This window comes from Columba livia, chromosome 10 (genome assembly GCF_036013475.1).
Source record: "Columba livia isolate bColLiv1 breed racing homer chromosome 10, bColLiv1.pat.W.v2, whole genome shotgun sequence".
Taxonomy (NCBI): Eukaryota; Metazoa; Chordata; class Aves; order Columbiformes; family Columbidae; genus Columba; species Columba livia.
The window spans coordinates 1531912-1602341 of NC_088611.1; the positions used below are offsets into that span (position 1 = coordinate 1531912).

The 70430-nt window shown below is 42.6% G+C and overlaps 4 protein-coding genes across 9 annotated transcripts in view; 3 read left to right on the plus strand and 1 right to left on the minus strand.

Moving 5' to 3' along the window:
• Nucleotides 1-6619, plus strand: part of CNBP (CCHC-type zinc finger nucleic acid binding protein) — a 9675-nt gene extending 3056 nt beyond the window's left edge. For 2 of the 6 annotated variants that reach the window (XM_065074460.1, XM_065074459.1), the window contains exons 2-5: nt 3793-3908; nt 4185-4279; nt 4451-4653; nt 5552-6619. In XM_065074460.1, the coding sequence (XP_064930532.1) occupies nt 3806-3908; nt 4185-4279; nt 4451-4653; nt 5552-5669 (519 nt within the window). In that variant the 5' untranslated portion in view covers nt 3793-3805 and the 3' untranslated portion in view covers nt 5670-6619. Of the gene's footprint in view, nt 1-3792; nt 3909-4184; nt 4281-4450; nt 4654-5551 lie in introns of all 6 variants that reach the window. The other 4 variants (XM_065074463.1, XM_065074461.1, XM_065074464.1 and 1 more) reach the window with 3 other exon arrangements.
• A 1221-nt stretch (nt 6620-7840) lies between these two features.
• On the plus strand, nt 7841-18110 carry ISY1 (ISY1 splicing factor homolog). The gene is made up of 11 exons (XM_065074455.1): nt 7841-7960; nt 8089-8111; nt 9805-9856; nt 11508-11573; nt 12272-12314; nt 12521-12633; nt 12906-13023; nt 13871-13993; nt 14554-14663; nt 15775-15861; nt 17310-18110. Exons 1-11 carry the CDS (start codon nt 7958-7960, stop codon nt 17415-17417), a joined length of 846 nt encoding a protein of 281 aa, XP_064930527.1. The 5' UTR covers nt 7841-7957; the 3' UTR covers nt 17418-18110.
• Nucleotides 18111-21175: 3065 nt separating this feature from the next.
• LOC102095443 (haloacid dehalogenase-like hydrolase domain-containing 5) lies at nt 21176-33582 on the plus strand. Its single transcript, XM_065074454.1, has 8 exons — nt 21176-21426; nt 23459-23668; nt 24331-24443; nt 25708-25801; nt 26941-26974; nt 27834-28008; nt 30157-30345; nt 31353-33582. Exons 1-8 carry the CDS (start codon nt 21289-21291, stop codon nt 31747-31749), a joined length of 1350 nt encoding a protein of 449 aa, XP_064930526.1. The 5' UTR covers nt 21176-21288; the 3' UTR covers nt 31750-33582.
• A 3096-nt stretch (nt 33583-36678) lies between these two features.
• On the minus strand, nt 36679-56308 carry RAB43 (RAB43, member RAS oncogene family). The gene is made up of 3 exons (XM_065074457.1): nt 55993-56308; nt 45678-45861; nt 36679-44788 (listed from the first exon to the last, which is right to left on the minus strand). The coding sequence occupies exons 1-3, from the start codon at nt 56212-56214 to the stop codon at nt 44535-44537; spliced, it is 660 nt and encodes a 219-aa protein (XP_064930529.1). The 5' UTR covers nt 56215-56308; the 3' UTR covers nt 36679-44534.
• Nucleotides 56309-70430: the final 14122 nt, after the last annotated feature.

Below are 70430 nucleotides of genomic sequence, written 5' to 3' on the forward strand. Positions count from 1 at the left end.
ATCAAACTTCTTCAGGGGACATTGAGACTGAAAGTCATAAAAAAGAGCATTGTGTTGTGGCTTAGTAGTAGTTCTTTCCATCATTTGGTCTAGGTGGGCTACTAAACCAGACTTGGATATTGCTGAACCTTGCATTAAGTTTAAAAATACTGGAGTTGAATAGCACCTCTCCTGTTTTGAAAGTTTTGAATGTGTATTAACCATAAAGCCACACAGAGACATGATTGTCCACTTTAAAGTTGATACTAGGAAGTATCTAGTTGCTAGTATCACTGGAAGAATCATAAATAAACTTTGTCACTTCACTAAAGTTGTGCTCGAAAGCTTCAAATCTGACCTAGGGAATGACTAAGGTGGCACCTCTCCCTTGGATCTTTGAGCTGCTCTTGGCCTGTGATCAGTAGGGCAATCACACAGAACAAAGGCTGAAACTACTGCTCAGAATGTTTTGCTGAGTAGCTTGCAAGGTGATTTATTTCTGCTTCAAGCTACAGTTACAGAGCTCTGTAGAAGGAGTTCAGGTAAATGGCTGCCCTCTCTTTCATAGAACAGTAAGGTTTGGGGCAACTAGACTTGAATTTCGTGATGAGTTTTGGAATCTGGTCTGAGGCAGTGGCTTAGTATATCTTGCAGAATTTCACCTGGCTCAAAAAAATGTGAATGAGGCTATAGTTCTAATTGGTTTTCCATTATTACTTATTTCTTGTCCTGGTGAGGTAAAATCTAGTTCTGGGGAGGGGGCAACCTGTTTTGTCTAACACACTTGAGCTGCAGAAAACACTGATAGATGTAACCAAGTGAAAACTTTCCAAGAAGGCTTAAACTAGTAGCCTTGTTGCAGAAGACTTACTTAAGGTGGACCTGGTAGGTAAAAGGAGCTGCTGGAAACTTGCCTTGATGACGAAATGGAGGAGTATTGACTAATAGAGGAGAATTTGAACTTGGGTTTTTTTTGCTGTACTCTTTTTCTCTTGAAAGTAGCTGAAAAATGTCACGGTGTCCAGAGTGCTTGGAGGCTGTCCATGTAAGGACTGGTCTTCTGAACTAGCCTTTTCTGGATGTTGCTCCTTAAAGGTGGCTGTTGGCTTTATCTGAAAACTAAATCCTTATATTGGTTTTTTAAATGGTTTACACTGAGACAAGAAAGTCTGTGTAAGGCTGCTTAGAATGTGGGGCAAGTAAAAGTAGTGGCAGCTGCATCTGCCTCTAGTTGGTGGACTTGTATTCAGTTTCAGATCCTTTACAGGAAGAATGCAGAAGTTAAACATTAAAATACTGCTGAAGAGAAATTCCAGGCGGACTGTTTAGTACTTTTCATGTACTTAATATATCTGAAGATGGAGCAGCGTGCTTTGTTATCATACTTGTACAGCAGCTGTAACCTTCAAATACCTCTGAGTTCAGGGGAAAAGGGGCCACTGAAAATAAAGGTTTTTAAATGAATGTCTCCAATAGTGCAGACACTGTTTAGATTTCTTACTCATTTTGCTTAATCTTGCTTTGCCAATTTGCTGTATGCCAGAGGAAAAAAAACTTAGGTTTTCCTGTTGAAGGAGTAGTTAAGAATGAAGCAACTTTAAATCAGATGTAAAACTTTTCAGATTCCTTTGGGGCAATGAGTAGTGAGCTTTCCTCCATTGTGGGGATCCTGACCCCGACTGGCAGAATGACAGCCTAGATAATAATCTTGGATACACAGAGAAAAAGTTTCTGTACTAAAGTAGGTCTAGCTCACTTATTAAGTACTTGTCTTTTGCCATATGCTAACGTAGCTGTTTACATTTGGTTCTTCCTATGGATAACTGCTGGCAATATTAGTTCAATCCTGTCACTTTCTGCTGTATTCAGTTCATGGTTTGAATGAGAGTGGTGGCTGTTAATATCTGTGAAGATGTTTTTAAGAGTTGCAAGTTAAGAATGTATCAGCATGTATAATTCAGAGACCACATCTTGTTGCTCTTGAAATTAAAAGTGGCATCAACTGTTGTGCCTGAGCCCAGCTCAGTGAGCTCTGTGGTGTTCTGGTTCTGCAGGGTCAACATGGTTGCTATGGAAATGGGCATAAACAACAGCACCGTGAGCGCCACCAGCACAGACAGCTCCTCACCCTTGGGTGTTCTGATAAGATAGTTTGAGACCTTGAACACTGGGATGAAGCAGAGAAGACTGGCTTGTGTGTAAAATCCAAGTGTATCTCTGAAGTGCTCAGCTAACCAATTGTTTTGTTAGTGTTAATATCTAAGATCTTGCCTCCTTGCATTGCAGAACTTCATTTTAAGAGCAAACACCATCATCTGGTCCAGCTGGAAGATGGATATGGGGTTACAGCAGTAGCATACTGGAGTTTCTGTCTCCTGTACTTTGAATTCTCAGGCTTCTACTGTGTCTGGAAGGATGGATGCTTGCTTCTGTGCTGAACATGATTGGAGGGGGGAAACTTTTTGGAGGGAGGAGTGGCTAAAATGCCATGTTAAATTTCTTCAGTGTTGGAGTACATTAAAAATAACTAAATAAAAAATTGGTGTTTAGATATACACTCTCCATTTAAGCTCTAAATGTCAGGATGCTAATTCTGGTTCCCTCTTGAGGTCATGTGTTGTTATTACTGCTTCTGTAGTGGCTTTTTTCAAGACACAGCTCAGGAAGGTTCCTGGTAATCTGGGATGCTCGGAGGTCTGAGGGGGAGGAGCGTTCTGTAACAAGTAGTAGGGATAACAGGAGGATTATCTTCATGGGGGATCAGGTGAACTGACCAAACCAACCAGATAATGCTTCTGTTTCTGTTGGTTTAAGAATAAGGAATTGGGAGAAAGCATGTGAAGTATTTAAACTTGAGGAGACTTCATCAAAACAAAGCTTGACAGGTATATTTTTAAACTAGTGTACTTTAAACTTGTCTTGAGCACACTTTAAAAAGAATATTTCAATTTAAATGCTTAACTTCCTTGTTCCTTCTGGCTCTGGAAGTCTTGTGGAGCTGTTGTACAGCTGTGGGGGTTATGGTGCTGTGACTGTGGTCCAGATGGACTTCTGCTCAGTGGAACCTCCGTTCCCCAGTATGGGCAAAAGAAGCGGGTTAATCTTGTCCGGCAGGCCTGGCTGGTGGCTCCCTGGCGTTCTAAGGATGTTTTCCCAATTAGCCTTCTAGAGATCTGCCAAGTGTCTGGTGTCTTTTAGGGAAACCAAGTGTCTTAAACACTTTCTTTCATGTAAACCTGGGGGTGAAGTGTATGCCTCCTGAGCTGTGGGTTAATATGTTGAGGTTGTAATTCTTGTTTTGCAGTTTAACTGCTATTTAGGTCATAAAAGAAGTCTTCAAATGTTAAGCTAATGTCTTCTTTTAGGCTTTAGGTGCAATACCACCTATTCTTACAATTAGCATCTAGAATGAAGCTTGATCGGTTAATGTATTAGCTACCAGTTTAAGAGGAAGTGCTAACAGCTACCAGGAAAGCTTTGTAGAGATAAGTAGTTGGCTTTTGGGTTTAACTCTGGGGAATAAGTTTTTGAAGAGAAGACTGGATACAGAAATGGGAGGGCAAATTCTGTAGTACACTGTGGCTCTGGCTCTTCACAGCTGCCTGACTCCTAGCAAAGCAGAGACAAACTTTTATGCCCTACAGTGGTTTTTAATAGTCAGGATCAGATATTGTACAAGGAAGTACTGAGTTAGCCAGAAGTCCTGCTTGGTTTTCGTTGCCTCTGCTGGGAGAGTGGGAGATCTCTGTCTCGTACTTAAATGTAGCCCTTGGCTGGGGAAGAAGGTGTTCTGAAAATGTCTCTTTTCCTCAGGTGATCTGCAGCCATGAGCAGCAACGAATGCTTCAAGTGTGGACGCACTGGCCACTGGGCTCGGGAGTGCCCGACTGGAATTGGCCGTGGTCGTGGGATGAGAAGCCGCGGCAGAGGTGATTGATGGCTGTGGCTCTGTTTGTTTGTGCAGTAAGATCTCTAGCTGACTGCTTGAATAGTGTGTAAAACTGGCTTTGTTAGTCTGAGGCAAACAAAGTTAGGACACAAATCGGTGAGTTTTGTTGGTTCTTACCTCTGCGTAAGAACTTTGCCAGGGGCCTCTGAGCATGAAGCAAAGTTTGCGGTTCAACTGGCAGTGTCCTTGATTAACTCTTAAGAATATTCTTAACATAATCCTTAAGCCTTTTTTTTCTCCTGTTACCCGTTTCAAGCAGGCTTCCAGTTCATGTCTTCATCTCTCCCGGATATCTGTTACCGCTGTGGTGAGTCTGGCCATCTTGCCAAGGACTGTGACCTTCAGGAGGATGGTAAGTATCACTAAATATTCTACCTCTTCAGTCCCATGGGCAGAGATCTGTGGTTGAAGAGGAGTACATAATTCACTGGAAACAAGCTGTGTGTGTCCCTCATTAGAAGCATGCTACATCTCCCGCTACCAAGGTTTTATAGTCTTGTTTGGTATGTTTTTCTTATTGTGGAAGCCTGCTATAACTGCGGTAGAGGTGGCCACATTGCGAAGGACTGCAAGGAGCCCAAGAGGGAGAGGGAGCAGTGCTGCTACAACTGCGGCAAACCCGGCCACCTGGCTCGGGACTGCGACCACGCAGACGAGCAGAAGTGCTATTCTTGTGGAGAGTTTGGACACATTCAAAAAGACTGCACCAAAGTGAAATGCTATAGGTAAGAACTCACAAGAGAGCTGCAAAATGTAAAGTGATAAATGTGTTCTAATTTTGGTTAGGAAATGAAGCTTAAGGTTTGACTGGGTGCCTTGTTTCTTTAAACAGTTACCTATTCTTGTTCAAAACTATGACTTAAACACCTGTTAGCAAGTCAGGCAGATTCAGTGGCACACCTCTCTAGATGGCCAGAACAGCGCAGATGTTAAATCACTTAAGCTGCATGGGAGAAAGGTCTGCATCTTTTTGCAGAAGGTAACACAAAGTACTTGCCTGTAGCGCAAGCTTAAGTTGGGTACCTTGTGTCTTCAGCTGGAACTAATAAATACTAGCTGTCCAAGTCAACTGAGTGGCACAGCCAGCACCAGCAGGAACACACACTGGAGATGTCTTGGTTGTAGGAACTGGTCATACAGGTGGGTGTCAGATGAGTTTGAAACAGCAGCTTCAAAATGCTGTCTGGTTTTTGAACGCAGGCCTGTGCTAGAAACTGTGTTCCTGAGCGCAGGATTCTGCGAGGGTCCCTCCTCCGTGAGGAAGATGAGGGAACATTGTGCGTCTGAGTTCAAACTAATTACTCTCAAGGTTAAACTGCAGTCAGAAGTATCAGAGCAGGCAAAACCTGACACACAGTTGTTTGTTGGTTGTAAAAACACCCTTCTGTACAGTGATTTTTGGCATATATGGTGATGAATGTGAGTTGATCAGTCGGGGAGCAGGTTCTGGCTCTGACATAGGGCAAGTTTGTCTTCAAAGAATTCTGGAACACTGAAGCAGAAGTCTTGAATACAGAACTAGTGTTGCATGAAATGTAAGTAGAGAATGTACCTGACAGAACAGGATTGCTTTTCTGTGGGACTGTTGTGGCTAGTTTTAATAAAATCCTTTACTTTTTGCAGGTGTGGTGAAACTGGCCATGTAGCCATCAACTGCAGCAAGACCAGTGAAGTCAACTGCTACCGCTGCGGCGAGTCAGGGCACCTTGCACGGGAATGCACAATTGAAGCTACAGCCTAATTATTTTCCTTTGTCGCCCCTCCTTTTTCGATTGATGGTTGTATTATTTTTCTCTGAATCCTCTTCACTGGCCAAAGGTTGGCAGATAGAGGCTACTCCCAGGCCAGTGAGCTTTACTTGCCGTGTAAAAGGAGGAAAGGGGTGGAAAAATCAACTTTCTGCATTTAACTACAAAAAATGTTTATGTTTAGTTTGGTAGAGGTGTTATGTATAATGCTTTGTTAAAGAACCCCCTTTCCGTGCCACTGGTGAATAGGGATTGAGTGGGAAGAGTTGAGTCAGACCAGCAAAAACCCTCTCTGGGTTACAGGGAAGTGATCCTATGCAGGAGGAAAGAAATTCTGGAAGTGTCGAAACTTCCTCATAACTTTAATTTTATCACAATGGCCTTGGATTGTCTGACCTCAGTAGCTGTTAACACCAAGTAATATCTGTATCAGGCCCTAGCTAGAGCATATAGCTGAGTGGGAGTAAACAAACACGATGCACATGCCTGTTAATGGCCATGAGAGAGAGAGAGAAATCGGGAATAACCTTAAAAGTAACAGTAATTCAGTCAACGAATGTTCACGTTGGAGATACAGAACGCAATGGGAAGCTTTTGAATAAATATTTCAAAGTAAATCTGAAACCCAGACATCAGTGCTCATAGCGTATACAATTTGGAGCTATTCAGGAGTTGCAAATAAATGCATTTTCACAGAAATCAAGATGTTATTTTTGTATACTATATCACTTAGACAACTGAGTTTCATTTGCTTGTAATCAGTTTTTAAAGTAAGATGGTAAAAGCAATTGAAGTCCTAGAACATAGAAAATGTAATTTTAAACTATCAATAAAGCTGGAGGAGGAAGGGGAGTCTGGCTAAAGTTCCTTTTGTTTAGTTTTGGTTCTCATGTACACAGTGCAAAGTAACACATTAAAAAGGGGTATGTGGAGGTGTAAAAAAGTTCAGTTTGGACGTTTCTTTTGTACTGTTGTGTGTTTCCACGGGGCAGCATCAAAATGCGAATCACTGGAGCAGCCAGCCCTGCCCGAGTGGCGTGTCTCTGCGTGGTTTGGGAGCTGAGGAAGCATTTCGGTACAGATGGCTGGAGGTGGCACAGAAGCAGTTGAAAAACTGGCCTGTGGTGTTGGTTGTGTGTGAATTCACAGAGAAAAACAGGCTGAGTGGCAGCTGGGGGAGAGAATCTAAACTGGGGCCGTTGTCTTCTGGGTCTGGGTTGCAGTTAAGCAGTTACATTTTGATCTGTGTTAGAAGCGAAGCTGCTCAATGAGATGAGATGTCCCTTGAGGTCGTGAGCTCCCAGGAACAACATGAAGTCTGTGGCTTTCAGCAGCACAGGGGGGAGGCTTCACGGGATGTCAGGGATCAGAGCGGACCTCGAAAACACATCCAGTGCAATCCCCCCATGGAGCAGGAACACCCAGATGAGGTTACACAGGAAGGTGTCCAGGCGGGTTGGAATGTCTGCACAGAAGGAGACTCCACAACCCCCCTGGGCAAGGCTCTGCCACCCTCACCACGAACAAGTTTCTTCTCATCTTTCAGTGGAACCTCCTGTGTTCCAGTTTGCACCCATTGCCCCTTGTCCTGTCACTGGTTGTCACCAGAAGAGCCTGGCTCCATCCTCCTGACACTCCCCCTTTCCATACTGATCCCCAGGAATGAGTCCCCCCTCAGTCTCCTCTTGTCCAGCTCCAGAGCCCCAGCTCCCTCAGCCTTTCCTCACACGGGAGATGCTCCACTCCCTTCAGCATCTTGGTGGCTGCGCTGGACTCTCTCCAGCAGTTCCCTGTCCTGCTGGAACTGAAGTGCCACAACTGGACACAATATTCCAGCTTCCAGACAGGCAGCAGCCGTTCCACAGTTGGGGGAGGGGGAGGGATTGAACTCTAAAAGCAGCTGTACGGCCTGGTCATTTCTGGGTCACTTCGTGCTCCTGCAGCACGGGTTGTTACCGCGCGACCCGCACGTTCCGTTTGCCGCGTTCCCGCCGCGCAGAACAGCGGGTTTTCCCGCCCCGGCAGCACCGCAGCCGCTGGGCTGAGAAACACGATAAACAAACCGCGGCGGCGGCTGCACACACCGAATACCGGCGGCTCCCCGCGCCTCCCGCCCGCCGCGGCTCCCGCGCATGCGCAGTTGGGCGGACGCACGCGTGCCTCGCATTGCGCACGCCCAGCAGGGAGAGGCGGGAACCGGCCCGTGGGTGCGCGCGTGCGCAGTGCGGGCGGGCGCCATTTCTGGGACGGGTTTGGAGGGGCTGCGGAGCGCGGTGTCGCAATGGTGAGTGTGGGGCCTCCGCCGCTCTCTGCCCCGCCGTGGGCGCGGGGGCGGGGGCTGGTGAGGGTGAGGAGCGGGCCGGGGCCGGGGCCGGGCGCCCGCAGTGACAGCCTGTCTGTGTTCTCTTGCAGGCTCGGAACGCGGAGAAGGCCATGTGAGTGCGGCACGGCGGGGCTGCGGGGGGCCCGGGACCCTCCCAGGGACCGCCGGCTCTGGGTGGGGGACCCTGTGGTGTCCGTGTTGCTGCTCAGGCAGCGTGACCGAGCTCCCGTGTCCCCTGCCCTGCAGACCGGGGCTCTGGCTGTATGTGGTGTCACCTGCACCGTGGCACACACCCGGGGGGTCACACTTGCCCACGGGGATTCACTGTTCAGCTGTTTTTAGAGCCCTAGGTTAGGGTTGCAGGACCTCTGTAGATCCCCAGCCCAACCCCTGCTCACGCAGGGTCACCGAGCAGATCACACAGGTGGGTCCAGGCGGTTTGAATGTCTCAGAGCAGGAGACTCCACACCCGCTCTGGGCAGCCTGGGCCAGGCTCTGGCACCTCCCAGCAAACAAGTTTCTGCTCATGTTCAGATGGAGCCTCCTGTGTTTCAGTCTGTGCCCATTGCCCCTCACCCTGGCGTTGGGCACCACTGAACAGAGTCTGGTCCATCCTCTGACACCCACCCTGAGCTATTGATCCATTGATCAGATCCCTCTCAGCTTCTCTTCTCCAGCTCAGCAGCCCCGGCTCTCTCAGTGTCTCCTCATGGCAAAGATGCTCCAGACCCCTCAGCATCTTCGTAGCCCTGAGACCAGTTTTGCTGGTCTAGAGGCGATGAGAGCAGGGGCACAAGCAGCCTCCGTAACTGGGTATTGGTGTTGCAGAGCGTGCAGGTGCTGCTGCAGCTGCTGCAGGGGAGAGATGTGGTGAAATAGGTTCCAATGGCCTGCTAGGTGTTAGGTGGTTCCTGGTTTTGGAGCAGGTGCCAGGCTAGAGAGGAATCTGTCAGCATTGTTTCAACGATAATTCTTGTTTGGGCTAAGTCAGTGTTTTTCCACATATTTATTTTTGTATTTGCCTTGAGTATTTTTCAAAAAGATTTGCAGACCACGTGTTGGGAACTGCTAGATTAGAGGCTCTTCAACATGTTTGTCTCCTGTTTGTTCTTTTTCCCTGAAAGACTTTGCAAGCTTGTAGCAGTGACTCAGAGCTGTGTGGTGCCTGGTGGGGTGCTCTTGGGGGATCCCATCAGTGCATTTGGGTGGGTTTTGTTCTGGAAATGCCTCTTCACAGCAGCTGGAGCCTGGAGGAGCAGCGTAGATGCCGGGGACAAGCGTGCTGCTGAAGGCATTAAACGTGCTCGGTGGTTTTGTGCTTTTTAACGTAGCCACTAAAGGTCTAGCAAATACAAGTGTATTAAAAACGGTAGTGTGTGTAGCCTGCTCACTTGCGAGAGACTCAGAATATTTTGGTGATGTTAATAAGCTTGTTTACTAACTGCTGCTTTCCTTACTGAAGCTTTTTTTCCTCTCGAGTCTTTTGTTTGCTAAGATGTGTGAACTTTATGCCTGTGCTTATAACTCGTTGATGTTGGTTTGCTGCTATTATCTAACATGCTGGCATATGCTAGACAGAAAAATGAATTAGGTGCTTACCAGGATTTATATTTATCTCAGAAATTAACCACTGAGGTTTTCTAGTCTTGAAGAAATCACTAGCAGGAAGAGCCAGTCAATGAATACGTTTAAGCCTTTGTTTTCTACAGACTGTAATTAAGTCTGTAATAAACATCCAGATGAAAACCTGTACCTGCTGGAACGCAGACTTGTAAAATTCACTGTGCTTCCTTTCTTTTCTCTAGGACGGCCTTAGCAAGATTTCGGCAAGCTCAGCTCGAGGAAGGAAAAGTTAAGGTAAGATTAAGAAGCCCTGGAGCTTTGTTAGGTCTGGTGAAGAGCGGGACACAAGCCCTGTGCAGCGCTCAGTACGCGTCTCCTGTCGGAGCACGGCTTTATTTGTCTGGAATGCAGCTGCGGCAGGGACTGTATCTCACAGTGACACAAAGCAGAAGTGCTAAATAGAATTTCCTTAACAACCCATTTAAAAATTTATGTGTGTCTCAGATGTGTGAAGAAAGTGAAAATTGAGCATCTCTTATTTTTTTTATGTGATGTAGGTAGCATAGGTAGTAGCTTAAAAAAAACACCTGCAGTAATGCTGTAAGTAGAGGTGGCATGATGGGTAGAAGGTGTAAATTACTTTTGAGACGGAAGTTACCTCCTTCTGCAGTGACTTAGGCAAATCAATGCACGTGCACTTGTTTTTTATTGACAGTAATCACAAGGTTGGTTTGGATTTCTTCCCAGAAGAGGCAGAGTAATCCTTCTCCTAATCTCGTTGGTTGGTGTGTTGTGACCAAGCCGTCACCACTGAGCAGCGGCCTTTGGGATTGTTGTGAGACGTGGCGCTGCCTGTTATTGACCTAACGCATCGGGGCTGTGCCTCTCTTCGGAATTGCCTTCACTGGCACGCAGATTTCTGTTCAGATTGCTGCAAGATTGACAAAGAAATGGCCTAGGCGACTTCAACATTTAAAAATCCCACCACTAGAATGAAAGAAATAGCACCCCTAAGTCCCCGCGAAACTTCGAGACTGATTCTCAACTTTCTGGATATTCCACTGTATTTTTCCACTCAAATTGCTGGAATATTTACGTGGGGATCAGAGTGTTCTCAATAACTTATTTTGGACAGGTTAATAATTTCTAATTTTGAGTAACTGTTGAAGGGATTCTGGAAACTAACTGAGGTGTCCTGTGTTTGCACCCTAAGAAATGCTGGTTTACACCGGAGTGCGAGCAATGTGGAACATTAAAGTGGAAAATAAGTTTGGAGAAACTGTAGTGGAAAAAAACTCCGTAAACAACAGCCAGAGAATACAATGGAATAGAGTTTCTGGTATATTATGCAAAGGAGGGCTTTTTAATATATAAAAGGCAGAGCTGTAGAAATACTGTAGAGAAAGGGACAAAAGAACCGCACAGGGAGTCCTAGAGGTAAGACGATGCTTTAGTTTGTTGTAAGTGAGTCAGCGAAATGTGAAGAAGGTTGGGAAAAGGGTGTTTTGGATAAACTGGAGTTGGGAGAGCACAGAACAAAATTATCCGGGGAAAACTACAGTATTTGGGTAGTAGCAATTGAGAGAGAAAGGACCAAAATTAACAGCTACTTGGAAGCCAGTGGATTTGATTCGATGGCAGTATATTGAAAATGATGCTGTCTTGAAATGGAACGTTATTTATGTTGGAGAGGATTGTGGGGCGATTAGAAAAAGAAGTGACAGATTTTGTTTTTAATAAAGTGGATTAAATTAAGTTGTTATATTCTTTGATAGTTTAATTTGGCAGGGCTGTAAATCGCCGTTTCCCAAGTCAGTGGGAGCGGAAGGCACTGGAGCTGGGTAGCATAGTTTGGGGTTAATCAAGCCATGAAGTTCGCAGGAAATGCTGTGAATATATTGATGCTGGGTTAAATTTCCCTGGTGTGTGGCTTTGCGTCAAACAGGAGCGAAGACCTTTCCTTGCCTCGGAGTGCAACGAGTTGCCTAAAGCTGAGAAATGGAGGCGGCAGGTAATGTCAAGCTAGAGATTCTTCTCGTTCTACAGCAGGTAGAACTTTAGCTCTTCGTCTTTAGGCAGCTGCTTACACATGGTTTTCAGACTTCTGCAGTGTGCTGACAGTTAAATCACAGAATGATTGCAATTGGAAGATGACGTAGTTCATCACGGTGTTCGAATATCAAGTTGCTCAGGGCTGTGTCCCACTGAGTTTTTATTAAATTCAGGGATTTGGATTCCACAACCTTTGGGGCTGCTGTTCCAGTGCTTGATTACCTCCATAATGAATTTTTTCCCCTTGAGTTTAATCAGAATTTCCCCCGTTCCAACTTGTGTGTGTTGCTACTTGTCCCATTGCCGTGCAGCTCTCAGGCTGGTCTGTCTTCACCCCCCAAGCTGAAGGTGACAGCGGGTTATTCCCTTTTCATCTGCTCTTAAAGCGAGTCCAGCCCGGTTCTGCCCATCTTGCCCTGCACTTCGTGTGCTCCTGCCCTCGTCACATGGACAGCTGTACAAATGCTTCCTTGTTTTTAAGCTGCCGAGGTACTATATTCGTGTCTGAATAAAATCTGTGTTGATATTTGGAGTTCATAGCCTCGGCTCCATTCTCTAGATCAAAAATCCAACTTAGAGGCTTGATCTTTCTAGGGGATTTTTTTAGACCTTTTTTTATTTCCTGAGAAATTAACTTCTGTGTTCTTATTTAACTAGATCATCGGGGAGATTTCCAAAAAAGTGGCACAGATTCAAAATGGTAAGAGATTTTCTGAGTGTGTTTGGTTGGTTGTTGTTGGTTTTTGTTTTGTTTCTTTTTTTGATCTCCAGTCCTAAGCAGTTACAGTAAAAATCACATTTCATGTGAACTATACTGTTTCCTTTGCATAAATTCTGCAATGACTCTGGTGCTTCTAGTGAGCTGCCCAATTTATTGTTTGCTTGTTTGTTTTTCCCCTCTAACAGCTGGATTGGGTGAATTCAGAATTCGGGACCTGAACGATGAAATAAACAAACTTCTGAGGGAGAAAGGACACTGGGAATTCAGAATAAAGGAGCTGGGGGGTCCGGATTATGCTGTAAGTGTGGATTATTTTGTACAACGGGGTTGCAAGTCAATTGAGTAATTGGAAAAGCCTGTGCAACATTTAGTTGACCACCAGTGTTTATTAGAGAGGAACTTTATTCAGCCCCAAAAAATGCTGGGTTGTGTTAGAAGAAATGTTTGTTTTCATGATGACCAAATCAGTCTTTTCATTTGGAACCCCAGTTCAAGGGGTTTTACCTTCCTCTTAAGAGTTTGCATCAGTGGTCTGGTTATTTTAAATAGTGAACTCTGTTTATTTTCCAGCGGATTGGACCGAAAATGTTAGACCATGAAGGGAAAGAAGTTCCAGGAAACAGGGGGTACAAGTATTTTGGAGCTGCAAAGGATTTACCAGGAGTTAGAGAACTTTTTGAAAAGGAACGTAAGTAAATAGTGACTCTTCCCAGACACGAATCTGCACAGTGGTGTATCGCGAGTAAAACGTCTGCTGTAGTGCGTGGGGAATGCGAGTAACAGCACGTCCTGGCCCGTGTCTTAGATCAGCTAAATGAAATGCTGAACACAAGTCATTAATTGAATACTGTTTCTTTGGGCAAAGAAAACCTTGGGTTATTTCCAATTAAAGTAATAGAGAAAAGAGTAGACTCTGTTTTGTACTGGGAGTTCAAACTAGTGGGGTCTGGTGTTCTGTAGAAATCTTCCATCGTAACAGGTTAAATTTATTTCAAAGTTCTATATTGTACTCTGTGTTCAGAATTTAAAAAGGAAAAGGTAGTTGGCTTGAGCATAATTTTAGAAGCAGAAATCAGCTTTCATAATAGGAAAAACTAGGTGTAAGTGGAGAAAACTTCATATATTGACTTGACATAGAATGAGCGGGAATTAGGTGGACCTGCAAGCGAGGCAGGCCTGCGGAATCAGCTCTTATGTGCCATCTGCAGAGAGAAACTGGGCGGGACTACGTGACCTGAGAGAGCTTGGGACAGGTGTTTAGTTCCTTTAACTTCCGATGTTGCTCAACACTGGGACTCTGGTCCCGGAGGGAGAACAGGTGTGTGTGTGCCAGAGCGGAAAATTATTTTTGGGAGGGAACGCTGCTACGGGATGCATTGGGTGACGTATTCAGACAGTTTGTGTGGCACACAGAGACATTCCAGTGCTGACAGCGGCTCAGGTCGTTGGCAGCTGCAGCTGCCGTGAGGCCGACGGGACCTGGGGAAGGACAGGGGAGATGGACCCGGGTGAGTGACAGTCCTGTGTTCTTGCAGCCCTCCCACCGCCTCGGAAAACGCGAGCTGAGCTTATGAAAGACATCGATGCGGAATATTATGGCTACAGGGATGAAGAAGATGGGATTCTGGAGCCGCTGGAACAAGAATATGAAAAGAAACGTATGTGAGATTCAAAACATGCATAAATCTGTCCAAGAAGGGGTGATGATGGCCTCTGAAGTTAAGATAACACTTTCTTTTCCTGTGGGTGTTGTCTTGTGCTTAGCTGTCAGATTTCACTCATCACATATGTATCCAAATCACTGTTGTGACATGCTACAGAGCTGTAGGAGCCACTTATCCCAGTCATGTTGGCCCCTGTTATTTGGTTCAGAAAGTGGGTTGGGATTTATCTGTGACATGTAGAGCCTAAAACATACCCCAATTAAGGCAATAGCAAGTACCAGGCTTCCACAGTGCTGGTGTTGGGTGTTGCTCAGGTAATGTGGATACATTTAATATATAGTACATCAAGGTTCTACAGGAAGCCTGTGTTACAGATATAGAGGATTTAAGCAGGAGGTTTAAGTCCATTAGAGGAGCTTAGGAAGTAGGAGACAAATCAAGGGAGCTTTAGCTTCAGTTGTGGCAGGGCTGCTGTTGAGGAAACCGGGGCTACAGCTGGACCATGCTGCTCTGACTTGCGCTTAGTTCCCCTTCTGTTTTCCTTTGCTAACCAGTTCTAGCAGAAGCAGTGGAAAAATGGAAAATGGAGAGAGAAGCACGTCTTGCAAGAGGTGAGGAAGAGGAAGAGGAGGAAGTAAATATCTATGCTGTCAACGACGATGAGGTATGTGATGGCTAGTGTGATGGAACATTTCATGTGTCTTCTATGCTGTATTCTTAAAGTGGAGTTATTTTGCCCAGAACCTGCCTGCTGCTGAGTTCTGCCCTTCTCTCTGCCTAACCTCGCTATACGATTGTCCCTGTTCAGTAAAATCAGTGGTAGATGAGTACACTTGGCCCAGGTTTAGAGGGTGTCAAGTGCAGGCAGCTGGGAAAGGTTTCTTAAGGGAGCGAGAAACAACTAACAGCTGAGACCTTGTTGGGATTTAATTGTCGCTGCCTGGAATGCTGATATTTGTAGGGCAGCGTGTTGTTAACGGATCAGCCTTGCTCCTAAGTACAACCTGCATGAGGAGCAGCACAAACAGTATTGTGTACAGTATAATTTCACCCTGTCGGTGCGCAGCAAACCCGGGGCTTGCAGTGTCGTGTTGATAGTTGAATCCTCACACAGCAAAGCTTTGCTGGTGCTGCAGTCGCTGCTGTGACTTGGCTCTTGCTGCTTCATTCTCCCAGCGCCACTAAGCGAAGTGAGGGATGTTGCCACCACTTCCCAAGATCTGTAGAACTCTCGAAACTTGTTCTTATTTCACACTACCTAAGTGGGTTTATCACAAGAATAAAAAGGACATAGTCCATAAGGTAAAAGCTGGTTGTGCCTTTCAGTTCCCTGTTTTATTTGTGTTATCTCATGATTTGTAAGCCCAGCTCTGGGGTGTGAGAAGGAAGCTGCAGAGAGCTATCCAGGGAAGCGGTATGCGTACTTTTAAAGCACTTTCTTTCTTGTTGGTTAGCTGGCTCCTCTTTGGCTATAGCTTTGCTATGACAGCCAGAGAGCTATGGGAGAGGAGGGAATATAGCTTTACATTCATGCCCATGCCACAGCAGAGTAAAAGCCATATGAAGAATGGAAGCAGCAATGCTGAAAATGTCAAGGAGCAGGATCTGAATGTAGTGCTTGTCACATTCCTTTGTTGTTTGGTCCCGTTCACCTTCTTCTTATGTTTGTGGTGTTGATCATTCTCAGTCTGGTTTCTTCTGGCAGAACAAATAAAAGAAGGTGATTTCAGTGACCTCTTCAGAAAGTAAACTTGATGTGGCTTTTTTTTTCCTAGTCTGATGAGGAAGGTGGCAAGGAAAAAGAAGGTGAAGAAGGCCAACAGAAATTTATTGCACATGTTCCAGTGCCATCTCAACAGGAGGTAAGACATAAGCAAACAAAATAGTTGCAGAGATGCACGCTGGATTTTGCAAGGTAGAGATCTCAACTTGTGCCAGATCATCAGTAGAAATGTGCTTGACTTGTTATTTCTGACTTGACTCCACAGCTCTTTAATCCTCTTGCAAATGCTGTGGAACTGGCCTGAATTGTACTGTTGCTGTTATTCTTTTCAGCCGAGAGTTTCCAAAAGCTTCATAAGTACTACAGAAATTGGAAAGTGTTGTGGTGTTATCATCGAGACAACCGGTTGCCTACTGTGTATTTACTGTGCTTTTCTGCTGACAGTCGAACTTTTATTAATTCAGTGGAATGATTTCTGAATTGCAGGGTTTGCTTTCAGTAATTTTCCAAAAATATTTTGCTGGCCTGACCTTTGAATTGACTGTTACGTTTTGAAAGTGCTCTAGGGTATGTATCACCTTAGCAGCGACAGATGGTTTGAAATATAACTTAGGCAGGAAGGTCCTGGAGCTGGCTATCTTTTGGCAGGTATGTTTTCACATCACACAGCATGTGGTGGTTTTTCCCCTCTGTCATCTTGTCAGATGACAATCCTGTATTGTGCTCTGAAGTCATGCACATTCAACAAGATATACATGTAATGGCTTGTCAAAACTGGAGGGGACAATTAACAACTAAAAACATTGCTCTCTGGCCAATGGTGTTTTCTTAAAGAAGAGAGCAAAACTGGCTGCTTAATATGTAACCACTGATTTGCATAGGAATCTTTTCTAATTAGGCAGTAGTCACTGTAACAGTTTTTCTTTTTTAGTGGCAAATCACTCCATGCCTTATGCCAATGGGATTGTGCCTACTAGATGCTAAATTATAAAAAGCTAAGGTCCAAACATTTATTTTTGAGAGATGCTGTTTGCCTGTGTGTGATTTGGAGAAATATAAAATCACTACTGAGATTAAAGCAGGGCTTGCAGGTGGCCATTAGTAGATCTCTAAGGTACGTGTGTATTAAAGAATTGTGTATGGCTGGCACTTCCGGACAAAATTTGGGTACGATGTTCCTCGCCATGGCTCATGTGAAGGGAGAACCCACTGAGCTGTTATTTCAGGGATGTAGACTAATGTGCATAACTCCACTTGTTCCCCATTTGTTAAAGCTACATCTGAGACAATTGTTTGAACCAAAATTCAGGTGGCTGTACTGAGAGTAAAATAAAATTGCAGCTAATTCCAAACTAAAAAGAGTAGGAGCACAGATCTGTAACAGAGGCACCTATTTTACTGCTTTTGGCTTCCATGAGCTTCAGCTGAGTATTTAAAAGATACTCCTGATTCATCTTAATTACTTTTACACTAGTACCCACCTCTAACGTTCACAGTCTGTTTCCTGTGTGTCTCTTCCTCCTGTCTCAATAGCTAGGTTTCAGCATCTCAATTCAGCTAAATATCATCCTGGTTTTATATTTGCAGATCGAGGAAGCTCTTGTACGGAGAAAGAAGATGGAGCTTCTTCAGAAGTATGCCAGCGAAACCCTCATGGCACAGAGCGAGGAGGCAAAAACCCTTTTAGGATTGTAACATGGCACCAGTATGTCCTGGGTTTTATATGACCTGTCCTAAAGCAGCAGGCTCGTGTGTTCTGGTAGCAATCACTTTTAGCTCTGAAAGTCCCGTTGGATGTTAAGAGTAAACTGATGAAGTTGCAGTGTGTTCTGCAGAAAGAAAACCACTGTTTTGGTTTATCCACTGAAATGACTTGCGCTTTGGTGGTGAAAAAGGTCAGACCTAGATTAACGTGTCTACATCTTCAGCAGGTGGCTCTGGTGCTATCACTTTGTAAAGCAGTCTGTGCAGTGGTGCCTCGTACAGATAGAGCTGCGAACCCAGTGGCTCCTTAAATCCCGAGGGGAAGCTGGCAGACGTTCTTGCCGCTCTGTCCCTGCTGTCCATGTACACAGCTTTCCATGTTGATTTTTGCCGACCCAAGTCCAGAAGTGACTTGTTGCGTTACCCCTGCTGAGTTTACCAGAACAGCCTGGGACCTCTTCAGAGGTGCCTTGGTGGGAGATCTTAGGAGTGACTTTGAAGATGATTCGGTTTTTTATATAACACACCAATGTGTCTAAAAGCTGTTACGTGCTTTGTGGTTTGTAACTGTGCCTGGGTGAATTGCTTAAATAAATGCTGGATATTTCAGCAGCTATTGTAAATAATTCCAACTTTGCAAGACCATGTTCAAGTACTGTTTAGTAAAGTTTATTTACAACCTGATGTCTTGTTTCATTCTAGCTCAAAGGATTGTGATGTTTCCCTAATTGTAGCCAAAGAGTGGGACCCTAAACAGCCATCCATGTAGGGGTTTGAAGCTGTGCATCCCCTGCTGCTCAGAGCTTGTGCATCATGTGACAAGAGGCACATTGCAGTGGAGCCTGGGTAGAGTCTTACAGGTGACTAACATTGTTATACAACTCTGAATTAATGACATTTTAATTTGGACATCTGCACTTGTGGAGTAAAAGTGCTATCTTAAGGAATATAGTATTTAACAGCCAAGTAACCACGTCTGGGATTGTTCAGTTTCTAGATGGTCTTAGTATTCAGTACTATCTATTGTGAATAATCCACTCCAGAGCAAGCAAAGCTCTCAGTTACAGAGGCAAGCTTCATCTTACTCAATGTAAATGATCAAACAAACAAAAAAACACTTAAAAAGTGGAAAGCATAGCTGCCAAATTCTGATCTTGAGTATTGATAGCAAACAGACAACATTACAAACGCATTCCTCTCTGTTCGTGTTAGTGACATGACTTTCTTGGCTTTGAAATAAAGCAGCAAACAAGTATGTTTATGACTTGTGATAGCTGGTGTGCTCTGAGTTGCAAGCGTCTATCCAAAGTTGGTTTTAGTTTTTGCTGCTGCCCCTTGAGTGCGTTCTGTTCTTGGGTTTAGAGCTGATGTGCTTTTATCCACGTGCTGTTTGTGTTGCTGTACAAGACAAGCCCGTTTCCCAGAGTTCCTTCCCTGAAACCCCTGGCCGCCAAGCATGGAAAAACAGGCGTCTTTCATGTTGGTGTGCAGCAGGTTTATAGACCAGTGCTACTGGATCAGACTGGTGTCCTTCATTGATGGAAAGGATTAGTATGTGAAGGGAGAGGCTTTGTTGCCTGGTAATAAGGCACTAACGGAGTTCCTGGAGCTGCACGTTTGGTCACCAAACCATAGTATGACCAGGGTCAGGGGGGACACCAACCAAAAAAATGAGAGTTCTCAGGTGGGCTTGCCAAACAGGTGTTCAGAGTCAAAGCGGTGAACAGCCCCTTGCCAACCCTGCTTCTGCTAGACTGTACTTTTTTGTTGTTGTTCAGTACAACTGGTTTTCTCCTAGGGAACAGTCTTTGGAAGAAGAATGCCGGCCTTGCTGTGGATTTGCTAAACTATACACTGGGGACAACCAAACTAGATTTAGCGGGGAAAAAACCCATCTTTTTATGGCCTGATTCAGTATGGTGGTTTGCTAATATTGGCAGTTGGTTCCTTCTGTCACTATATGAATCTATAACATAGAAGACAGAAGGGTAAAGACTGATCAGGGACAGAGTGATAATGACAGAACGGATAAGAAAATAAATAAAGGGAAAGAATGAGAGAAAAATCAAGACAAGATTGTAATTGCATTCAAGTTCAGAGGAGTAGTTACCAGCCCTGAGCACAACTTAAATAATGAGATAGATAGGGAAGTCTTTAAGGCAGTGCTGATCTCTGCTGACCACACAGAAATAGGATGAATGTACAGAAATGCAGTATGGAACTGTGCAAAGCAAACTGTGGCTGCTGCTTGAAGCTGCGGTGCTGAATGTTCACTCTGTAGGTTTGGGTGCTCAGCATTTTTAAGCTGGCTGTTCTTTTTGGCTGCGTCTGAGCCAACAAATTGCAGAGTGATTGTTTGCCAGCAGTGGTCTATGGTGGAATGCGCCTGTTCCGCCTGCTGTCCAGGCTGGTGCACTGCTGCTGGACTTAGGGCTGGGAAGCTTCTGTAGCCAAAGCCAGGAAGCTCATCTTGTGGTTAGTCCTGGAGAATGAAACGGGGAATAGGTGCTGAGTTAACTCTTCATTAGAGTGTGCAGCTGGACTTAGACTCGGGTGTGGTGCTGGGCTTGTAATTTTTACCATCAGCCTTTGAGTCATAGAATCATTTTAGTGGAAAGAGACGCTCAAGGTAGACACATTTAAGGTTCACTGTTAGGTTATGATTGGACTCTAGGTTATAAAATAGACATTTTTTACATGTATCTTGATCTCTTGTTCGCTTCAGAGCTCTGCTCCGTGCATGATCCAGGCTGGAGCTCTGAGAGGAGAACGTCCTGAATTCTCCTAACTCTTCTGCTCTCTGCGGCAGTCGCGGCTTGTGCGTTCTAGAAATGCATTTGATTCCGTTCCATGTGGTGCGGATTGAAAGCCAGCTTCCTCCTTAGCCTGGTGACTGCAGTGACATCACTGGAGGATAAATATCTCTGCAGAGTCTCAGAGAGGGTGGGGAGGACTGTTTGTTGTCGGTACTAGTAAATCAGTGGCTTTACGTAACCTGTATTAGCAGGTGAGCAAGATAAGCAGAGATACCAGTGCCAAGTATCCATTAACTAATGATACTTTGTGCTTGTTTTCTCACTTTCAAGTCTAGTCCCTGGGAAATGCCATTGTAATACAGATCCCACATCCAAGATGCTGCATTGTTTGTGTATATCAATATGTTTTTTCCAAAGAGCATTGATTCCTGAAGAACCAGACAATGTGGGGTTTGTTATTAAAGACAAAAGTTGTTATTTCCTTGGTAGAAACATTGTGCACCTCTCTTTCGCTTTGCTGCTGGGGGGTACCACCTCCTGCCCGTTTGAGGGCTGGACAGCTGAGCTCAGGGTTTGCTGTGGGTCCGTGTCCCTCACACAGTATCACAGTATGTTTGGGATTGGAAGGGACCTCAAAAGATCATCCAGTCCAATCCCCCTGCTGGAGCAGGAACGCCCAGGTGAGGTCGCACAGGAACATGTCCAGGTGGGTTTTGAATGTCTGCAGAGAAGGAGACTCCACAACCCCCCTGGGCAGCCTGTTCCAGTGTCTGTCACCCTCACTGAGAAGAATTTTTTTCTCAAATTTAAGTGGAACCTCTTGTGTTCCAGCTTGATCCCATTACCCCTTGTCCTGTCATTGGTTGCCACCGAGAAGAGCCGTGACACGGTGGCTCAAGCGGGGACGCTCGTTTCTGCCGTTAGGGCCCGTGACGTGGAGTTTGACGTCACATGATGAGGTCAGATTTGAGCTCAGCGCCGGGGGCGGGGCCTCTCGGGGCGGTGCATCAGGAGCGTGGGCGAGACGGGGGTTCGAGGCCGGGCCGCGGCGGGCAGGGCCGGTCACTGGGCGCTGCCGCCACCGTTCCGCAGACCCCGCGGCCGGGATGCGGCGGGCGCTGCCGCCGCTCCGCGCTCTCCTCCGGGGCGGCGTCCCGGGCCGCCCGCCCTGGCTGCCGGCGCTCAGCGGGCTTTGCGGCGCGGCCGCCGGCCTCCCCCCGCCGGCGGCGGAGAGCAGCGGCAAGGTGAGCGCGGGCCGGGGCAGCCCGCGGGCCGGCTGGGCGGGGCCGGTCCTTCCAGGCGTGCGGGGCGAGCCGGAGCGAAACCGAAAGGGGCTCGTCGGGCGCGGCCTCCTGGGGGTGCGGCGGGGAACGGGCCGGGGGCGCGGGCCCCCGTTCCGCTGCCGGGCGATGGTCGGTGCCGCCCCAGCCGGGGGCGGTCAGCGGGGGTTCCGCCCCGGCCAAGGCGCCGATTGGGCCCGGTCGTTACAAAAGAGGAACCGCGGAAAGTGGCTTCATCCGCCTCCTTTGTTGTTGCAGCGCTGCTGGGCTGCTCTGTCGCGACAGTGTTCCCTTATGGTCAAAAGCAAAAATATAGCTGTTAATTCTGTTATTTCCTTGTTGGACATACGGCGAATTCCCATTGTAGTTCTTTTTTTTTTTCTCTGTATACTCTACAAAAGACTTCTTTTTTTCTCCCTACATTGTTGTTCATTGTAAAATTCACGTTTGTAACCTTCCTTATTTACAGACAGCAACGTTAATGTGAATAACTGCATTTGTTACACAGCTGTTACGATACAGTCTCAGTAATTTCACGTAGCAGTTCCCAAAGCCCGGGGTAACCGTGGCGTGTTTATCGGCAACCCTGCGCGGTCAGTGGTGTTGCAGTTGGGTTATTTCTGATGTAGCATTCCTAACGCTCTTACCCACAACTCCGAGACAGTGGCTGCAGGGGGTTGTTTTCAAATAGGACTGATGAATATTCAGGGCAGGAAGAGCTTCAGGGAAGGTACTTGCATGTAAAACTGAACAAAACCCAACTGCCTAATTAAAATCAGTGGTGGCAATACGGGTAAAGTGTTGTCTTTATCAAATTAAGCTCTGCTGGGGAATGTGCTCTAACTCACAGGTTTTCAAATGTTGTTTGCATGTGTTGGTTTGAGAAGCGGCAGCAGCAAGAGCCAGCGTGCCAGGGAGCAGCTGTCACCGCCTCGCCTTTCACGGGGTGGCCGTGTCTGCCTCTGCCGTACCCAGCTGCAGGAAAACGCACCAGATGAATAATTGATGGGGAACAAAGTGCTGCTCAAATGGGCAGAATCCCTTCTCCCTGGACAGCAGAGCCGTGGGCTGGGCTGCTGTCAGTCTGTGGCAGGCCGGCGTCACCTCTGTGCTTGTTCTTCCCATCGCACCTGATCTCAGCACTCGATTTCTCCCTCCTATCTCATCAGATAACAGAGGGATTCATAAATCCCGCGAGTCCTTGGTTCCATTTTAGGCTTAGGAGAGAAATGCGGTTCACATTACAGGTCCAAGCCGATGCAGTGCGGGTCTCGTTGCTCCCAGTCTCCTCAGGCTCATCTCCTGGACCCGCTGGCTCACAGTCCTGCTCTGGGCTCGTGAATCCAGCTCTGCTCTTCGAAGGCAGGCGATGAGCTCAATTCTGGTAACTCAAACAGCGTCTTTGTTGAAGGAGGTGCTAGCTTTAACAGCAGGCCTTAGTCTGCCGTGTACAAAACTAACAATTAAGTACAAGGAGTGCAACAGATATCTAGCTGTAGTCAAACCTGTTGTGGAGCACAGAAGTGCAAGGGACAGTTTTAATATCTAAACCTCTTGTAAGGGAGGAGCCAAGAACAATATTTGCATTCAAGATATACCTGCCGCTGAGAAAACCACTTTTGTTTACTTTGTTAGTAGTTTATTTTGTTAGTGTTCTGTGCATTGGAATTACCTGTGGAATAGAGCAGGGTCAGATCAATCAGAAGTGCGACTCGCTGGCACAGCAGCCTGTGTTTCGTACCTGTTTTTATTAGTTTAACTCAATTTATTCCAGTCTTCTAAAACGTCCTGGGATGTTCAACCTGCAGAGCAGGGTTGACCTCCCGAGGCTGTGTGCATGAGGAAATGGGAGCTCAAGTGTACGGTTATGTCTGTACAGCACGTTAAAATGCACAAAGTTAAAGGTCCTTTCCTTCTCTCTTTGCATTGGGCTTTAGCTGTTGTAAACGTAAGTAAGGGCATAAGTAACGTGCTCCTTTCCAATTCCTCCTTGCAGCTCAACGTCCTGCCATCCTTTGGGTTTCTTTTTGACATCGATGGTGTGCTGGTGCGAGGAAAGACTCCGATTCCTGCTGCAAGAACAGCCTTTCAAAAGCTGGTTAATTCTCAGGGACAATTCTTGGTGCCCGTGGTGTTTGTCACCAACGCAGGGAATTGCCTTCGCCAGGAAAAAGCTGATCAGTTGTCTCATCTACTGGGAGTGCCAGTGAGTAGCTTAAATCCTATTTATTTAGGTATTTACTTACGGTGAGTGTGCCAAATGTATTCTCTTTCATTAGATGCTGCTCAGTTAATTCACTTTTGTTTTTCCCTTAAGCCCTCTGAAATGCTTTGCTGGAGGTCTTATGGAAGTGAAAAGTACTGTCCAAAGCTGGTGCCGTTTCCATTGGTAAATGTACTGATTTTTCCAGTGGTAATGGTGTTTCATTGCAGAATTATTGTTGTGGCAAGAAATCTTGCATTTCCTTCGGAATTTAAGAAAACCCGTGTGCCAGTAACATGAAACTGTGCTCTAGCAAACGGAATGTCTTCTGTCATAACGTGTGGGACAGGAGTCCTGATTCTTCTTCCCTTTTGTTTTCTAAATGGATTTGGTGATCTTGCAAAACTAGGAGAGGAAACCCAGTGTTCATGTTGCATAGCAGAATTCTGGAAGCAGAAAGGAGTGTGTGTGACGATATGTCAGTAATCTGTTTTTCTTGGCATATCATCTGTGAAACCGAGGAGAAAATTATCTAGTAGAGTTTTACGTAGAGATGTATGATTGGTATGTGATTCATAGAATTTTTCACACCTGTTAATTAAATCTACATATAAGTAACTTATCTGAAAAACAACAGACTCCTTTTGCTTTTACATCCCGAACAGATTTCACAGGATCAAGTCATGATGTCACACAGTCCTCTGCGGATGTTCAAACGTTACCATGAAAAATGTGTTCTCGTATCTGGCCAAGGACCGCTGCTTGATATTGCTCAAGAGTATCTTTAAAACAACACAACAGTTTTGCGTTTGTTTCCCTTAATCAAGGTCAGGGGATCCTGTGGATCAAGCAAAGACCAAATATTTAAACATTAGAAATCCAGTAACGAGCAATGGTAGTTCTTACGGTGATGTCAAATTTATGTTTTGAAAATGGTTTCTGCACCAATATTAATGTTGTTCTATGTGTTTGCAGTGGGGAAGGAAATAACGCAAGGGTTAATTTTTTGGGTCGTATGTCAAGGACGGTTCAGCACGAAGGGCTCGTGCTCTCTGCAGGACAGAGCGTGGTGGTCTGTCTGCTGGTTGCCACATCTGCCTTGAGCTGCGTGCCTCGGGGTGCGCTGTGTGGCTGGGCTGGGTCACGCTGCCTTTGAACCAACATCTAGAACAGAACTAGGCTTGAAAATGTTTTGCCGCTTCTGTACTAACTGCCAAAAAGAACTTGAATTATGGTCATGTAACAGTGGTACCAAAACTTCCAACTCTAACTTAATGACCGTAACTTTTGCATAACTTTTTGCTCATGCTTCCGGTAACTCCCTTCTGTACTTAGTCCTTTACTGGGAATTTAGTTAAAGTTGGTATAAATAATAAGTTGTAAAAAATGTGTATGCGACATTTAAGTATAAGATTTATTTCCTAAACAGAGATGAGAAAAAGTTACTGAAGGAACATTGCATTTAACTGTCATTTGTTGGCCATGGCTAAGTGCCAGGTGTATTACAACACTGAACGCAAAATATAAAAAGCATATTTCTGTTAGATAGCATTTTCATGTGGGATCATCTTCTTTAAAAATAATTTTACAAATGGCCTGTGGTGTTAATTCCAATACAAAATCAGGTGGCTTGGTTTGTGTAATCATTATATTTAAATAGCTTTTTGTGTTGTAAGAAGTTGTCTCAGTATTGAGAGAAGCATCACAACTGCTTTTTACATAAACGAGTAGGTTTAGTTTGATTAGCTCTTGTTAACTAAGTTTAATGGGATATATCAGCATGTAAGAGCACTGCGGTGCAAATCAGGAGGTTCTTTTCTGTCTGAAGATTTCAGACATGCAGGTCTCCCTTTTATAAATAACACCACGATCATCTTTTATCTCCCAGAAGGAAAAGGTCAGTCTTTGATGTGTTGCTTTCATTCCTGAATTATTTCTTTTACCAGATAAACCGCATGTGTTAGCATTGTTAAAATGGAATTATCCATTTTAAAAATAGTTGACTGCAAGCAGTTGTGTATCCTTAACGGGTTTGTCCCCAGCCTTGGTTTCTGTCAGCCCATCACCATCGAAACGCTGCGGGAGAAACACCCTTTGCTAGATGTAGTTGACCATGAGAGAAGACCTAATGTTCTGGTGAGTGTTTTTGTTTTAAAACCCTTTGTTTGCTCATTAGGTGACATTCTATAACAGGGGTCAATATTCAAACTACCGAGCTAACGTTGTTCTTGCGTTGTGTTTTGACTTTGCTTTTCTGCTGCTTTATTTTGTTACATCATTTTCAAGAACAACTGCAAACTTTCTTTTCTATCGGTGGTAATTCTTTAAAATAATCTTTGATTTTGTAAATTACCATTGTGGGAAAACTTATAATTTAGTACAGATACCTAACTGAAAATCTGTCTTGGAAAGCTTATTACATTCTGCAGGTGTGTGGAAGATAAAATAAGCTTTTTCCTTCCGTATAGGGTTATCTTGGTCTTGTTTCTAGGCTGTGGGGTTGCTTCGATTGTAAATGAATGCTTTGCAGATAATTAATTTATCTTCAAAGCTCCCCTTTTGTTGTTCATACCATTATTGAAATACTAACAGTACATACGGTATGGTTTCAACTGAATTGTGCAGAATTTCATATAGAAGTGAATACATACACAGGACATATACGTGTGGATTGTACATATTCAGGGTCAGTATAGAGGGTGGATTTTCCCCATGTGAAGTGAGTTCTTTGTGGCTGGCAGAATCCATAACCTGGTTCTATCCCCTTTTGTCTCACTTCACCACGCGGATGTAGAAGATCCAGAAACCATTAGTGTATTTGTCACCGTGGGGAGTAAATCACGAAGTGCAAACTCTTATTTGTTCAGCAAATATATGACATGTTATAGAATGTCTTTTTCTTTCTTAGCAGTATTAAAGAAATACATATTTTTAAGTATTTTCCAAATGTCCAGTTAGTACTAGAGGCCTCTTACTCCTGTGGAAAACTGAACATCCATATTTTCACGCACAGGTAAATTCAGCAGCCGCAGCTTTATGGTTCAATAGCTGCAGGAGGGTGGTGGATGTAGAACACACGTGTGTGCTGCCCGTTTGCCACTTCAGAACTGAAACACACGTTTCTAAATACACCCACGTCAGGTGTTGATCGAAATAGTGCGTTTCCTGTCAGTGTTGCCAAAGGCAACAGTGGGAGCTTTACTTGAATTTATTCTGTTAAAAACAGTAGCAGATGTTTAATCCTGTAGAAAACTTGTACTTTTTTCTTATTGCAGTACCCTTCTGCTGTGGAGCTTCCCAAGATTGAGGGTCAGTTATCTTTACTTGCAACTATCCATTAATAAATATTTTTATTGTACTTTTCTGGATAACTAGAATTTCTCCTTAGACTGTTGGGCACTTCAGGAAGTTGGCTGAGGGAATTCTAAAGTTTCCTCGTTAATGACATCTGTCATTAATTCGGAATGCATCCCGTGTGATAAAGCTGGTTTTTCTTTAACGTGTGCAGTTTCCAGCCATGTGTTTTTGGCCTTTCCGAAGGTGGGTGAGGTCTCCTTTCCATCTTCCTCTGACCTTTCAAAACGAGGAATGAACTGACGTGTTCAGGGTAATGGGACTGGTTCGCACAGGAGTCGGGGCGGTCCCTTCAGAGCTGTGCTGTGAGCAGCACCGAGTTCTGATGTATTCGCTCTCGTCTCACCTGAAGTACAGGAAAGTAGAAACTGCACGTCAGGGTTTAAAACAAACCATGTTGGATTATTGCTGGAAACCAGAAAAATGTCTAAAAACAACATTCAAATTTTGTTTTAAGACCAGCAAGATAACATCTCTGATGGATTGTTTAATACTGTATGTAAACTGAGAATTCACAAAAGTATGGAAGAGATAGAAATACAGTTTAGAAGTTAATATTTTGTGGTGCTATGGAGAAACCTGGCCAATAAGAAAAATCTTAAACCTGTAGAGTCTACAGCGGGGTCTTGTTACTCCTGAGATTTCCTGCGAGTGAATGAGTATATAATATAGTAAAAGTTAATGTGAGTATTTAATCTATTCGTTGTTAAGTCAAATGACTTGTTCAGCCTCTTTAGACCAAGTTTTAGCGTCAGAGATTGGGTGCCCTGTTAACTAACTGCATCACTCTATTTTGTAATTCTTGTTCTCCCAGCTGTTGTTCTGTTTGGGGAGCCGGTCAGATGGGAGACCAACCTGCAGCTGATCATCGATGTTCTGCTCACCAGCGGCTACCCCGGCAATCCCTATCGGCACCAGCACCGCCCGCACATCCCCGTGCTGGCCTGTAACATGGACCTCATGTGGGTGGCCGAAGCGCAGTCCCCAAGGTCAGCACCGTCACCACCTCTGTGCACCGCCAGGGGTTTGGGCTTTCCTCATCTCTGCAGAAGTCAGAGTCAATACTTTTAGACAAAACGCTTGCTGTAGCGTCTCAGCTTTGACTGTCTCCCTAAAGCAATGCACTTGCAGCAAATGCTGCCTTACTACTGTCTACGTTATCGCATTTGGGAAATCAGTTATTCAACGTAAAAACTGCCTTTAAGCCCTAAACCTTTTTGTTTCCCCGCTCCTAGAAGACTAGAGAAATATGGGGCTTTGCCTGAGGGCCTCAGACTCTCAATTCAAACTGGAACACAGGAGGTTCTGCTTAAATATGAGAAGAAACTTGTTTGGGGTGAGGGTGGCAGAGCCTGGCCCAGGCTGCCCAGGGGGGTTGTGGAGTCTCCTTCTGTGCAGACATTCCAACCCGCCTGGACACCTTCCTGTGTAACCTCATCTGGGTGTTCCTGCTCCATGGGGGGATTGCACTGGATGAGCTTTCCAGGGCCCTTCCAACCCCTGACATTCTGGGGTTCTGGTGGGGTAAAGAATTGACTGTGCTGGTTGAAAGCGGTGAGTGTTTGGAGCTGAGGACAATATAGTGAGCTCTTTAAGGAATGCAAGAAAAACAAATAGAACACACAGAGCACAGTGGCGTGGTCTCTGGTAGTGGTTTTGTTTGATTTTGTTTTCAATAGAAGGTAGTTCTTTAATAGTTTTGTTCCCCCGCCCTTGCCCCAGTCTAAAATGCGAAGGTACACTGCAACAGAAAGCGTTATTGTGAGTGGATTGCTGCCTTGATCTTGGGTCGAAGATCTTGTCAGATATCCTGACGTGAATGCAAAGACCATCTCTAATTAGTACATTAGCAAAATACATGTGTGATATTTTCAGGCTAGAGTAAAGCAACCAATACATTTGCAGTGAATATCATGCATAATTTCGGTTGTCTCCTTTGGGAAAGATCCAGTACAGGGTTTCATTTTTTGGCGGTGTGACAAGGCTGCATCCGTCAGTGCTGTTACCTTCACTATTGGAATGTGATGCCATGACTAAGTTGTTTTCGGCTGTTGCTAAGAATTACTCCAAATAATTTTCTGCCTGTTTCTTGGTATTTCATAGTACGAAGCAACAGACACGGTGGAGAGAGGGAATGAAGGGTTAATTCAAAAAAGCTAATTCTGTACCACATTTGAAAGTGCTACAGCTGCTTCCTTCTTGTAGCTGTTTCCTTAAAAGACTATTTTGATTTCTAGGCCCCTAGAGACTTCATTTCTTTATTAGAGCACCTCATATATCTCTACTGGGTTCTGATGCTCATTATATTGGTGTTTTGTAGTTTTTTAGGCTGTAGATACCTGGTTTGAGCAGAAATACCAATCTATGTGCGTTAGAAGTTACCTAGCAGCTCTTCTTAAGTCGCATGTGTAATTTATTGTACACAGAATTGTTGTACAGCAGCCTCTTATTCTTCTTAGGGTGTTCTGGGTGATCCCATATTCCTCAAGTGATAGCTATTAGTTCATCTTTAATCCCACACCCTGACTTCAGTAATGAAGTAAAACTGCTTTTTTTTCATCATGAGATTACACTTTATGAATTACTGATTTACTGCTCATGATCAGTGTTTCCACCTTGATCAAAAAGCCTGAGTTATCAAAAGCCCACCGTAAAATTATAGTTTGTTCCTTGATCCTCCTTTGCATCTAGTTTTTTAGAGAAACCCATGGGGTTTTTCATTTCCATACTACAAGTGGGTTTTGATATACTCTTGTGTTTAAGAAGAGATGAGTTTTCCTTCTGTCTGATTCTTTTGCCTCTCTGTTCATTCAGCTGATTCTGCAGAGAGCAGATCACAGGCTAGGCATCGCTTCTGTAACTACGGTATCTACTTAAATGCAACTAACACAAACCACTGCTACGTTTTATGGATAAGTCTGTTGTGCTGTTCCAGTAACGTGGTTTTATTGCGGTATTTATTGTTCAGCTAATCAGCAGTTAATTTTCAGTGAAACAGCTGTGGAAACGTTGCGTGTGAACTGAGGGACATTTGACAGCTACAGGATACAATTTATTCCTGAAAGATCATGAAATCAAAAAGCCGGGTTTTCTTGAATCTGTATTAAATATAATTCAGTTTGTCTGTATCTCTGTAGGTTTGGACATGGAACATTCATGGTTTGTTTGGAAAACATTTACAAGAAGATCACTGGCAAAGATCTGAAATACGAGGCTTTAATGGGCAAACCCAGTAGGCTGACGTACCAGTACGCGGAATATCTCATCAGGGCCCAGGCCGCGGAACGACACTGGAAACAGCCAATTCAGACGCTTTACGCTGTCGGGTAAGGGGTCGGACCGCTAACGAGTCCAGCAGGAAATCACTCGCAACATAAAGAGCAGCAAAGAAAAATAGACGAGTCTTACTAGTTTGTTTCTCATACTGATACTGAAAAGCCAGCAAAAAGACTCCTTAACTCTGCAAGTGTTACCAAGCAGGCGCTTTATTCAGCATGCTGGACGCGGGGAGGATCTCCCCTCTAATCAAGCACGTGGCTCACGCTTCCTGGTATTTATTACACAGACCAATTGCATATTCTTTAGTTCTTGCCACTTAGTTGGTGCATTAAACATAGATTACTTCCATAATCATGCCCTTTGTTAAGAGTCATGTTTTGGTATTCGAGGGTCTCCATCTGGGGTCGAGTCTCGCTGTTTCTAATTTTGAGTGTTAGTAATACTTTGCTCTTTCTATGTGAAATTTCCACAAAAGTGGTTTATATTCAACTAAGATTTCTTGTGATTTTATTTTTTTTTTAAACTACTGCTGTGCAAATCTAACAAAAAATATTTACATGGGTGTTTATCAGGTTTACCGGTGTAACACCAACAAGCTTTAAATAAATGACAGTTATTAGAGAATGTAGAGCTGGAATTTGTGAGGTCGTGAAGCTTGGTCATACGCTACTGCGTGTGCCGTCCCATCACAGAATCCTTTTCATAGAAAGAGATAAAGCCGCATTGTATTAAAGATTGTTCTAGAATCTGCAGGATGCTTGGAAACATAATAAGCTCAGTCATGGACTGCTCATACCTGTCCTTGATTTCCCCTGCTCCCATCTGCAAGTTCAATATGGACAGTTATTCACTTTTATCGTATGTCATGCTCAGTGAAAATGGTGTAATGAAAGAGCTGTAGGATTGGCTTTCTTCCTGTCTGCCTACTTCCACATAAAGTTATGTAAAGTATAAAATGAACCGTTAAATCAAAACTGTAAAAATAACTTTCACACAATTGAAATTTGACAACTAAAATTGCCTGGCTGACCAGACTTGCTTCTTGTATTTCCAGAGATAATCTCATGACCGATGTCTATGGTGCTAATCTTTACAATCGCTATCTTGAGGAGAACTCCAGAAAAGGCTCCAAATCGCGGATTCAGGCCAAAGCCGCTGGCGGCAGAGGATCTGCCGCTGTCTCGCAGGACGAGGACATAGACAACAGCTGGGAGAACGAGTTGGCCTCTGCAGCTGCTGCCCACTGTAGGTCTGTCCTTGTTTGTACGGGGGTTTACAACCCTCACACCGAGGTGCCCTTGGACTCCGGGGAGAGCTTAACTGAAACGGTGTTCCATGGCCACAGGGATTTTAGATTTGATCCCGGCTTAGTCGAGCCGGATCATATTGTACCAGATGTTGATGCTGCCGTAGACCTGGTCTTCCAGTTGGAGAACTTCGCACCTAACTGAAATGCCGTGATTTCTTAAAGACTACTCAGTGCTATGCTTTTCTTCCCAAAAAAACCACACTGTGCTTTAAAATCATGCCACAACTGCTGCTTTCTAAAATTTTTAACTTTTATATTAATAAAATCTTAAGTATATTAATATACTTAAGTATACTAACGTAAGTATATTAAATATCAGTAATGCTTTTTTAAGTACTTTGAAATATGCAATTTCTTACTTTAGTTGCCCTTAATTGTCCTCCTTTACGTTAGGTGCTTTAATAGCAATTTTTCGTGGTAGCTTACGCACGTTACTGGTACTTAAATCCCCACATGACAGTACATTGTTTTGTTTGCTGGGAGGTTTTAGCTTCTCGGTCTTGGGGATCTTGAGGATATCAGATGGTGGTGCTGTGGTCATTCACGGGGGTACGAATTGGCTGGTACGGAGCACAACGTGGGTCACTTGCCGCTTGGGATTCTGCAAGTGACAGGTGCGCTTTCACATCGCAGCCAAGGTCAGGTCCGTTCTGCTGCTTTGTAGCTGCTCACCTGTAGCCCTGCAGCCTTTCTTGTGGTGTGTCCCCACCTGGCCGGAGCTGCCGTTGCCTCTCTCTACTCTGACCCGTAAAGCCTCATTGGAAGTGCCGGTGTGAGGTGGGGAAGGCTGAGTTGTTACACCAGTGTGGGAACTCCAGCTGAGCTGAACACAGTCACGTAAGGAAACGCAGGGTGTCCTCTGTGGCATAATCCCTGGCCTTTTTGCCTTTTTATCTGCACTTTTTTGAGGAATTTAGAAGCTTAAAAAGCTTTAGCAATTATGTTTCAGGAGTTTTTGTCGGTTGGACTTCTCCACTGAATGAGTGACTACTGTTTGGGCAAAAGTGCCTAGTAATTTACTTGAAGCTTCCTACCACTATGGTAATTAAGCAGCCTTTCATTTTGTGTCAGTGTTACATGTTGTTTGGTTCATGGATTTTAGAGCTGTTCATTTTAAAAAAAAGTAATTTATTTTATGTTATTTTTGTAAAATACTTTTAAACATTTTCATTCAAAAGATGTCTTTGAAAAGATTTTTGTGTTTATTTGCTACAACACAGTATATGGTGTACTTGTGGCATAAGCCAACTGAGTGTGTTTAAAAACGAGGGCAACTTACACACAAATATCACTTAACACCACCTTGGGGACTAGCCAAGTTTTTATACTTGCTTTTTGTCATTTCGGTGTGGTTTGGCGTTTTTGTTTGTTTTTTAATTATAAATTGTACGAACAAAAATCTATGGGTCTCGAGTTTTCCCAAGTTCTTGCAGAACCAGAAGAGCGCTGGCTTAAAAGCACTGACAGACAGTGGCATAAAGTGACAGGGTTTCCTGGCCGACTTCTTCACTGCTCGTTATCCAGAAATCCAAATGTGAAAACTCCCGTCATGAAGAGAACGTTGCTGCTGGGAAGTCAGAGCTTTTTTGGTTGTGTTTTCTCCATTTGCGAACTGCTGTTATCCCTCTCTCTGCTCTCAGGATTGTTGATTCACTCACCATGTTTCCAAGTAGCTTTCAGCTGGATGCAGCTTAAGGACACCGTGTTTCCTGATGCTTCACTGGGAAAGTATTACAACAGCACATTCTTGCCTTTTTGTTGTCACAATAAACAGATGTATACCTATTTCTTTAGCACTTTTCTGTAATACACCAATTATTTGCAAAGTATGCCAGATTGTAGGTTAGTAAAATGTCAGGTGGCTGAAGTTGTGTTGTTTGGATACTGTTGCAGGGCTCTTTAATTATTGCCAGCAGGGCTTTCACGCTGTCGGCAAAGCAAGGAATAAAAATGTGAAAGCTGATGAAGAGCAGAAGGTGTTCATTTTGTTTCTTGCTTTTTTTTTCCGCAGAATACGCATGAACACTTGAGAAGGTTTGTGAAAGAACTGTGTATATACTTTTGAAATTTTGTCCCTTATGGAAACGTTAACTTATCACAGAATCACACAGAATCCCAGAATGTCAGGGGTTGGAAGGGCCCTGGAAAGCTCATCCAGTGCAATCCCCCCATGGAGCAGGAACACCCAGATGAGGTTACACAGGAAGGTGTCCAGGCGGGTTGGAATGTCTGCACAGAAGGAGACTCCACACTTGGGCAGAGTTGAGGTGCTGAAGCGCAGGAGCTGTTAATTCTGGGAGAACAGAAGAACACACGCTGGGCGTGGGGGTGCAAAGGTGTCGGCGTTCACACATGGCCTGGGTTCGCTTCTCTCTAGTTTTTGAAGCGGATTTTTTTGCCGTTTTGGTGAATTAACCTGCTTTTGGCAGAAGACAGTGAAATGCTTAAAGTAGAAGGTGGCTCTGAGTAATATCCAAATTAATACCTGGATCTCTGAGACTATATCAGCGGCTTGCCTTCTAAAAATCTCCAAAAATGTAGTTGTGCAGGGCCATCTCCCATGAATGTGAACAGATGCCAATAGGTAATTGCCTTTGGTATTCACACAAATAAATTTCTTCAAAGCAGCACCTGCCTTTTCAATATCCTTGTTACCTGAAATCAAGACTCTTGAAACAGAAATCTGCTTTAGTTGGTACCACGTGCTGGGGGAATTTCCCAAATCCAGCACACCTGTCAGGGGTTTCTAGTGGTTATTTATACATACAGAATAATTAAGCACCTCATCTCTAATACAATAATTCCACCTATATATTACATATTCATGAGATTAGGCAAGATATTTCTGGAGCATACGTAGTTTCATTATGCTGCATTGGCATATTAAATCTGTGCCTATTTGAGTGGTCTGGTGGTCATCTGGGGAAAAATACCCTTACTTGTATTATCTGTATATGGTATTGAGCCACTGCAGGGCACATATATATTCACCAGACTCAGCCACGTTCTTTGAGGAAGTCCAGGCTGTTCCCTGGACAGGCATAAAATTATCACTGACAGCTGTTTCAAAATTAACACACAAAGACAGACCCTGAACAGAGTAGCGAGCTGTCTGCCTCGCTACCTCCTGATGATAATATCCTTGACGCTAAGGCATTCCCAAATAATTAGAAATAGTAGCTCAAGCTAACAGCCTCATCAGGATAAGTACAAGTCACAAGAGTTTCTCACAGCTGTTTAAGTCCTGGTGCGATCCAAGTGCAGGTGGGAGCTCGTTTCACCTGTGGGGAGCTGCCCTGGCCCCTGCAGAGTGACCACCTTAATAACTCCGTAGGCACGAAGCTGGAGACTCTTTTGTCTTAAATACACCAGCCTGAGGCGTCTCAGTGAGAAATGAGTTTCTTTGGGAAGCGAAAGGACAGAGCCTCCCCCCATGGAGGCTGCGGTGGTTCATGCCTGAGGCTCCTCCAGGTGCAGAGGCCGGGCCGCTTTCCCGCCCAGCCGCGCGGGGGCGCTCGCCGCCATCTTGTTTTACCTCAGCGCGGCTGCCCCGGCTGGGCGGCGGGAGAGGAGGCGGAGTATCGTCATCCTCCGCTTCTGCCTCCCTTATTTTATTTTTTTTTTTCCTTCTATCCATATCGTCACAGTAATAAAATACAAAACCACTGGCCCCACACGGTTCTCCAGGGCTCAGGGCATTTCAGGTTCTTTCAGGTTCTCCATCTCCATGGTCTGAATCCCAGCTTGGTAAGTGGCAATACGGGCTCCACAGACCCTTAAAAAGCCAAAATGCTTAAAAAATAGCAGGAGAGAATGTTCGTAATTTTAGCTTCCTCTCATTCACACCCTTTCTTGGTTTCAAACAAGTGTGAAGCGCTTGATCCCTCTTCAGTAATTCTTTCCTGTCAAGTACTGAGAAATTGCACTCCAGGAGTTTGAGAGAAGAGTCAGAGCTTGGTGCTCCTGAAACAGGAGACATTTACAGCCCAATTCTGCTTTATGTTTGGGCTTTATGTGCTTTGCAAAACTGACAAATATTTGGGCTTTCTTCAGAAAAATAAGTAGCTATGGCATGGAAGCCACACAGCGAACGTTGTTCCTCACAGGGACGAGTTCGGTTCCACAGCCGTGTTCTCACCGCTCTCCACTTTCAGAACTTCAGTGTCAGCTCTTTGTCACCTTTTTCTCATTCAGAAAATATTTCTAGGTGATAGATGGAAAGGAGAAATACTAACGAAATAATTCATAGAAACGTTGTGCTAAGCTTTGACTTTTCCCTTGTATTTTTGTTCCCAACAGCCTTCTGTTTATCAGCCGCTTCTCCCAGTTCTGTCTCATTTCTCAGTCTCAGTTGCATTATTTATCTCTTCCACTGATTCTCCAAAGCACTGTGCACACCTACAGTCACATCCAGAATGTTCTGGTAGTAAAGAATAAGAGAATTGACAGTTGTGTTCAGCTACACCCAGCACTCCAGGGAACCAGGTTCAGAGCAAGAACATTTCCTTGAAAACTACCAATTGCTGGTTTGGTATCTGAGGCTCTTATTGAAGTAGCAGACTGAATACAGAATCAATATTTGGTTTCAAAAACCTGCTTAGCTCATCTACTGACGTTAGAATTAAAGGGCCAAGCAAAAGGAAGGAAGTGTTGCTTTGTTTAATTTACAGAAAATAAAACAAAATCCAGGATCTAAATGTTCCCTGCAAAGGTACAGTTGCAACTACCCTGTTTACACTCAATTGTAAGCACTGAAAAAAGTTATTTGCACTTCTCCAACACAGAGGACGTTGGTTTTCATTCTTAATCTTCTGGCCAGTTATGCTATAGAGTTTACTCATTTGAAACAATGTAATATGCGTGCATTGATGTAAGGGATGGGCAATTGTAGGGATGAAAGAGAACTAAGCACTGTTTGTTTAATAAAGAGTACATTAGATCATATCTTGTGTAAAAGTAGAAGACTATTCTATGTACTATACTCTGTACTATGTTAAACGTCTTACAACTTGATTTCATTTCTGATAGTAAACCACAGCAAGGTACATGCATAAAATAACCACAAAATGTATTAATTGCCAAATGTTTGCTTTAATTAAACCTTTTAAATGATACACAGTACAATGTATCCACTACTTTGCGAAAATTCACAACAAAATGCAGGTTTCATACGTTTAAAAATATTTTTCATAATAAATTCATAAATAGATGAAGGTAAAGTATAAAAATTACTGTAGTATGCAAGCTTGCTCCCTTGTCTCCTCATATTCCAAACGATCTAGACAGTATTGTGATAAGACAGTTTAAAAGCAAAGTAGTTACTGATGATTAGAAATGTACAGCCTGCATTTCTAAAGAAACCTTGAAAAACAGCAACAGATCTGTCTTAGAAAATGCAGAATAATTTTAACACTGTTATCATCCAAATCCCTCAAATAATTTTGGAATGCAGTGAATGAATTCAATATGAATTAGAGATTTTTTGTTTCCTCCACAACAGGTGTGCGAGCCAGGCTCACCTGGCCACTATCTGCTCTGTGGAGTTGTGGGGCTTCTATCTGTCAGATACCGCTGAGTGAGGCACAAAAGAGGGAAAAGCTGGGTTGGCAGCACTGAGCAGATCTGTCAAAACCCTTAGCATTTCTCCTTACAGACTTACAAAATAGAAATCTTTAAAAACAAACAGTTCAATTCACCTTCTGCTCGGTACGTGTCTGCTGTACATCAGCCAGGCAGGACCCTGTCTGATCGCAGCTGTTGGCTTCCCCGGGTTTTGAAAGGGTTTCCGCACGTAGCGCCATTCCAACACTTAACTCCAGCTTGCAAATCCCTTATGTCACACCACAAACTGTATTAGCAAAGTTATTCTTGTCATCAATATTATCACTCTCTTAAGAAAATGTATATAGCGTTTTATTTTGTCAAGTATCAAACCACTTTTCACACTAAGAATAATCTATTTTAATACCACTTATAAAGGGGAAAAATGCTTACTTACATATCGCATTGAAATAGGGAATGAACATGAAAAATACGGAATCATCAAGATGCTCTGCCTTTCCCATTAATGTATTTATTTCTCCTGCTAACTATTTCCCTTTAGTGCAAAACTGGTTCCATACAAGTTTTGTGCTTTTTTCTTTTCAATAGTAACTAGATGCTTTTGAAGACACTGGTTGGCATCTGTCTGCAGCTTTAATGTCTCTGAAAATCCAGCTCTTAACTCGCTTTTTAGAAGTACCTTCAAACTGCCAAGACAAGTTTGCATGCCGTGTTCAAAGGACCATCTTTCACACTCTTGTTTTCACATACAGTAGTTTAGACAGCCAAAACTACTCCCTCGCATCTTCTTATGAGTCTATATTGCTCATAGAATTTATTGCTGAAAACCCAGGTGTTGATCATTGCGTGTTCTACAGCACAGTGCAGTGTAATAGGCTGTTACTTCGCAGTTACTGAAGAGACTGGCTTTTGGAAACACACAGATTGTGTTGGTCAGCTGCCTTAAAAAGACAATTTCTAAGGAAATACAGTCTTCCAATTAATGTTTTCCTCTGCTGTTATGTGGAGAAGATAATCTTTGTGTCATAAAGTTGTTTTATTTTGTTTTTTAATTGATCCAACAATTAGAATTCCTAACTGCTAGCTTGCCATAATTTTGGTCATATGTAAGGTACTTCCTCTACGCTAAACTTCAGAGAAACTTCAATCCCTTTAGCCAGCTGTTACATCTGAACAGGGTGTACTTTAAGATGTCTGAGTTTAAGGGAAAATTAAGGTTTTGATACCAAAAAGTCGGCAAAAACACTCCTTAACTCTGCTTTGCAAGTGTTAAATTCCTGTTACATTATGTCTGGTCTTGTTACATTAGGCCTAGCCTGGTTTCTAAACGACTTTTCTGTTCTTCTTCTGAGTTTAAACTCCTACAGTGTAGTCAATGTGAAGGTGTACGTTTTCTGAAAGCTGAAAATAGGTGTCTGCTGTTCTTAGTATCCTAGTCTAGGCTTTAAAATTAAAATATATAAATTTAGGATTTTTTTAATGTTATGCTTATGATGAAATTAAAACAGTTCACTTGTAATAATATAGCTTGTAGTAATTTAGTAATTAATTTTAATTCACTCCTAGTAATTTAGCTGCAATAGTGAATTTAGAATGTGCTAGGTAAGCCTTAGGCAGAAGTAGCTTAAACAGAAGCAGCTTTGTGAAGCTGCTGTACCCACCTAATATCTTACCCTGACTTATACTACCTGCTTGGATGAACGATTGCAATGCTGGACTTGATTGATTCTGGTGTATAGTGTATTATATGCATACATGACAGATACTAAGTAACTGTCACAGGAGCAGGAGATTGATAGATATACAAGTGCAAAAAGCTGCTGACTATAGTCTATCTGGTGGCCCTTCAGCGTTTTGTGATAGGAAGATTAATCTTAAATTTTCTGTTAAATTTGAGGCTGAAAGAAAGTACAAAACAGTGTCAGCAGTTCAGCTGGATAATCCAGTTGGAAATAACTCAATTGAAGTCTAATAATATCTTGCAAAAGAAATATGAAAAGTGACTTTTTTGATGATAAAAACAGCCTCAATAAATTCTAATCAATGTACAATCTTGGATCTTCTAAAGGTTTTTAAAATGGTGTCCTGGGGGAGAGAGACATACTTTTTACCTTGTAATGGAAGGAATAGGTTCTAAATACAGCTTTAAGGCAATTTAACAGCTCTCCAAATGTTCTGTTCTGTTAGCATACGCTCAACTAGCTAAGCTGTCCACTCTCGTTCAATATAGACAGCAGTCAAATTTCTGTTGTACAAAAAGTGAACGGGAAAACCTGTAACTCTTTGTATAGTGTATTATTTTACCTTTGGGAAGGAAGATATTTTCTTTAGACAGAGTAAGCATTGATTAAACCTAACACATATAATCGGACTAAACAGAAAATCTTCCCTGACTGTTAATTAGGCTTCACTTTTCCCATTCTTGTGGAGTTATTCTGTTCACTTGTTTTCCGCTGGCCACTAATTCCTGGACCAACAAAACAATTTTTGACACGGTCTGTCTTTAGTGACACCTGAAGTTATGAATGTAATACATGGAACTGCCTTTACCAATGTTCAAGTAATAGAAATGCTTGTTAAAAGAGACAAAGCGGGAGAAAAAAATCACAACCACTTTGTACTTCAGATAATTATTTTTAAAGTGCATTTTAACATTTTTCAGTCATATTAAAAAACTGCTAAGATCAGGATAGAAGAGTATGCTGGCTATTTTTATCTAACCTCTGGCAACAATTCCATAAGCAGTAAATGTACGTTTGGGTTGGTTGGTTGGTTTTGATTTTGTAACCCTGCTCTTTTCCATGTAAACTTAAATGAAATGATAAAAAAGATACAGAGGGCCAAACTTCTGCTGGCAATCAGAACACCTAGTTGTTGAATATTTTGGGGTATTTTTCTAAAGTATGCAGTGGAGATTGCAATTAAATGCTTCCATCTGAGATTTTTTGCTGTTTTCAATAGCTTTATAACCCAATTCAACAGAGTTAAAAGAAATCTAACGCTACCTGGCCAGTAAAAACTAAGAAACCCAGGAGGCTTCATATACATATGTATTAATTGTTAATTTTTTTTATATATATATATAAAATTATATATAATTTATTAATTGTTAATTAATTGCTAATCATATACATATGTATATATTCAAAGCATATATTACATGCTTTGAAAACTGAAAAAAAAGGAGAGTCACTTAATTTTTCAGTTTTCAAAGCATGTATTGTTCTCACTTCATGTTCCTCCAGCATAGTGTTTACACAAAATAATGCAATAGGGCAAATGCCATTGGTCTGTTAGTATAATAAATGCTTTGGAGGCAGGATGGGTAAACATAGACTATTTCTATTAATGAAATAACATATAAATTCAAAACAATCCTACAGAGAGAAACTAATAATGTTGCTACTTCCCTGTTCCCTCAGGACTGGCCTGAGATGGCAAAAGACATTCAAACAGTCAGATGGCTGGGACTATGAGATTAAATAACAGAGGTGTAAATCTTAGTGGGACAATATTTACTGGGGCATATTAAGGAAAGGATTTAATGTTATTTAAGGGTGCTACTGTATATTGCATGTATATTGCACGTGATCATCCAACTCTATTCTTCAAATAAATATGATCTTCCTTAAAGGCAAAGAAAAAAACGAACAAGAGCTCCACTTTTCATGAAGTTCTTAGAAAACCATGCAGTACTAGCTGGGCTTCATTTAGTTTTGTAGTTTTTCCCCACCCATATGTGACCTGCTTTCCACTACAGTGAGAATAATAACATTTTTAGGACTTCTCCTCTGTTCTTAAGTGTTCTCATTCTTAAAAAAAATTTGTTTTGCAAAGCAAACATTAGCAGTTCATAGGCTGACACATTTGGTATTGTACCAATATTTATAATTATGTAAATACAAGTTCCATCCATGATGATGGACTGGTTGGGTAACTGGAGATAAAATTAGCTTACATCAAAACCAATACAAAGGATAACAATGCCCACGCTTCTGGGAACCACATTGTGCTGATTTCATTTCAGTATTTGCCTCTGCATTCCACTCCTAAGTGGTACAAGGCAGGGATCAATGTCCCCTTCTGTGTTTTTGTAATATTTTGCACAGTCTGGGTACTGCCAAAAATAAATGATAAACACTAATGCAAATACGTGGTCAGCCAAGGAGATCTGCTTAAAAGCAATTACTGCACCATAGTCTTGTTAATGTTCAACTGCCAGTAAACAGGTTTCTGGCAAATGTTTATGCTGTGAACTCTGATCCTGCACTACTGAATTATTCACTTGATGTACGTCAGCACACATTTGTAACCTAAGATTTGAAACTGAGGTTTTACCAGTAAATCTCGAGTTTATTGCTACTCACTCTCTTCACCCAGGTAGCCTTTTCGTTTCACTAGGATTAGTGGAAATAAACCAACAAGACTGTCTTCCTAATATCTGAATTACATAGCTATGTGTGTGAATTACAGATTTCACAAAAGCCTTCAGAAAGGGAGTGAAAAACTCTAAGTTACATTTCCTGTTTAATTGATTTCTGATCAAGAAGCTGTCAACCTATTGAGTACTGGGCTATTACTAATAGACCAAGAGAGGGTTTGGTAATTGAAATCCCTTTTTACTACTGATAGCCCAAGCACTGTTATCTGTATCTGCTACTAACCTGAAAAAATAATCCAGGTCTTCAGTCTGTTTCTTTGTTCCCTTTTGTTCAGTTAGGTAGGGCATGCAAATTTGTATTACACTTCTTACAACAAAGAAGAGCCAAGAGTTAGAAGAAAAAGCTGAGTTAAAGCCATAGTCTTAGTTTTCAACAGCAAAATGAAAACCAATCTGGATCAGTGCATTCATTTGAAAACACAGTGAACAAATCACTGGTGCTGTATTTCATGTTTTCTGACTGAAACAGACTAACCTGCAGACAGAGGCTCAACCTTCAAGACTAACTTAAGATTTGTCACCACATATCTCTTAAGAAAAAGTATAGTTCTTGGTCTGATGCTACTTGCTTACTAAACAAACCTCAGAACTAAGGCAATGGATGAATAATCGCTCATTTCTCCATCTGCTGTAAAAACACAATCATTCACTGACTGCACTGTAAGCAGGATTTATGTTCATTTTGCATCTTGCTCCAGTTTTAAGATGAGTTACTATGTAAACTACTGATTTCAATCTGAGAGGTAGCAATACTGTTCTTAAATGCGTGTGAATTCTTATCAGCATGGCTTAAATAATTTGGCACTAATCCTGCAAATAGTGGGACACTGAGCTTATCTGAGGGTCCATGTTCAAGCATGCAGAACTGCAGGACTGTGACCTACAGATGTAAACTATAATATGTCATGACATAAAAGCAAATGCTTGCTAGAATTCTGTATCTTAAGGACCACCTAAACAGGAGGAAAAACATTTATCAGGACTTGAGCTGTAGCTCGGGCTGTCTTCATCATTTTTCCCAAGAGTGGAATACCACTCTTGGGATGCTAATCACTAATAAATCTAGAGATTGGACAATTCTCATTTTCAGTGCCTAGCTACTGCTGGACAGGTACTACCTGTTATCTTTGGATGTAGGAGTGCTGGAAAGGTCCTGGAAAACTATGGAAAAATAGTACCAAGTACTGGAGCTTAACCTGCCCTTCCATATAAAATACTCAAATTGTGAAAACAATACTAATTGAAAAATTTAAGGCCCTTTCACTCTTACTACTATAAAACTTGAAAATTAACCCCTTAAATTAGAACCAAACAGGCTACAAAGCATCCCTAACTCCTCAATTATCTACCTCATAGTTTAAAAAAACAAAAGACCAGAGAATGGTTTAATATTTTTTGTAGGAAGATTAATAGTATTGAAATTAGGATCCACTAGCCCTTTCTTAAATCTTTTTGATTTTCATGACACTGGATATGTTGAATGGCTAAAAACTGGTGTAGCCCTAGTAAGAAACCAGTTCAGGTCCTTTTTGATCAAGGTTTTCAAAAACAACAAGTGACTTCACTTTAAGTGAGTGCTTTCTGAAAACAACCTCCTTCAAAGTAGCGGGATTGCAAAAATCCCTTGTCACGTCTGAACACCTTTGCTTTAACTGCAGTTTAAAATAATCCTGCTTCTGCTGCCTTTGCAAATCCATAACAACGTAGACTTCTGATCAACAGTGACAGATTTTTCCTGCTAAGTGTTTTCAAGAAATGAAAAGCCATTGGTAACTTGTGATAGGGAGAGGGAAGCAGTTGAATACAAAGTTGGGAGGGAATCACTAGAAAAGATGCTGGTTTTCCACAACCAAGAGGTTGCAATGCATGCAGTTTTCAGCTATTCTGAAGTCTTCTTTCCCATTATATGCCCAGATTGTATTTAGAGAGATGGTTTAAAAAACAGCCCAAATCCACTTATACTACTTAAGCAATAAACACTCTGGTAACATAATGTCAAATATAAGACCAGAATTCACCCTGTCGATGACCATTAGGCACACGGCAGGAGATCATGGCTACCAGTCAGTTCAAAGTTTCCCCAGTTCCTGCGTCCAGTGGTGCAGGTCTTGTTTTATGGAATGAAATTAAGAGACCTGAGGGCAAAAAAATGAATGATACCCACTTGGAGAAGGGAGCTATCACTGTGCAAACAGCAAAAAGTGAAACGCATCTACCCTCTCCTCAAGGCTGTATTTAAAATAACTACACTGCTCCAATCCTGCTTGACAGCAAGTCACGTGATATTGCTCAGGCTGATTTTGCTTTTTGTTAAAATGATAACTTAAAAAAATTATAACAAAACCTGAGAGAAGGCTTCCTCACCTGTTCCATTACTAACTAGCAATCCATATGCCCTAGGACAGGTGACTGCTATTTGGTCCTGTAATCAAATCCTTGCGTATTCTGACACTTGAAACACCTTCATCAAAGACACCATCACTTTCTGGTCATTGGTGGAGTGCTGAGGATTTAAAGAGACACTGTCAAGACTGCCTATTCCAAAAGCAACTTCCTTTGCCAACAGTTCCATGCTAAATGCTTCTGGACTTTGGGCGTGCATCAGTCTCTTCCCCAACCATCTGTCTCCTCACCCCACATCACCAGTTCAAAGTTCTTTCCTCTGCTTTTGTAACTTGTATGAAGGTTACACAAAATAAAATGGTGGGGACAAATGTTGAGTGAGTTTTTCAGAGGGCTTGACTTTTAGGACTACCTCTCAAGAGTCCCTTTTTAAAAATAAGACACCAAAGCAAACAGGATTGTGTCTAACTTCTACAAAACTGCTGGTTTCACAGGAGGAGAATATGGCTACCATGCTACTCAGCATTAGGGTGAAGCACCATCTAAATTCCAGTAAAGTTAGGGATATCACCTAGGTTGGATCAGCAACCACATCCCCAGCTTTCTACAACGTCTTTGCTGTCAAGCTTGATGCTGTCAGTATTCTTCTCACTGAACATGGGGCCTCCATGCCTCATCATGAGCTCTGTAGCCATCTTCACAAAAGCCTCCTCCACGTTGCTGGAGTCTTTCGCAGAGGTCTCTATGGCACAGATGATATTATCGTAGTGTTCAGCCAGACTCTGAGCTTCCTCCAGCTGAACCTCTCGAAGGTCACTTAGGTCAGACTTGTTTCCTGGAAGAAAAAAAAACAATGGAGTAATCGTAATGACTATTTATGTTAGACTAAGTATTTAGCAGGAGGTTCTCAGGTTGCCCATAGAAGCTGCAGAATTTCCATTCTCGGAGATTTTCAACATTTGACTGGAAAGGCCCTGACCAACCTGCCATTAGCCTTGCTTTGAGCAGGCTGGACGAGATAATCTCCGAAGCCCCTTCCAACCTGTATTTCTGTATGACTGCTATAGAGAACAGAAAAAGTCAGTAACTGAAGAGTGGTGGCTGTAGACCTTAGCAGAAGAAAAATGGGCTAGAAGTGAAAGCTAAAACCATTTTATGAAACAGCAGCAGTTTACCAGTAGAATACTACAGGTCTACAGGCTTCGAGCCACATCTGAGACAGAAAAATTTGGGATGGGAAGCAGAACTTCTAGCAGAGAACTGACAAACCCTGATTGCCCTGAAGTCCTTCCAAAATCCTCCATCTGCTGAAGTATGTGGGTGCTCCAGTTCACCAAAACACGTTAGCTTGCTATGATGGAGCTTCTTTGGGCCCTGGCAACCTTCTGATCCTTATCATGAGAGTAGCTCCACCGCAGTTGTGCCCTCGGAGATCCTGGGCACCCAGTTCCCCATTAAGTGAGACGCAAAGGATTCAAAGCTGGCTTCTGATACAAAGCTGGCTACATCTTAGCACAAATTGATCAAAGCAAGACATTTCTGTTTTCATGAATCAGCACTTCCTAATTAAAAAAAATAAAAAATCGGGAAAATTTCCAATTGGATCTATTACACACATCTTAACTTCAACCAAAAATAAAACTTTTAACCATCTTAAACAACTATTGCAACTAATTACATTGTACAGTAACATGTAGTTCTTGGTATGAAAATTTTTAACTCACCAATCAGTATTTGTACAATGTTGGAACCGGCATACTTTCTGACATCCTCGATCCAGCGAGGAATGGACAGGAAAGAGCCCCTCTTGCTGATATCATACGCCAGGATCGCTCCATTTGCACTGCGGTAATAACTCTGCGTGATGGTTCGGAACCTCTCCTGGCCAGCCGTGTCCCAGATCTGCAGCTAAATTAAACAAAGCATACAGCGAGACACTGAATTAAAAGCTAGGGCTTGATTCAATAGCCTTCTTATAAATCTCCCTTATACACAATACATTCTGGCATCATGTTTTTCTAGTTCATGATTTAAGGACAATAATATACACTGGAGAACCTCTTGTGCTTGGTTGCTCGAAGTTTCTATCTGTATCAGTTGAGACACTCTGGGTTCCTGCAGGTGAGCTCTGATGCATCCTTCTGTGGCACGTTATGAAATGATCACTTTTGTATGTCCAGCCCTACCCCTTTGCCACCTCCTCTAGCAGAGTTAGAAAAATAAGATCACAGTATCACAGTATGTTTGGGATTGGAAGGGACCTCAAAAGATCATCCAGTCCAATCCCCCTGCTGGAGCAGGAACACCCAGGTGAGGTCGCACAGGAACATGTCCAGGCGGGTTTTGAATGTCTGCAGAGAAGGAGACTCCACAACCTCCCTGGGCAGCCTGTTCCAGTGCTCTGTCACCCTTACTGAGAAGAAGTTTTTTCTCAAATTTAAGCAGAACCTCTTGTGTTCCAGCTTGATCCCATTACCCCTTGTCCTGTCATTGTTTGCCACCGAGAAGAGCCTGGCTCCATCCTCATGGCACTCACCCTTTATATATTTATAAAAATTAATCTTAGTCCACAGGCAAGCCGATCCAGTTCATCGCCTGGTGTATCAATGAAACTACAAGTGGGTTTTCATCAGCTTGTCCTCTGAGCTACCGACACGGTTTTGCCAGTTCTGCTGCAGGGACAATAACAACTGGAGTAGGGTGTGGTACTGGCATCTGAAAGCACTGATGCTGCTTTATAAGGAAACATGACACAATTAAAAGAATATATATAAAAAAACATAAAACTTTTAGAAAAGCCAGCAATTCTAGGTTTCAGTGAAGTCAAAGATGTAGTCAGTCTAGTCAGCCGTCCTTTTTTAGGCGGTAGAAGAGACATTACATCTGGGCAGGAGGAAGAAATATGGAGATTTTTGCCTAAATCCAGCAGTGTATGAGCTATGAGTTCAGTATCAGGGTTTCAGTTCCCAGTACTAGATGTTCCAGAGGAAGCAGCCAAATAACTCAGAGTGGACAAACACAATATCCTGCTCATAGGAAAACTTCTTTTTAAAGCCTCTTCTTTTACAGGTTGTCTAATGTCCTAGAACATGACGGCTTATATTCCAGGAGCTTTTAATCTAAAGTAACTGTGGATGTTCTCATTCTCCACTTAAATCTCTAATCCTTTTTGAATCTTGCAAAGCTCTTGGCTTTAATACATAGCAGCAATGAAACCAAAGAATTTCCTTTTATAAATTTTATATATTCTGTCCTTCTGTTGCACTTTCATTTATCATTTGGGGATTGAGACATGAGAGACCACTGCTTGTCTCCTTGTGCCATTCCTCATGTATTCTGCATCTCCTCTTAACTGAGACAGGACATAAGCAAATATTCTTGGGTTTTTAAATCTTTCCTATATGTGTAGACCTGTTAATTAGTTCCCCTGCCTCTGAACTCCTTTCTTTTCAAGTGCAGACAACTAAATACAATGTGCCAGTGATGTTTTATACCAAATTATATGGAATCACTTTTCCATTTCTTTCTTCTGCACATTAGTACTTTGTATCTTCTGACTCCTGCATTTTTTAGCGTAAATTTTCATTTTGGAATAGGCTGTGCTGATCAGATCATTTTCCTGTGCTAACCAGGCATTTAGATCCCAAATGTTATTTATACAGCTTAAAAGGAATCACTCCACTGAAAAAGTACTTCTCTGTCCTGGTAAAAGTTTTCTCAGCGAAGGGGAAGGGACTGTAATGGACTCAGAAAACCACAAAGCAATGGTTATTAACAGAACAGACAATTACTAGAGACAAGGAAGTTCATGGCAGGTTTATGTAAGATGTTCTCTGTACTCCAGTCTCCCACTAGACCTTTGTGTCTGTTACATAGTTTTAAATCTTAATACGTGATTAAGCAAAGTGCAAACAAGGCTAATGATGATTACCCAACTCTTGGAAGAGGTCTGAGATTCTGTGCATATAAAATAATTATAAGCCTTCTAAATCTAAAAAAAAAAAAAAAAAAAGTTTTAGCTTACACTTTTCACATAGTATAAATAGAAGGGATTTACCTGCAGAGTGACTGAGCAAGCCAGTCTTGGGCCTTGTGCTGTACACCAGATTTTGAAAACCTCTGTGTAAGTATGTACCATAGAATCACTGAGGCTGGGACAGATTTTGGGAGGCTGCAAAGCCAACTGCCTGCTCAAAGTGGGGTCAAAACTCAATTCTTCTCGGAAGGACTGCTCTATGATTTTCCTGGGCAACCAAAATGAGTCGCACCAGCCTGTAGTTCTCAGGATTTCTTGCCCCTCTGAATATGACGTTTGCCTTTCTCTGGCACCCCATCATTTCCACAGCCTTTCAGTAGTGATAAAGCAACCTCAAAATGTCACCAACAAGATCTTGCAGCACCCCTACACATTTTTTACTCAAACATTTCTATCTGTGTTTGCAGGACTGAATGTATTATACACAGTTGCTGAAGCCCTGAGTATCCTGCTGGGAACAGCACAGAGGACTGGCCTTCCAGGAGCTCCCAGCCATCTCCTCCCAGCCTACGCCCTCCAGGTAGGCTCCTTCCCTTAAGAATCTGAAATTCGTGCTCCCCTACTTGTCACTCCTCTTTTGTGTAAGGATTATGAATTATTTAGCTCTTTACATTATCATCAGTTTATTGTGGGTTTGCTTTCATTGCTGAGACTACGGGATACATTAGACCCCAAATCTGATACTTTCTTTGCAACATATTGACCGACACACTTGTTGGTCACCGTTCCATCCCTTCTGCTGGGAGAAGGAGCAAGGTGGGTGTTTACTCTTTGTTTCAGGGAAAGTCAGTCAAATAAGGGCATGGTTTAACGACTTGCTTCAGCCAAACTGAGACCACACGGTCATCAAAAACTTGCCCTCTCCCTGCACTGAAACTAGGACCTGTTAATCTGATACAGAGAGCACTGATTTAACTGCAAAATAAGTTTTTTCCTTTTGTTTGAAGGCTTAATACTAATTATACTGAAAGCACACAGACTGCATAGGGAGGAGAGTAGTTCAAGACAACTTTGCCACTAGTCATGAATACGCCCCTTCAGTTTAACTTGTTGCTGAAGGTGGGTGTGAGCCGATGCAATAACCTCACCTGAAGCTGAGCAAGGAGCCCCTGTTCGGTCTCTGGCAGATGCATGCAGAGCCGGCAGCTCTAGCTGGTGAGGATCAGCCTGCCTCGCAGCATGCTCAGTGTGCAAAGGTACTTTGTAGGGGGCTAATAACAACTCACTCCTCACAATTTGGAAGCTTGAAAACCTTGTTTGTCACAGTGTTTGAAGTTTTAATAACTGTCTTATTTTAAAACAATAAGAACACACACTACAGACATAACAGAGTATGCAAGTATTCTGAAACAGATTACCTAGTTTAAAGGAAGATGTATTCCTAGAGGCAAAATCTAGCTCATTTGCTTGACAGCATCCTTACAAAACTCTACAAAAAATATCTCTGTATAGCACAAATCAGTCCAATATAGGATTTAAAAAAAAATAAGTCACTACAAAAATACCAGTTCTGATCATAAGTTAATAGTATTTTCTCCAGTAGGGGTACACAGATACATTTCAAACAATTCTATTGAAAAAGAAACGAGAACTATATATAAACACCAAGCACAACTACAAATTAGACCCATCATTTTACAGTAAAAGTTTTATATAGTCTCTTTGTTAAACTATCTTTACAAACAGGCAACTCTTGACAAGAAATAACAATTGCAAATTCTTTGGAAAAAAAATTAGTTTTAGTATTTCTCATTTAAAAGCCTCTCAATATAAGTTAAATGTTAAAAATCAAAACACCATGTGAACTGTACTAGCCACAGGCTACCAAAAAAGTACAATCATATAGTCTTTTGTATTGTATAAGTGTACCACATATGCAGTATATGACACAAAGTTCTTAATTATTTATTGCCTTTATTTAAGTGCTTCAGCTTTGCAAATAACATGATGAAAGCCATGTCTGTCACTTAGTAACCTTTTAAGCAATTCCTTGTTTGTAATTATTTTCACAACAATTTTGGTGAAAGAAAGAGAGAAGCTGGGATTGCTGGAGGATTGTGTTAAATTCATGTGAAGATACTAAGGAAAACCACCTGTGCAATAAGAGTTTGGTAGCAGGTCTTCAGGGGACCATCCCTAGTGACAAATGAGGACAGGGTAAAGAACACAGAATAAACACCCCTTGTTCAGAAGGAATATGACAGAATACCCTAAGTGAACAAAGGCAATGAGCCACCTTTCTTGTCCTAATTGTTTACAACTGAATGCCCATTTAGTTACAAAAGCTGGTTATTTTGATCTGCTCTTAGCTTTGAACTTTTTTGGCCAGCAGAGCCCTTAGCACTGGCTGGTACCGAACAGCAAAGCACTAAACCAACTATTAATTCCTGTAAGTTTTTTCATGACTCCATATAACCGCTGTAGAATCGGAGCTTTCCATAAGTACTTTAGACAAAGTCTTGAACATCTTTTTGTATTTGCTTTTTCATCTATTCCTGTTGGGAAGGAGTTAATCTCCTTCAGCCCCTGCCCAGATGCAGGCTGGGCTCTGGCTGCCTGGGGGGCGGCTGTGCTGAAAAGGCCTGGGGGTCTCTGCAGGCAGCAAGCTGACCAGGAACCAGCAGATCAAGGGAGGTGATTATTCCCTTTTATTCAGCACTTGTTAGATTCCAATTAAAATCTAGTGTCCAGTTTTGGACCCCCCATGCAAGGAAGACACTGAAGAACTGGAGCAAGTTCAGGGGAGGGCCATCAACATGGTCAGGTATCCAGAGTACACACCCTGTGAGAAGAGTCTGAGGGAAACAAGCTTATTGAGCATGGGAGAGGGACTAGAGATGACCTGTCAGCGGTTGGCCCATGCCTAGGAGGAGGTCATCAAGACTGAGCCAGGATCTTCACACTGGCACATGATGAGGGACACCAGAGAAAAATTGAAACAAGGAATGTTTCAACTTAATGTAAGAAGGAAAACAGAAGGTGGCAAAATTTATGGTGGATCTCTAGAAGAACATTCTGGGGTGTCTGATTAGGGTTGAAGACTCTGTCTATTTCTATAGTTGAAACTCTTTCTTTAAGACAGTGGGTGACAGGTTGACCAAAGAGCATGAGTATTATCAAATGGTTTGACGTGGCGTCTTCTTGCATTGATAAACATGTTGTTTATCAAAGGTTAAGGCTTAATAAATGGCCTCAAGACACATTAAATAATTTCTCCATTCCATACTTCCTACATAACTTATTAAGAACTTTCCTGGTTCATCTAAACTATCACAGGAGTCCAGGTTTACTTTTGCTTGTGAAGGAGCATTAATAATAGCGAAGTACATCCTATTGCTGATACCTTCCTTTAAAAAGATAGAAATGTCACTTTTGTGCTATGAATTCTTCAATATATAGCAACTTCCATAACATTTTCCAGCAATGAAATGGTGGGTGCAAAGACCATGCTAAATGATTCTTAACCAACTGTGTCCAAATCCTGTCACCTCAAATGGCAAACAATAATATACATTTCTGTCCACGGACAAATTACAACACTTGCTCATAAAAAAAAACTTACTGAAACAATATGGAAACTTAACCCATACAGTTTTTGTCAAAAGCAACAAAACCAACATTAGTATGGCAACATATTTCAATTTAAAGCGATATCCATACACAGTTAGGATAAACTGATCCATTCAATTGTTTCCCTACAACATTTTCAGAGAACGAGGAATCCCTGTTTGCTGGGAATGCAGCATTCCTGTTTGCTTTAGCATCATGGGTGTCACAGTAGTTAACACAGAAGAGAGCTACACTTTCCTCTGGATGTCAAAGAATATTCTTCCATTGAGCAACCAATAGCTTCATTTGTATTTGTTTAGCAGTGTTATTAAATACAACAGTCAGGAATCAAGACAGTTAACAAGTCATAATTTTATATTACTTGCAATTTGGTCAGATAATGACACATTATATTTTGGGCCATTCTGAAGGAAATATAGTTACAGCCATGAGGCCTGAAGCAAAGCCAAGAATCTTGATATCACATGGGCTGAAAAAGCTTGCAAATTAAAAAGTGCGGTGATACATAAAGACGTATTTGTCAGGAAAATAATGTGTTCGTTTTCAAGTGTTCTTCTGCTGCTTTCTGAAAGATACAGCAAGAGAAAAACTATGGCATAAAGGAAAAAATACTCAGTATATGTAAACCACTATGAAATGACAGCATAAAGTAGATATTAGAGACACACACAATTAATTTAAGAGGAAATTCAGTTAAAGAAAGGAATTTTGTTATTACTAACCACAATTCATGGACTTAGGAATGAAGAATGTCCTTGCCTATCATTATGTAGTCTTAGTTCCACCATTTTATAAATCTTTTCTTACAGTGACATAGCAGTTACAAAACATTTTTTGTTCTGTTTGCCAGATGCTTTCTCACACTTAAAGAACAAGTAATTACTTTATCAATAGGACTTTAATCACTATGCATTAAGTCAACAACCACAACTTTTGGGAACTACAGTCTGTACTCTGTAGGATTTTACCAGCTAAGGAGGATGTATTTTATAGGGCAGAATGCCACAATTTCAGGCTGTTAAACAGCATATGCTAGAGATTTTTAAAAAATGAAAATAGACCGCAGACATTTCATAAAGCTGAGGGGGGAAATTCTGGATATCTGCTGGTCAGAATTCACCTTTGTGATAAAAATCAAGGTGGTCATCACAGGTAGCTTTGACTTTGAAGTTCCAGCAGAACCCAGTGTGCTAGATCTGCCAAATCCTGCCTGGCTCTGTTCCGCACGGGCTGCCTTCTCCAGCGCCTCCAGGAGCCCATGGCTCACAACAGCCTGTCCCACGGGCAATGGGCCTCTACCATCCCACCGGACAACCCCTCAAATTACAGTTGGAGATCTTGAAACAAGAACAAGAGAAACAGGAGACTGGATGGCGCAGACAACCTTACATATTCTTCCTCTCTGGAAGTGGTAAATATTGGCAAACAGGGGTTAGCACATACTGGGGAAGCTTATGATACCAATACTTTACTGTTTTATTTAAAAAGAAAATGCTTCAGTTATCAGGACTGTCCATTAATAGATCCTTTTTCAAGCATTAACATCTCTTTAAATCTGAAGTTTAGTCAGCTTCAGTAGCTGATGAAACAGTGATGTAGTAAGCATCACTTAAGGCACTTGAAAGAATGCAGCTTTAAGATGCACGGAAAGCCTTGAGTTTAAAAACAACAATTAAAGAGCTATTTGCAGAACTTTTAGATCCCTTCAGTATCCCAACACGCTTTTTTTCCCTTATCCAACAAAAATGCATCAAAAGGAAGTGATACTTAGAATCCTTGGTCTCCAAATGTTTCAGAAACATTATATAACTGCAATGACAACACTTGAAGTTTTAAACAGACAAGAACACTAACACAATTAACCGTAAAATGTTTGTTTCAACCTCAAAAGAAGTATCTGGCTCATAGTCCCTGTTGTGTTGTAATACTGTCCTCAGCCTGACCAAAGACGAAGCTTAGGCCATCGGGGATGTGGAGCAAGCATTCAAAAGCTCCGTGGGACTTTTTTCTGTTCTCATCTGAAGATGAGCTTACAAAACATTATAAAAATAGGAACCGTCGTATTCTGCACCGTTTGCTAAGAAGAAAATAAGCCTTCACATTCCTTACGAAGACACTGTCTTGAGTAGCAGAAACCCATAATGAAAAGGGAGCAGCACAGAAAATCATCACCTGGCATGCTTTTGTATGGATCTTTTTGTAAGGTCAAACTTTATTTTAAACATGTCCCAAACACCTCGATCTGAGGCATCCCAATCAACAATTTATCCGAAACTGTTAAAATACAGTATGTCTCACATGACTGAGCCAGACACAATGAGACACACAGTGTCTCTCACAGAGCACATGTACAGGCTTGTTTACTATGGGGACAGGAGAGCTGTTTGGAGAGCTGAAGTGCTCCTCCTAGAATCACTGGAACCCACACCAAACCCAAATCTGTCAAATGTGCAAGATACATCTGATAGTAAGAATTTATTTACCTACTCTATAAGGGAGCTCACAAAAGTATTATCCTTGTTTTCCGTTTCCTGTAGCATGCTGAACAATCCTACCTAGATTGGATGGGCTGCTCTGAAAGCTCAATCAAACTGGTAAAGTCTGAATGGAATTTAAAACTTCACATATAACCCGCTCCTTAACAGACCAAAAAAAGAAAAACTCCCAAGCAAATGTTTTCATATTCTAGCTGTGTCCCTGACGCAGCAGCTATCAAAAATATCTGTAAGGTAAATAGGCAACAATGTTGGATTAATTTGCCCAAAGTAATGCTTAAAATATTCTTCTTCAATCTGTGCCTCCCTAATTTTTGTTCTAAGGGGAAGTATAGAACATTCCAAGGAAAAAGCTTCAAGAGCTTGCATTTTCTTACTATTTTTTTTTGTAAAACACTTAGCAACAACCCACAGGTTTCATTACAGACTTACTACTGATTCAGGTGTAAGTAGTGACAAGAGAAAAGAGCACAGGTAGGGAGTTGGGGTTATTTCCCGGGCCAGTCCTCTCCTGCTCCCCAACTCTGTGGCCAGCCCCCTGGCACCAGGAACAGACACATTTGTCACTTGCTATGTGCCTGGCATTTACATGGAGCCAGGCTTCAATCCGAAAGGAGAAACCCCACTTCCAACAGCTCCCTTGCTAGAAAGCACAGAAGAGATTACAACAGCACAGACAGAAAATCCGAGTTTCCTTTTCATCTGCTAACCACAGCTATATGTGATAGGGAAGTGTGTGATACTGCCAAGAAAATAAACACCTTGGATAGGTGTGGAACTTCTAATCCCCCTCCTTTCCTAAAAAATTTAAGCCTTCATTTCTTCCATTTCTGCAACTTTCTCTGCTTTTAATTCTCTGCTCAAAGTTAATTTCTATATAAAAAAAGAATAGAGGACTTCGACACCTACTTTGGTAAACACAGAGCAAAATCCAACTGCAACCACCGTATTTCTGTGTCACCAAAAGCTGTACCGTTTCATGATCTTTCCCAGGCAGTGACTGCGTCAAATTCTTTTTAGTTCCACTGGGGATAAGTAAGGACAGCTGTCAGACCCCATTCTGGAGGTGCTTTAAGCCCTTTTTCCTGCTGTTTGATCATCCTGTGCTCAGAGGCCAATGTGTTGTAGGAGAATCTATGCTGCTTAGGGTCTGAGGATAATTCCACCAGGTAAATGTCCTGTCCTCTTTCTAACCCTAACAAGTAGCTGGTTTTCTTCAGCAGAAGAAAAGCAGAGTCAGATTTAGGGTTGATGTGTTCTGGTTATAGAAAAACTATAAAAGTTGCACTTTCTGAGACACCCTATAAACAGTGCTTTAAGATAACTTAAATATGCCTATTTTAGCAACCACTCCTCAGGCTTCTCTCAATGTGCCAGTTCCACATCCCTTTCTGGAAACATGACAGTCCAGCTGAGGTTCCTTCTGGCTTGTAAACAGCCCCTCGCCAGAAGCTCGTCTGACAAGAGGGGTGCTGCACTCACAGCAGAGCGGCGGCAGAGCCCGGCCGCAAGTGAGCCTTGGAGGGGCTTCTACCGGCCTTCAGGCGTTGCTAACGAGGAACCAGCCCAGCCTGCGGCTGCACGGCTGTTCCTGCCCCAGCAAAACACGGCCACGGATGCGCCTGGTCCCTCCTCGCCCGCGGGAGGGCTCGGGAAGGCGGCACCGGCGCTGAGCAGCCCGCCCTGGGATGCAGCAGCAGCCCCGGGCAAGTCCGCAGCGGGACGGGGCACCCGGGCGGGCGGCACCGCTCGCCACCGCCGCCTCCTCCTCCGGCAGCCGGGCCGGGGCCGGACGACCCCGCCGGCATCTCGGCGGCTGCGGCGGCCCGGAGCTCCGCGGCGCTGGGGGCGGGCCGGGAGATGAGCCCCGGCTCCCTGCCTGCCCCGGAACCGGAGCGTCCGGCCGCTCCCTCCGCCTCAGGCCGCCGCTCCGCTCACCTTCACCCGCTTGCCCTGGATCTCCAGGCTCTTCATGGTGAAGTCCACGCCGATGGTGCTGCCCTGGCGCTCGGCGAAGGCCCCTGTTTTGAAGCGCTGAACGAGGCAGGTCTTGCCCACGCTGGCGTCCCCGATGAGCACCAGCTTGAAGAGGAAGTCGTAGCTTTCCTCCGGGTCGGGGCCGGGCCCCGCCGCCGCCCCCGACGCTGCCGGGCCGGGCATCGCTGCGGCCTTGCGCCCGCCGCCGAGGGGAGCCGGGCTGTGCGCAGCGCCCGCCGCCCCCCGCCGCGCCGGGCCTAGCGCTGGGCCCGCCCCCGCCCGGCCCTCCCTCTCTCCGCCTCCCGGGCATGCCCGGCCGGGACTGGCGGGGTCTGCTCGGGGCGCGGTTCGGCGTAAACCATCGTGTGTTTAGGCGATGTGCTAGAGTGTTAGATGTGTTAGAGTCAGCGGTCGTGAGTGCACTCGCTCTGCTGTGAGTGCAGCACCCCTCTTGTCAGACGAGCTTCTGGCGAGGGGCTGTTTACAAGCCAGAAGGAACCTCAGCTGGACTGTCATGTTTCCAGAAAGGGATGTGGAACTGGCACATTGAGAGAAGCCTGAGGAGTGGTTGCTAAAATAGGCATATTTAAGTTATCTTAAAGCACTGTTTATAGGGTGTCTCAGAAAGTGCAACTTTTATAGTTTTTCTATAACCAGAACACATCAACCCTAAATCTGACTCTGCTTTTCTTCTGCTGAAGAAAACCAGCTACTTGTTAGGGTTAGAAAGAGGACAGGACATTTACCTGGTGGAATTATCCTCAGACCCTAAGCAGCATAGATTCTCCTACAACACATTGGCCTCTGAGCACAGGATGATCAAACAGCAGGAAAAAGGGCTTAAAGCGCCTCCAGAATGGGGTCTGACAGCTGTCCTTACTTATCCCCAGTGGAACTAAAAAGAATTTGACGCAGTCACTGCCTGGGAAAGATCATGAAACGGTACAGCTTTTGGTGACACAGAAATACGGTGATTGCAGTTGAATTTTGCTCTGTGTTTACCAAAGTAGGTGTCAAGTGTGTTAGAGTCAGCAGTCCCAAGTGGCACTGATGAGCCATTCATCGCTACCACTGCCCTAGTCCTGCACAGAGAACCTACACAAGTGAGTATTTGTTCACATTATTGCTGGACTGAGTTTTGTGTTATACATCCTGCTGATGTATTTCACAGTTACTGACACCCAGCAGTAAACAGGTGCAACATTACACCATTGAGTCATCCAGGAAGTGCAGCTGATTTGCCTCGTTGGCTTTTCATGTTTAGGTCTGAGCTGGGGTGTGGTTTGTTTCCAGTGTTGTAGGCCAAGGCTCAGGGCTACGGTTTTTCACCCGTGCAAGGTGCTGCACTGTTCAGACACGTCTTTAAAACTGTTAACATCATGTTACCTGTCTTACATACACATGTCTGTGTGAATATTTCACATAGTAGAATAATAGAATCATTTAGGTTGGAAAAGACCTTTAAGATCATCAAGTCCAACCTTTAGCCTAACACTGCCAAGTTCAGCACTAAACCATGCCCCTAAGTGCCACATCTACACATCTTTGAAACACCTTCAGGGATGATGACTCAGCCAGTTCCCCAGGCAGCCTGTTCCAGTGCTAGACAACCCTTTCAGTGAAGAAATTTTTCCTACTATCCCATCTAAACCTCCTTTGGTGAAACTTGAGGCCCTTTCCTCTTGCATCACAAACTGGTTATGTGTGTTGATGTGGGTATATCTGAGGAATCTGGAATTAATCGTGTTTTAACTGCTGCCGGGGTTGTCTACAAAACAAACTGCTCTTCAATGGGTACTTTCCTTTAGATTATGTGGGGAGTCGAGGTGCTTATAAAAATCAGCTTTACTAATAGAATACTTTGACACAGCACACTTTCTTAGTCTGTTCTTTGTAACAAAGATGTGCACAATTCCATCCTCATAGTTTCAAATGCCAAATGTCGAAATGAAACTGTTTAATGCCAGAGAGCGAGGGTCGAAATTTCCCATAGGTGTTTGTGCAGGATGTGAACAACCTGATCTATGACTACCATAGACCAACCAGGCCAGCTTGTCTTGAATTGCTCCAAATCAGTGGATTTTTGGGTGGCTTCCCAATGATTCCTTTTCAGGTGTCCATATTTTGGCAATCCATGGTAACCCGTGAGCTAGAGCAGAGGTGTGAGTTCTGCGTCAGGCAGGAACAAAGGCGTTCTGCTCCTGGTAGCCTGCAATACTGACTTAAGCTGCCACTGAATTCTAGGATATTGATTAAACAGGACAGAAAAAGGGTGTTAAAGTGGAAATAAGACGTCACTGGGCACAGGCTGTCATGCTAATTAGGACTTTTTATGTCTTCAGTGTCTGAGAAAAGCACTTCAGGGAACTTAGATTATTTAGGAAGAAACATTGCTAGAGATGTCAGTCTCTAATATTTTGAATTAATTGTATGACCTCATTTTAGTGGGAAAATAAAGGTACTACTTCCATAAAGAGAATTATAAATCTATTATTCTTGCTATAGATGATTACAAACTGTTTTTTTCTACCGACTGTCATTGTTGCCGCTTGTCATCATGAGCCTTTAACTGCTTCTAAAAGGAAGTATTCCCCAAACAAAACCCATATATTGTCACATTATGTTGTTACACTCATTTGAGGGATCTTTCATTAGTTCTCTCAAGTTGTGAAAGCCATGAATTGTGGTTTGAATGTTAAAATGCATGTCTCTGATTAATCCTGACTCCATTGGGTTTAACACCTGTTTCATGCGAAGATTAGGAAAAACAAAATGGGTTTGAGTCAATTCCAATTTGTATCTGGCTGTACTGGAGTCCTTCATCGGAGCAGGGAGTGCCAGAAAACACTCAGTAGTCAACAGCAGTCTGTCCACTGGTGCCACTTCAGTAGTTACTAGAAAACATCACCAAAACACGGGAGAAGGTCCCCTGTACTGGCCTTAGTCACAGTTTCCTTTTCACTTCGGTGACTCAGTTTAACAACACAAGTTACATTTCAACTCCAGCGAAGGGGTTGAGCTTCAGAGCCTTTGCTACAGGTGCAAGATTGCTTGCGATTGCCGCGTTTGATAGTGGGAGACTGTATTCTATTTCAAAGCAGCTGCTTGAGATCTGGAGTTACAAAGCAAATTAAGTTCTGACCTTCTAAATAAACACATGCAGTGCTCTCATATCAATACTACCCTATCTTGTGCAGCACTGTTTGGAGGAGCAGAGGGTAGGGGTCCAAAGTAAGTTTTGTAATCGTGCACTGACTCTACAAGTTTCTAGTTCACTGTAATACTGTGCAGTAGCGAGTATTCATTCTTAATAGCTTCCAGTGTGGACATAGAACAATTGTCAAAATTGTTCTTGAAAACCAAGACTACTTCAATGATAGCTTGGTTGGTACATTGTTTCTACTGTGTTCCAAGATAAAATTTTCAGCGAATTTCAACATTTCCTCCTTGTATTTATAATGCAGGCATGCTGTTTGATGTGTTAGTGCTCCTTATGTGGTCCAAACTTTCTTTGGTTAGGTTTTAGTTAAAATAATGTTTAAGCATCTGTATTTCTGGGTGGCTTTAGATCCTGCTAATCTTATAGCTGTGTCAGCTTGAATGGATTGCTTTCTTCAAGACAATAAAAATAGTAATATATTATACTTTCTTTTTTAAAAGAGATATCTGCTAAATAGATGTTTACTTTTTGTAAGAAATGTAAAATATACAAAGTAACTACTCAACTGTTTGTCCCTCAAAGCTACAGTGATTGTAGCACTTGGAAGACTCCTGGAATCTTGAAAAATGATGCTAATTGTGTCACTTGTGGCCCATTCTAGCAGAACTTTTGCTTTTGCCTGGTCTGTTATTGTACGAGCACGAGTGGCAGTGAAGCTGTCAAATTCTAAGGAAGCTGCTGACCAACAAACAGGGATGAATTTGGGGTCTAAAACTTCTCTGACCAAGGATTTTTGTGGAGCTCTTCTCCCTGTGGGCCTGCAGAGCCCAGCGTTGCTCTGAGGAGAACGTTTCTGTCTCCTCCATGGGCGATTCTCAGCAATGAAATAGCTTCTGTTACGCAGTTATTCAGCAAAGTGTATGACTTTGTCATGTGTGATGCGTTTGTTACCTAACAGGAGTGTTGAATGTGTTATCAGCCAAGTTCCACAACAAGCTGGTAATTAAAAAAAAAATTAATTGCATTCGTGAAGTTTTCCAAGTTATGCATTTTGAATATTAGAAGCCATGAGCTATTTCCAATTCCTTTCAATTGACTCAGTTGTCATTTGAAATGCTATATTCATATACATAGCTTAATCATCTTCTGGACGAATGCAATGCAAATTCTCCCCTGCTTAGTTTCTAAAAGCTTTTATCAATCTTGATGACCCGTCTGTTTTCCTTGTCTGCATTCTATAGAGAACGAAAGCCAGTCATTGCTTTCGGGTTTTATCTCAAAGAGTGTAAGAAGAGACATACCGCTACAGAAACCATCCCAATTAACAGAATGGATTTCTTAAAACAGCTGTTAATCACAGTTTGAAGCACCAAGAGTTGCTGATGAGACTGAAACCTCTGGTTCCTCGCAGTCAGGTGCGTTTGGCAAATCATCACAGGCCAGTCCCCTAGTTTCGGGTATCTGTACAGTTCCTGGAGCTGTTTGTTGCCCTGAGTCACCTTGCCGCTGTGGATTGTAGATGCGCCTTCGGGAATGTGGAGTAGGGGGAATGGGTGAAACACCTTTTATCAGCGCTTATGCCTGTTAGTGTTCCTCTCTTGCATTTCCAGTGCAACCAGAATCCCACAGAGCGTGCACACAAACTGGGGATTTACCAGTTGGCCTGTGGCTGCACATTCATGAAAAGTTGCTTGAAGTGCTAGAGACTTGGTAAAGAACCACCTGGAAATCTGCATAACTCGCTAACTTTTTATTCTTCTGTGTGAGATTAACATACCTGCAACTTTATCAGACATCTTCAAATCTGTGTTTTCACAGTCTCCGCACGTCTGAGATCCTCTGATACTTGTCACAATAGCTGGATTTCTTGGTGGTAACTTTTCCTTTCCCTGGTGCAGATTGCTGAGGGAGCTGAGGTTATTCTAATATATTTGCGCCTTCAAAAATCATGATGCTGCGCATGGATTAGGTAAAGCTTTTCATACTGCTCAAGCTTTCTTTTCAGAGCTGATGCATTTAATCTAGGAATCAGTTTTAGGCAGTATAAATTGTCCTCCTTTGGTGTAGTTTTTTGCATTTGTTAACTCTCTTTTTGGCTTAGTGATGTTTTAGTTTGATGTAATAAAATGAAAGAAAGATTGTAAAATATTCAACAGTATCAGCCTAGATATCTTTATCTTAGTAAGGGCATATAAGGTATGTGAATATGTTTTTTGAAGATATATATTTATATGGCTGTGATATATTTGGGTGTGTGTGTATATATACTTGTACATATGTGCCTGTGTGCATATATTCTTTAATATATATATGAATAATTTTCTTCCCAAAAAACACTGTAAAAGTAAAAAACTATTATAAATCTACAAAAAAATAGCATGACTGTTGTTGATACTGTAAAAATCACCCAGGGTAAAAACAGAGGTTCCAGTGAGTTAAACTGCAGCTCATTCCTGCATATATAGTCATATAGCTAATGCATCCCAGCTTGTGGCAGCACTTAGATCCTGAGTTCATCTGGTGGTGTTTTTGTTCATTAAAGAACTTTGCTTTCTCATTTCTCTACAACTGCGTGTTTGGCTTTCAAGACATTCTACTTTCTTCTACTTACAGTTTGTAAAAGGCTTGGTTTTTCTTCTGAGTATGATCTCATGTTAGTGTCTTTGTTTGAAACATACTGTTCTCCATTGCCTTCTGAAATGCGTGAATAGGGTAAGTAGTGGCTGTGAATACTTCCTCTCTTTTCAACATACTTTGTCAGTATTTATGCTGTAATTGCTGCTGCTTCTCCTACCTGAAATCTGAAATGTCTGCATGTGAGATTAAAAAAATGAAGTGTCCTGTTTTCTTCCGTTAGTACCATAAGGATTACCTCAGCTCTGAAGAGTTTGTGTAGATGTTTTCCAAGTTAAGACTTATGTCTCACAGGTTTCTTATTTCCTGAGAACTGTTACTTTGGCCTTGTGATTTGAGCAAATCTAGAATATATCCTACAAACAATGTTTCACTATATCTAGCATATGGAACTGACACGCAGCCAGCAAAGCTTCATTTGAAGTGCACATTCCAGTTTTCCCAAATATTCGAGGGTCTCCATTTGGGGTCTCTGCTCCCGGCAGCCTGGTCCCCCCGGCTCACAAGTGTCGGCTCCTTGTCCTGGGTTCCTGAGTGTGCGTGTTGTCAGTTTGTGCTGCTGTGCAGCAAAAGCCACGGAGCTCTTGCTTTATCTGGTGGAACATCCCGCTCGCCCAGCCTGCAGAGCAAGGCTGTCCCGCTTTGCCTCATGGCCAGTCCCTACACAGCTGTTGTTTCTCTGTTAAATTCCTGTTACATTTTGCCTGGTCTAGTCTGGTTTCTGAAAGACTTTCGTTCCTCTTATCATACCAGAGGGGGTAATAAGTGTAACAGTTGTCACAATGTCATGGTGCTGTCTGTACTCCCCAAACCCTCCTGCAGTTTATTGCCTTGTGAATTTTCAGCTTTGAACTGCCTTGGAACTTTTATCCTCCTCAAGCAAGAAGGCGATATGTCTATGGCATGGTAATTTAGTTGCCGGATTAATAAAGCTAGGTTAAGAAAACTACTGATTCCGAGCGTGGACTGTAAAAATAGTGTTAGGGAAATATGGTGTCATTGACTCAACGTGTTTTCAGGCTAAATGAAAAATATTTTTCCTCTCCTGACTTGTAGCCCCATTTTTGTCCCGAGAGCAAGCTGGATTTATGATTGCTCTTGCCCCATCGCCAGTGATAAAAAAGCCGAGGCTAAATCAAAACCGCAGTATTTGTACCAACTGTTGTCTTTGAATTGCATGGGTGCAGCACAGACTAGAACATGCGAAATAACTTTGCTGGTGCGGAATACAGTGCAGATCTTTGTCTTAGTAATGCTGCCTCTGGAGGACTTAGACAAATGAGAAGCAAGGAGGTCTTGCATACGTAAAAGGAGAAAATCTGATAAGCAAATGCCTTTTTAAAAAATAAATAGAATAGTTTTTTTGTTTTCATTTCATACACAGCACATTTGGCATCAGTTTTGAGTCACTGAACAGTAAGTATAAGAATAAAGAGCAATTTTGTATTACTCGTTTGAGACTGATAGCCATACAAATGAATCAATAGTCCATCTGTATTAATTCTTTGCAATTGAGGTGATACATATACAGTTCAGGTCTAGACATGACTGGTATGAAGAAGATATCTCTGTAGTTTTGGAACATATCTGCTGAGTACTTAGCAATACTGCTATGTTCTCCAAAAAAGTCTCACATCAGGTAGTAATACTGGATGGAGGTTTTAATCTCTGAACTGAAACTGATTTCTCACTCAGGTCGGTAAGTCTTTGCTTCATCTTATTTATCATACCGAGAATGTGAAAGAACAAAATAGTTGGTTTGCTAGAAGAGCACAAGCCTCTGCATTTTGTTTGCATTTAAGCATTTTGATATTCTCACCAAAATGAGTATTTTTTTTCAGTGTCTTATAAAAATTTGTCATCACCATCAGAGTGGCAGGATTTAATTCTACCTGAAGTGACTGCAAAGCTCCTTGTTTGCTTTGTGAATATGCCAAAAATGGTCTTAATTTTAAGATCATTTGCATGGTGCACACAGATAGTCGGAGGACTGATTTTTATACTTGAGTGTACTTGGAAAATGACACAAGCGAAGGACGTGTGCGTACCTCACAGGGGAAGCGTGGAGCTGGTTTGTGTTCAGCTTTCTCTGACCCCGTGCCGAGAGCTCAGCACTAACGTGGACGTTCTGCCTTTCCAGCTCCGCAGGCCGTGTTCTGCCCACTCAAATAACATGCTCCCCTTCTCAACTGCTCTCAGTTTCTGTGTTACCGGATGTGTATTTCTACTCTCCTTGAAGTTTTGATCTGGAAAGAGTCAATGAAATTAATTTGTATGTCTGAAGTTCAGATGTAGTCAAATACATGGTTAAATTTGGCCTCAAAAGCTTGTGAATCCTTTGATATATTTCCATGGGATATATTACAAAATCTGATTTTGACCCCTGTTGTTATATTACTGTTATACTTCAAAGGTATTTAAGTACAATGTTATAGATTTTGCCAAATTCTGTATACAGAATTTGACAAACCAGATCCCTACCTGGTATTTGATGGCCTCTGAGGCAGGGACACGTCTCCTTCTGTTTACAGGTGGTATCTCAGTGTTGGGAAACAGAAATTTAAGTATTTTATTTGCCAAACTTAGGCTGCATTATAAAGAAATTATCACTAACACTAAGAGAAGAAAAATATATGTATTAATCAAGGTTAATAAATGTGTTCCTCAATTGCATTCATTGTCATGATAGATGCTGCTACTGATGTATATGTGCATATAGTTACATCACACAGCTCAGTTAAATTTAATGAGGCTGGTAAGGTGTCAGCTCCGATGTAAATAATATAAATCTTGCTCCTCTGCTGAACAGGTTTTTCTTTATTGTTTTATAGTAATTTGACTATAGTTGAGAGTCGACTGTCTCAAATGTGGATTAAAAAAAAGTACATGTGGGATGTGCTTGGTCCTTTATTATGATATGAAGAGGAGTAGCCAATGCTCAAAAAAAAGAGATTGTTTCCTGGATGCATGTGCCTTTAAAAATATATATATATATCAAATAAATATATATATTTATTATAAATACATAAAACAGTTAAAACATGGAGACTCACTCGGTCATGATGAAAAGTCCTGCAAAACCAGTTTGTGGTTTAGTGTGGTAACCAGGGCAGAATGAAGTGTCTTCATCTGTCTCGTGAAGCCATATATGCAATCAATGAATAAATAGTGATAAACAAAGAGAAAGTAGCCCCCGAAAGAGTGAAAAAAAATAATGTTGCGTTTGCAGCAATCTCTGCTTCACAAGTTACGAGTGTTTTTCAAGTGATAACTGAGGGCTGTATCCTTTGCAGTAGGTACGGGAGGTGAAGCATGGCCAGAGCTCCAAGGGTCACTCTCACTGCTGCCATTGCCGTGAAAATGGGTCCATACACTTGAAACCATCGGTAAGCACCTTAGCATGGCATTTACTGAAAAAGTGTTGAAACCAGAATTTCCTACATACAGAATTTCCTACAGAATTTCCTACAGAATTTCCTACATAAGACCTATGGGGAGAGGCTGAGGGAGCTGGGGTTGTTTAGTCTAGAGAAGAGGAGGCTTAGAGGTGACCTCATCACTCTCTATAACTACCTGAAGGGCAGTTCTAGCCAGGTGGGGATTGGTCTCTTCTCCCAGGCAGTTAGCAACAGGACAAGGGGGCATGGGCTTCAACTCTACCAGGGGAAATTTAGGCTGGATATTAGAAAGCAATTCTTTGCAGAGAGAGTGGTCAGGCATTGGAATGGCTGCCCAGGGAGGTGCTGGACTCGCTGTCCCTGGAGGTTTTTAAACTGAGATTGGACATGGCTATTAGTGCCATGATCTAGTAAACGGACTGGAGTTGGACCAAGGGTTGGACTGGATGATCTCTGAGGTCTTTTCCAACCCAGTCGATTCTGTGATTCTGTGATTCCTGGAGTAGCCTAAAACTCTCTCAGGTTATGCATAAAAGGTGAGCTTTTTCATCCATGACATCAGCAAATAAATCAACTATTTTGAGCACAAGCAGGAAGACAGAGAGTCATCAGCTCTCGCTTCTTTTCTCCAGGTGTTCACGTTGTTTGGACTCTCACTGATGGCTTTTGGCCTGTTCAGTTAAGTTGGGTTATGGTTGGACTCGATGATCTTGAGGGTCTCTTCCAAACTAAATGATTCCATGATCCTAAAGGGGGCCTCTCCCACTAAGCTGGTGGGACTTGTTGGCTCTGGGGGTTGGTTTGTGTTGATCGGGAGACACGTTGGGGCCTCAGGCCTGGTGTGTCTTGCATGGCTTCTGCAGCAGTGAGCATGGGGACAGAACTTCCACACAACTTGAAGTTTCTTGGCTGGAAGTTGCTGTAAATGTGAAGTTGCCATCAGTGACATGAACGTGTTGTTTTCCCTCACAAGGTGCTTGAAAGTGCAGTGACCTGAAACTCGCTAACTGCTTAAGTAAAAAATGTTAAGAATCTCTACCCCCAGAAGCTGCTTGAGAAAGAGCATACTGTGTATTTGAAGTATATCTACAAAGGTTTCTCTAACTTTATTGAGGATAGCTAGCAGATTGCCACAGATTTGTTAGTTTTGTTGTCTTTTAGGATTGATTTTGTTGAGTTTTTATTCTTTTTTGAAACTATCTCAGAACGATCTCAGACTTTGAGGAACAGGGGAAGAATGGTAGGACACCCCCCCCCCACCAAGTGCTATCTGTTTTGATTTCATTATTTTGTTTTAGTTACTTAATTTATAATTTTTTTCTTTATTGCACTTGGACAGGATGAAGCTACAGTATCAAAGGGGTTAGTCAAATTTTAATTTAGATTAAAGTTCATCATGACTTCAGGAGAACAGAATAAAGAAAACATATGTTGAGTTTTAATATAAAGACTGAGCTGTGTCTTTGGGAGTTGTAGTAGCAGAAAACTCAAGGTCTAAAAATGATTAATCACAGTGAAGAAAGTAAATTGAAATTGTATTGCCAGTGTCCAGAAGTATAGTAACAGCTTTCTGTCGATAGAAAACAATTTGTGACTTTCACCATGTGACACTTGGTGACAGAAGACCTGCATTAAGGCTTTAGGAAAAGTTAACAGCAATTGGGAGCTGGTTTGGAAAATCGCTCTGTCATGTCCCATTACTGAGGGCTTGGTACCCACGGGTGACAAGGCTGGAGGAGCTCTTGTCCCTGGCCGCTCTCAGCAGCCACTAGGTGCCAATGTTGATCCACAGCTGTGACTGAAGTTAAAGGGCTCTGAGGTTCTGTTACGCACAATTTGTATTCTTTTCTGGACTGCAGTTGCCCTTTTCCTTCGGGTTGTAAGTGTTGCTATTTTAGTTCTAGTCTTGCCAATAATTCAGCTTTTGGTAACTGTATCTGAAAATTAAGTTATCGGGTTTTGCAGCTGCCTTGCAAACTCAGGGAAATCAAACATCTTCTTCTAAGCGCTCTGCTGTCTTGAAGGCACCTTCTATGGCGTGGCAACTGCCACGGTCTTCCACTGCTGTGTACTGCTGCTGATAGGAATGCATTGCAAAGGTAGATTTTATACAGATGTGTCACGTTTCATAGTCCTTCTCCATGGTCAAAAGAGGCAATATATGAAGCCAAGAAATAAACTATTATCAGAGGCCTAAAGAGGAGACAAGAAAAAATGGTTCGTGTAGGAAAATGGAGCATGTACTCTGTCCCTGCTGACACCGAGGATTTAAGAAAGGGCTTTGCCTTGGTTTGGTTTTGTTTTTCATGGACTAAGATGAATTATCTGGGTTTCCTTAGCCCTGTTTCTTCATACTGTTCAGAGGGAAGAGGTCTCCATCCACTTTTCTCAGAGAATGTATGTGCATAAAACAGCGCCATTCAATTTTAATAACTATAGGTTGTTAAAGGACTGGGCCTTTGATGGTCAGACGAGAAAGTCATAAGTAAAGCAAAATGAAACCTGAATGAAGTCCTGTCCAGTGCCTCCAATGGACTTGCTGTGTCAGTCAGTAGCCGTGTCCCTGCTGAGGGACGTCAGCGCTGCTGCCCAGGGACAACGGGCTGGGTGAACCACAATGCGCCCCTGGGGCAGACGCTGTGGCAGGGAGCGGATTGCCTGGGAAGGAGCTGGGTACAAACAGCAGCCCTGTAGCGGTTACACAACCAAAGCAATCTGTTGTCACACACCCATTATGGAGTGTAATCTAAATTTAGTTGGAGTCAATGTGACAGCAAAATATTTACATGGGTTCTGCTGACAAAGCACTTTTGAAAATGTTTTTTGTAGTGCTCTGAAGAGAAAAGGCTTTAAGATAAACTGCATTACTGAGATAAACCTGGCATTACTAAGCATTATGATAAACTTCGCACTATAAAAGGAATCATTAGATAGGAATTGTTAATTTTTCAGTGTAGTTGGTGTCTCATGTTGGCAGGCCAAAGTAACAAAATTGTGTAGTTCAGAAATGAGTCATAACGTGCAAGTATATGGACCTTAAGAGTCCAAGAAAAACGGTTTTGCGAAGCCTCCAATTCTATTTCAGTAATTCCCAAAACAGTGCATTTACACATCAAATCAATATGAGAATGTATGAAGAATACAAGTGTGGTAACTTAGACCGATTAACAATTGTCTTGCTGCTATTCCATTTTGTAAATTCAACTAGTAGTTAGTTCTTATATGTTTTCTAGTTCAATAATGAAAGACATTTCCCATTCACTTGAGGGCATTCCTATGTATTACTAGTCCTGTTAGCCTGTGATTATTCTTGGTCTTTTGCTGTTTGAAAACTTTTTATCGGATGAATTAATCTGGCTGCAGTTCCACATCCGGTCAATGCAAACTGTAGCCGTGCAACAAAGGTGGAAAATCACTGTCATTATGTGACATATATATGATGAAACGGCCGGGGTTAAACAGAACAGGAAATATATTTTACTTTGTATTACTCACTTTCTGCATACTTAAACACTTTGACTGGGGGCTAAGGCCTGGTGAGGGATGGAATCGGAAGGCCAGAACAAAGTGCGTCCCTTCGTGTTTATTCACATAAGCATTGGCAGCTGTTTTATAAACAATGCTGTACATTTATTAGTGTCAAATGGGGAAAAAAAATAATTATAAAGCAGCAAACATCTCTGATGCATGAACTCGAATGGTGGATCTGGAATAGAATAGAATGTGTACGCCAGACAGAAGGAAAGGGTTAAGCTGCTAAACAGGGTTTGTTCAGATGGACCAACACTTTTTGCTTCATTGGTAAGAAAATCTTGAGTGTGTCAAGAAAAAAGGTGATTCACCTGCCATTTCATTTAATAAATGAAGCCCACAAATATTTTCCACATTAATTGAACTGCAGTTTGCGCAGAATTGCATTTAGCACAGATCTACTCCATGTATTATAATGAACTCTTTTAAAATATTTTTTTTCCTAGCTCAATATTTCTGAGTATGGCTACTTATCTTGCTAAATATTGAACCAAAACTCATAGCTTTTAGTCGCAATGAATCTCAGCAGTTATGCCTGTGTTACCAAAACATGTGAAAACAGGTATACCCGCTAGTTTGCACTCTTGCAGGCTTGATACAGGCACAGTCTCTGCGATCTGTCCAAAGTCCCTTGGGAACACTGTCAGCGTGTTTTACTGAGATAGCTGACGTATTTTCCTGTCTTTGCACACTGTTAGCAACCGCAGCAGTTTGGTGGAGTGTGTGGCTCAAGCACGACCTAGTGGCCTTGCGAGATAAGCAGTTGAATGTCGTACTTGAGCCTTCAGTTCCAGCTTTCTCCTTTTCCGAGGTTTTTTATTTTTCAGATAAAAGCCAAGTGGATCAGAAGTGACAAACACAATGCTGTTTTAGTGGAGTGTAAAATACTGCCATGGAAGAGATACCCTCCTCTTTCCTCTTCTGTGGTCAGAAAACATGTTCTCTCCAATACTACTTTTTTTTCTGTATTCTGTGCCTCTTATTTAACGTGTTGGGTGATATAAGCACAAATGTTTGCTGATTGCTCATTTTTGAAATGTTTGTACAATCAAGGCTCTAAAGTAACTTTACTATTTTATCTATAATAGCAAACTTTTAAGATGACTGTGTTCCAATGCGTAGTTATAACTTCATCCATTTCACCTGAATATTGAGTTTTGGTTTGCTATAGGTCATGGGCTATATCTATTGAGATTAATTGAGCTGCATGGCCTGTTTTTATGACAGGATTGAAAATGCGTATCTGGCTTTATAGGCACAGAAGAGAGAGGTAAGCTCTTAGTGATCATGATCTAATTTGGGGAAATAAGAAATCTGATTCAGGAAAGTCCCCATGAGAGACTGCAGAGCGCATTTCTTCAGGAATATTCTGCATTAATACAAACCAGTGGTTGCCTTTTAAAAAATTTGATAGCTCAGCACAGAAAATATATTCTAAAATTATCCAACTGCCTACACCACTATGTTCTTGTGTATTTCTTTGAAATTCTCTCCTACAGAGGTCATTTATGTAGAGTAACATTCAGTAAGGCCAGAGAAATTCTGAATGTTTGTGCTCACCCGATGGAAATGTGCACATAAATCTGAAGACACAATTTTCCTCTGGTCTGCACTGGAGGGTGACCCAGCCTTACAACGCCGTGCTGTTTCTGGGTTATATGGTTGGGTTCCTGCAG

Bases quoted from the DNA above. Each gene is read 5' to 3' on its own strand.
- ISY1 (XM_065074455.1), top strand. The intron at 14,664-15,774 runs GTATGTGATGGC...TTTTTTTCCTAG, and splicing joins ATGCTGTCAACGACGATGAG to TCTGATGAGGAAGGTGGCAA. The intron at 15,862-17,309 runs GTAAGACATAAG...TTATATTTGCAG, and splicing joins CAGTGCCATCTCAACAGGAG to ATCGAGGAAGCTCTTGTACG.
- LOC102095443 (XM_065074454.1), top strand. From the start codon at position 21,289: ATGCGGCGGGCGCTGCCGCCGCTCCGCGCTCTCCTCCGGGGCGGCGTC. The intron at 26,975-27,833 runs GTCAGTTATCTT...TTGTTCTCCCAG, and splicing joins GGAGCTTCCCAAGATTGAGG to CTGTTGTTCTGTTTGGGGAG. The intron at 28,009-30,156 runs GTCAGCACCGTC...GTATCTCTGTAG, and splicing joins GCCGAAGCGCAGTCCCCAAG to GTTTGGACATGGAACATTCA.
- RAB43 (XM_065074457.1), bottom strand. From the start codon at position 56,214: ATGCCCGGCCCGGCAGCGTCGGGGGCGGCGGCGGGGCCCGGCCCCGAC. The intron at 45,862-55,992 runs GTGAGCGGAGCG...TGTTTAATTTAG, and splicing joins TCCAGGGCAAGCGGGTGAAG to CTGCAGATCTGGGACACGGC. The intron at 44,789-45,677 runs GTGAGTTAAAAA...TTTTTCTTCCAG, and splicing joins CATTGTACAAATACTGATTG to GAAACAAGTCTGACCTAAGT.